This window comes from Ammospiza caudacuta, chromosome 2 (genome assembly GCF_027887145.1).
Source record: "Ammospiza caudacuta isolate bAmmCau1 chromosome 2, bAmmCau1.pri, whole genome shotgun sequence".
Classification (NCBI taxonomy): domain Eukaryota; kingdom Metazoa; phylum Chordata; class Aves; order Passeriformes; family Passerellidae; genus Ammospiza; species Ammospiza caudacuta.
Window position 1 is genome coordinate 32,026,588 of NC_080594.1, and position 53,191 is coordinate 32,079,778.

The 53,191-nt window shown below is 52.4% G+C and overlaps 3 protein-coding genes and 1 non-coding gene across 18 annotated transcripts; all 4 read right to left on the bottom strand.

Moving 5' to 3' along the window:
• Positions 1–878: 878 nt before the first annotated feature.
• On the bottom strand, positions 879–10,977 carry IFFO1 (intermediate filament family orphan 1). Of its 6 annotated transcripts, XM_058825670.1 has the most exons (10): positions 10,292–10,977; positions 5,463–5,523; positions 5,284–5,379; positions 4,917–5,057; positions 4,403–4,465; positions 3,820–4,004; positions 3,218–3,338; positions 2,446–2,541; positions 2,125–2,255; positions 879–1,576 (listed from the first exon to the last, which is right to left on the bottom strand). In XM_058825670.1, exons 1-10 carry the CDS (start codon positions 10,975–10,977, stop codon positions 1,474–1,476), a joined length of 1,683 nt encoding a protein of 560 aa, XP_058681653.1. In that variant the 3' UTR covers positions 879–1,473. The 6 variants fall into 6 exon arrangements, with proteins under 6 accessions (XP_058681653.1, XP_058681652.1, XP_058681651.1 ...); XM_058825669.1 differs by lacking the exon at positions 4,403–4,465 and having other exon boundaries at positions 2,446–2,538; positions 3,820–3,980; XM_058825668.1 differs by lacking the exon at positions 4,403–4,465 and having other exon boundaries at positions 3,820–3,980.
• A 6,702-nt stretch (positions 10,978–17,679) lies between these two features.
• On the bottom strand, positions 17,680–23,763 carry NOP2 (NOP2 nucleolar protein). Its single transcript, XM_058800087.1, has 16 exons — positions 23,592–23,763; positions 23,470–23,515; positions 23,292–23,389; positions 21,936–22,198; positions 21,602–21,645; positions 21,308–21,480; positions 20,346–20,545; positions 20,167–20,256; positions 20,003–20,090; positions 19,767–19,907; positions 19,452–19,591; positions 19,098–19,187; positions 18,689–18,811; positions 18,506–18,603; positions 18,277–18,407; positions 17,680–18,168 (listed from the first exon to the last, which is right to left on the bottom strand). The coding sequence occupies exons 1-16, from the start codon at positions 23,695–23,697 to the stop codon at positions 17,849–17,851; spliced, it is 2,151 nt and encodes a 716-aa protein (XP_058656070.1). The 5' UTR covers positions 23,698–23,763; the 3' UTR covers positions 17,680–17,848.
• Positions 23,764–24,316: 553 nt separating this feature from the next.
• Positions 24,317–45,101, bottom strand: CHD4 (chromodomain helicase DNA binding protein 4). Of its 10 annotated transcripts, none has more exons than XM_058800080.1 (40): positions 45,028–45,101; positions 44,007–44,177; positions 41,929–42,056; positions 41,558–41,749; positions 41,073–41,191; positions 40,410–40,651; positions 40,199–40,326; positions 39,933–40,068; positions 39,313–39,494; positions 38,951–39,190; positions 38,041–38,244; positions 37,753–37,958; positions 37,389–37,520; positions 37,002–37,098; positions 36,432–36,623; positions 36,145–36,345; positions 35,065–35,202; positions 32,997–33,118; positions 32,715–32,888; positions 32,272–32,413; positions 31,709–31,840; positions 31,480–31,597; positions 31,143–31,267; positions 30,611–30,848; positions 30,268–30,440; positions 29,923–30,100; positions 29,736–29,846; positions 29,482–29,570; positions 29,269–29,402; positions 28,638–28,782; positions 28,291–28,456; positions 27,815–27,924; positions 27,452–27,587; positions 27,226–27,303; positions 26,974–27,111; positions 26,771–26,879; positions 26,320–26,452; positions 25,265–25,460; positions 24,972–25,163; positions 24,317–24,884 (listed from the first exon to the last, which is right to left on the bottom strand). In XM_058800080.1, exons 2-40 carry the CDS (start codon positions 44,101–44,103, stop codon positions 24,823–24,825), a joined length of 5,835 nt encoding a protein of 1,944 aa, XP_058656063.1. In that variant the 5' UTR covers positions 44,104–44,177; positions 45,028–45,101; the 3' UTR covers positions 24,317–24,822. The 10 variants fall into 10 exon arrangements, with proteins under 10 accessions (XP_058656063.1, XP_058656066.1, XP_058656068.1 ...); XM_058800083.1 differs by having other exon boundaries at positions 29,482–29,567; positions 29,736–29,822; positions 29,923–30,103; XM_058800085.1 differs by having other exon boundaries at positions 24,988–25,163; positions 27,452–27,584; positions 29,736–29,822; positions 29,923–30,103.
• On the bottom strand, positions 28,126–28,264 carry LOC131555009 (small Cajal body-specific RNA 11). Its single transcript, XR_009274504.1, has one exon. It is a non-coding gene; the product is annotated as a small Cajal body-specific RNA 11 (non-coding RNA).
• Positions 45,102–53,191: the final 8,090 nt, after the last annotated feature.

Sequence of the window (53,191 nt, forward strand, 5' to 3'; positions counted from 1 at the left end):
CCTCCCTGCCTGCTCTAGGCAGCTCAGCCCCCGCTGGAATGCCAACACATGCCTTAACACATGGGGCAGGCACGAGCAGAGCAGCTCACCCTGCCCAACACGGACACTGTGCTGTGGTGCATGGATGCCACAGCACTCCCAGCTCAAGCACCCAGCAGCATCAGCCACTCAGCCACTTCTACAGAGAGAAACTCCTGCATCCCTCAGCCCCCATTTTATCTTCCATACATAATCCTAGAAGTGATCCAAAAACTCTACTGCCATGTGCTTTCTCCTCCCTTCAGTACCTTTAGTGGGAAGCGTTTTTTCTCCAGAACTTCACCTGCCTTGGCTGCGCAGGCTGTGTCCACTTCTCACTGCATCATGCTGCGTCTCTGGAGGCTGCTCGCTCCCTCCTGACACCCTGCCAGGCCCCAGCCTCCCATCCCCATCACTGGAGGAGCCAGCCAGGAAAATGCCACAGGAAATGGTGTGACAGGGGATCCCCACTGCGGTTACACTGAGGTGGGATATGGGACTGAGGGCAGGCAGGAAGGTGCTCTGGGATGCCCTGGTGTGGCAGAAGAGGCCAGGAAACAGGAAGAGGTTCACAAGCCAGGATCAGTTCCATTTTCAATCCTTCAGCCTCTGCATTGATGATGCTCCAGGTTAAAAACAAGGCACCCCATGCAGCACCAGGGCCTGTTGAGGGCCAGTGGCTCTCAGAACAGGGATTTCACCACTGTCCCATCCACCATGGGGAGACCCACTGATGGGGGCTTGGGGTCTGGGGGACCACAGCCCCGCCTCAAGCCCCATGGCAGCACAGGAGAGGCCACACCCAGCGAAGCTGTAGAAAAGGAAATTGTCCCATTTAATGACCTCGCCCGCGTAACACAGACGTGAGCAAAGCAAAGTGCACAGTGAGCGGGACTCGGCCCCCGCCCCCGAGAAGGCCTGGGAGGCTCGGGGTGCCCAGCTCGGTGTGGGCAGTGCCAGCCGGGTGCCCGGCCAGCAGCAAGGACAGGGAGAGCCCCGGGCTCGGTCCAGTTGGCACCAGTGTCAGGTCCAGTTTGCAGGGAGGTATGGCTCTCGTTGGTTCCGTGAAGCACAGGGAGGGCAGGGAGGGCAGGGCAGGTGTGCCAGGACGGAGGCCGGAGGAGGTGGGTCTGGGAGCACGTCCTGCAGAACGCCCCCGTGGCAGGTTTGGAGCCTCCCTGCCCGAACCACGGCTTACCCAAAGCAGGGAAAGGGAACGGAGAAGGGGCTGAAGGCGGAGCAGCCCGGGCAAGTGCCCTCAGGTCTATCTAGCTATTCCCATTTGCAGGGTATCCGGTGAGGGGGTGTGTGGGGTCTGCCAAGCACCCCAAAACGGGAGTGAGCCTGGGTGACAGACGTTTACCAGCAGTTCCACGTCCCTGACAGTCTCTCCCAGGTGTGACTCAGGCAACCCCGTGCCAGGAAGGGGGTCCGAGGGAGCCGGGCCTCCCCTCATTATCTGATGGAAGCATCGCTGGGGGGATCACGGTCGGACTCCTCGCTCTCCTCATTCGGGGCCGACTCGCTATTGGAGGTCGGGGTGAAGGCAGGAGACTTTCTGCAGAGAAGCGTAAAGGGCAGCAGTCACAGCCTCGCCCAGGGGGAGGGAAAGGACCCATTTTGGTGTGGGGCAAGAAGGACAGAAGCTGAAACGCCCTTTGGGCATGTGTGTGTCTGCAGGAATCCCCGGGTGCTGGGAGGGTGCTCCAGAGGACACCATTCCAGAGCATGAAGCAGAGCTGGGGGAGATGCTGGAGGGGCCTGCCCAGAGCAGGAACCTGACAAGGTGTGTAAGGCCAGGGGTCTGTGGAAGTCGACCACAGGGGTCCCCAGCCTGGAGCCACCCTGGCTCCACAGAGGCAGCTCCTCTCTCCATACGGTGGTCTGGCTTCCTATGTCAAAAGTGACTCCTGTGTGTCTCCTGCCTTCTGCAGGGGCAGCACCATGAGCTGTGTGGAGGCCAGCCAGGGGTCCAGCAGCCTCTGGGAACTGCCCTCTCTCCACACCACATGAGGGCAGGGCAGGAGCTCTGCCATGTCCTTCAGCTCCCTCCCACCACCACCCCAGCTTCAGACCCAGAGCCCGGGTGTCCCTGCTGGAGCTCACCTGTCCCCAGACTGGGTGATGAGCCGCCGGCAAGTCTCCATCTGCACATCCAAGCCTCGCTTCATGCTGCACATCTCCATGTACTCGTGCAGGTGCCGGTTCATGTCATTTTTGGCTGTGGCCAGTTCCAGCTGCTCAAGGGAAATGGTGCAGAGATGATCCCAGGGCATGTGGTGCAGGGCAGCGGGCATGGCCAGACTAAGGGCTGTCACCCACATTACCAGTGACCTGCTCCAGCATAGTGCCTCCCTCCCCCAGGGACCCACTCCCCCATTTCACACCCCTCTGTGCCATGGCTCCCCCACCTCCTCCTCCTCCCACCTCTATTTGGTCGATGGTTTCCTGGTACTCCTTCTCACGGCTCTTGAACAGCGACTCCGTGTCCTTGATCACCTTCTCCAGGCTGTCATCCTGCTGCTGAGGAGAGCAGACAGCAGGTTTAGAGGCAGGGAAGCGTCCAACATGAGGAACCAAAGGCAAGAGAGAGACAAATCAGAGAAAGAACTGGCAGCACAGGGAAAAGAGGAAGAAATATATACAGTGTAGTACAAATAAGACAGGAGTCAGTCCTGTCAACATGGACTTGAGAGACTCAGGACTCTCCACACTGGGCAGTGACCACATCAACCCAAAAAAGCCCAGCATTGCACTGAAGATCTGGAAACCATTCCTGAGCATGATCCATCCCCAGGGGCCTGCCAAGGGCCAAAGATTTGGCATGACAAGGGCTTTGGCCAGACTCCAAGAGCCTGCTGCACAGTTGGGTAGGTGGGCTGGTGAACATGAGCAAGGATCACCAGAGAGCAGTCCAGGCAGAGGCAGTGTTCTGTTCTGGATGGGCTGTGGCTCTCCCCACATGTGTGCACCCCGCCCTCAGCACACCCCTCAGGCTACAGGTCCCTGTCTCTGAAAAGGAGACCTCAACAGGGATGCTGTGATGTATTCATGCAGAAAAGGCAGGAAAGCATCATGTATACAGGCCTGCAAAGACAAAGGGGCTGAAATCTGGTCTTTGAGAGAGCATCTTCCCAGGCTCAGACAGGATCGAGTGTCCCAACCCAAGGAGAGCTCAGGGCCCCGACACCGCCGTTACCTCCCCCTGCACCTCTGCGGCTGCAATGGCGTATCCAGAGAAGTCCTCCCAGAGGAGCAGCGTTTCTTCTGTCTCCTCCCACGTGAGGCTGTCACAGTCGTCCTCAAAGTCATATTCCCTCCTGGGCACAAGGGAACAGCATGTCAGCACCCAGCAGGAGAGCACAGCAGGCAGGGGGCTGTGTCGGTGCCAAAGCCTTGCACCCGCTCACGGGCAGGGCTGCAGCTCTTGGGGGTCTGGCCAGGAAGAACTCAGGCGTGCCCAAACCCAACAGCTAATGGGGAAGGGGCTGGCTTTATGGTCAGGAGCCCCAGCAAATCCAGGCACAGATTCCCAAAAGGCAGGACAGGGGGCAAGAGGAGGGGAGCTGGACCAGCTCCCACTCTCAGCATAGGTGGGCTCAGGACTCCCAGGGGGTCACAGTCCCACTGTGCCACAGAGCACAGGTGAGCACTCTCCACAGCAGCATCTCTCATCTGGCCCTCACCCGGGAAGGGAAGGCACAGAGCACCCCTGCCCTCCCCACCCCAGGGCCAGCAGGGAGCCTGGTGCTGGAGCCTGGCTGCACAGCACGGGCAGAGGTGCGCAGCAGCCGCACTCACAGCTGGTTCAGCATCCTCTGCATTTCCTCATTGATACTCATGGCCGTGGTCTCGTCCTCCTCCTCCTCGTCGGGCTTCCGGGAGGCATCGCTCTCCGACAGCGAGGTGTCCTCGTCGCTGACCTGCCTGCGCTCCCGCTTCCGCCCCACCGAGGCTGGGACCTTAACGGGAGACAAGTGCAGAGACTACAGAAACGAGGCCGGGTCCGAGGGCAGGAGCAGGGAGTGGGCAGGAGATGGAGGGGAAAGGAATGGTGGAGGGACAGAAAGGCAGGGAGAGAGAGAAAGACAGAAAGAAAGGAAGGAAGAAAAGAGAGAGAGGAGAGAGAGAGAGATGGGCTCGTTATGATCAGGTTAAAGATGGGTGCAATGGATAAAACATGGTTTTAGCATTTTCTAAAATTAAAACTAAGCAACTAAAGATGGAATCTATGAATTTGATGAGAAAAAAACAATGTGGTTTTACTGCAGAAAAACTCAAATCACCCACCACCCCAGTCCAGAGACAGGGAAACACAGTGACAGAAACAGGAAAAAAGAGACAGTCTGAAAAAGGTGAAACATGTCAATATTTATAGGCCGACCTTTTTAAAAGAAAGTTTAAAATTTTTAAAATTTCTCAACTGAATGGAACTAACCAGTTGCTTCTGTAGGGACAAAGAGCGAGACAGAAAAGCAGCAACATCCAGAAAGAGAAAAGAGACAGAGACAGAGAAGAGAGACAGAGAGAAGATGACGGAGAGGGGAAGGGAAAGGAGAGAGATGGAGTTAGAGACAGACACTCAAGCAACTTGTCTCCCTCCTGCAGCTGCTCCCCTAGCACTGGGGGGTCCCCGGGCCAACACAACACATCAGCACGAGGGTGAGGGGACTCTTGATGTCCAAAGCAACATCTGGAGCATTCCACCTCCACTCTGTGCCGTTTTGCCTGGTCCTCCCGAGAGAGACAGAAAGCAGGGGACCAGAAGGAGCAAGGGCGAGGGTGACCAAGCATCTCCCCTGGCAGGGGGCTGGTGTTGTCTCTTCTACCTCCTCCTTTGGGATCTCTCCTCCCCAGAGCTGGTGGCTGAGTCGGGAGCAGCAGCGGGCGCTCCTCACCTGAAACATCTTGATCATGTCCTCGCAGTTCCTCTGCTGTGCCACATCACACAGCTTGGCAGTGATGTCGATGCGACGGCAGATATCCATGTCCACCTTCATGGCCTTCTCCTGGATCTTGGTGTCCAGCTCCGTGATGTTCTGAACCCACAGCACCACAGGAAGGGGACAAGGGAGGAATATTAGGCAAGACAGATGGCAATCGATGCCCCCATGCTCCCCCACATGCAGGACTGCTCCCTCATCCCTGCTTTGCTCGCTGTGCCCCAGACCAACCCCACCAGTGCTGGATGGATCTGCTTTTCCACATAGCCACACCACGTGGGTAGGACACTGCTGCGGGGTTGGAGAGGGATTGGGGACTCACGTTGCTCATCAGTCCCTTGAAGACAACAAGCTCTGCCTTGAGTTGCTCCACCTTCATGGCCAGCTCCTCCTGGCAAGCTTCAGCCTCCTGGGCTTCCTGTGCCAGGGCGAGAGAGATGTGCAAATCAGCACCAGTGTGGGACATCAGGGGTGCAGGGCAGGGGGAACAGCCAGGCTCACCTCCTGCAGCTCAGCCACCCGGTCCTGAAGCTGGACACGCACCGTGTACTCCTCTTCCCATCTAGGGAGACAAACGCCGCTCAGATCCCATCGGCCTCGCCTCGCTGGCTGCCAAAGGGAGAGCACGGAGCGGCAGCTGCTCACCCCACAGCCATCCGAGAGGGGGGACCACAGCACTGGCCCGGGAAGGAGAACGTGCCCAGGAATGCATGGCCTCTTGTTTTCGGGCCATGGCAGCTGCCAAGCCCATCGTCCCCCCAGCCACAAATGCTGTCCCACCCACCAGGGCCCGCCCTGCGCTGGGGGGAGCTGGGGACACCGACCGCAGGCTCTGCCGGCAGCTGGGCCGCACACCCACGGCCCCTCACAGCCATCAGCCTCTGCCCTGAGCCCCACAGCCCTGGGCCACAGCAGCTCCAGCCCTCACAACAGCTCTGCAGATGGACTGGGGAGCTGCCCCCAACTGCATCACTTCTGCGACCACGTCTGTGTGTCTGTGGCGCTGCAGTTCAGGCTGTCCAGCAGCACAAACCCTGATCCTGACACAGAACCACCCCACAGTGAGAGTGACCACGATGTGCACCAAGGGCTGCTCCTCTGCCTGTCCCAGTGCAGAGGGCAGGGCCACAAGAGTCCTTGGCTCCACTGCTGCGTACCAGGTTGGATTAAAGAACACTGTGTCATCCCACAAGGGAGCAGGATGGATTGTGCGGCACTTTAGGCCAGGCTGTCCGTGGGTACTGGGCTCTGCAGCTTTGCAAAAAGCAGAGCTGCAAGGCGCCCAGCCTTGCTGTGCAAAGACACATCCCCTAGCAATTATTATATTACATTTCAGGGCATGAGCTCAAGCTCTTGGGTCTCGCTGCAGTGTTGGCCCAGCCCATGGCCTGTTGGGAGGCCATCAAGCCATGCTGCCCTTGGCTAAATGATGATCCCATAGAGCAGGGGGCTGGGAAGTGCTGCTGTGCGGCGTGGGGCAGGGCTGCTGCATTCTTACCCAGCTCCTGGCTCTTCTGAGAGAGCTAGATTTTTCTGAGAAAGCGAGATCACTCTGGGATAACAACCAGAGCTGGGCTCTTCCTGATGCTGCGAGGTCTGGTTTCTATTTAATGCCTGCAAGCACCAACACAGACACTGCGACTCTGCACAAGGATGTGAAAAATCTCTCCTCTCACTTACCCAGACCAAGTTTGAACAATAAATCCTAAGGTCTAGGAGGCCAGAAAGCATATGAAAAGCCCTCACATTTGTTATCTTGGGGTATCTGGACAATCTGACGACATGGGAGAGCCCTGGCTTGTGAATTTCTGAGCTCTTAAAGCTAGCAGTGCTGCTCCTTACTCAAACAAGGACAAAAGTGTGCACTCCTCGTGCTGGTGTTGGAGTTGGATCCATACCACAGCTTCAGAAGGGGAATCAGAGAGTGTTCCCATCCCTTTGGGGAAAGAGAGATGAAGGGAAAAGAAAGGAGAAAGTTAAAAGGTAGAATTGCCCTTATATGGGAACTGCTCAAACAAAGCCTCCCTCCCCAGGGACAAAAATGCCTTCCGCCAGAATAAAAAAATTTCAGCATCTTCCTTGGTGTGGCACTGCCTCTTTTTTGGTCCCCGCCTCCCTCTGGGTCCCTATATATCCCAGACTCACTGGGGACCTAAGGCAGAGCTGCAAATCCTGGTAAGAGCTCATTTCACACCAATGCTGTGGAAGAGAGTGGAGGCCACATACACACCGGCTCAAGGCAGGAGAAAACAGCGATTCACCCCACCAGGGACAAATCCATGCACCCATCCACTGCAAACCTCTCTCCCTCCTCTCCTGCCTGGCTCCTTCTGCCCTGCTCCCTCCTGCAATGCACCACTCCTAATAATAACCTGCCTGCAGCACTGCGCCCGCAGCCGCCGCAGGTCGCTGCCAGCTGGAAGCAAGGCTGCCCCGCACAGCCCCACGGCCACCCGTGTGCCAGGGGGATGCTCCTGCACTGCTGCACAGCCACAGACCTGCCCAAAGGCAGGCAGCGAGGGCAGGAGGGTCCCAGCTGCACACACACCTGACCACCTCCCTGCCAGCTAGGGGACAGCTCTCCCAAAGCCAGGGATGTGGAAAGATGCAGGGCTGTCCCTGCCAGGTGTGTCCCTTTGACAAGTCCACTGAGAAAAATCAACAATTCCCCCATCCTTTAAGTCCTGCTCACTGCCACAGGCACTGGGGTGCTTCAGCCCATCCTGCAGGGTCACTGCACACCGGGGCTTTGGGCTGCTCGAGGCTGAGGCTCCACTTATCCCCCTCCTGCCACATCTGAACTATGCTGGAGCTCACCTCAATGGGGATGGCCCTGCAGCCTGGCACAGCTCCTCAGAGGGCAATTAAAACAACAAAAAACCTTCTTGAAGCATTTTAATAAACAAGGGGGCTTACAAGATGATGGAGAGACTTTGTACCAGACCTTTTGCCTGCAGTGACAAGAGGTGAAGGTTTTAAACTGAAAGAAGGTAAGTTTAGATTGGACATAAGGAACAATTTTTCATGATGGTGGTGAGACACTGGAGCAGGCTGCCCAGAGAAGTTGTGGATGGCCTATCACTGGAAATGTTCAAGGTCAGCACTTTGTGCAACCTGATCTAGTGAAACCTCACAGCAGGGAGACAGGACTGGGTAACCCCTAAAGGTCTCCTCCAACCCAAACCATTCTGTGACTCTAACACACTGTGTTGTAGCACTGCTCACTCCACACCTCCAGGGCATCCTTGCAACACCCAGGATTAGAACCACTTGTGACTACAAGTAGTAGGTGTAGCAGACAGCACAAACGTGACGAGACTCCCAGATCCCCAGCACTTAGCAGGTCTGTGTGATACTCACAGGCACCCTTTGCCCCTATCCAAGCCACCTAATTTCAGTCTGTTCCTCCCAAGTACAGCTCCTGTGAGCCTCTCTCCTGCTGCTGCAACTATCCTCATCGCTCCCTACAGCCCCCACAGCCCTCCTGGATCTCTGACTTGAATTCCAGGCCCTGTGTATCCAGAGAGAAGCTCCTGCTGCACTGCTCCAAGTGCAGTGGGGTGCACAGCAGCAATGCTGTCCTGAAAAAAGCACAAGCTCCAGCCCCCAAGCCAAGGGTAGGAGAACTGGGAAGTCCTGTGTTAATATGGCCCCTTCCATCTGTCTCCAGGCAGGTGGCAAAGGCACGACACCAGCTGCACTGTCCCCATGGCAGATCACAGCCCACCGTGGCAAGGAACTCTCGGCTCCCAAGGGATGTTGGTGTCAGCCTCCAGCATGGAGAAGGGTGTGGAAATGGAATCCTTCTGTCCCATTCCCCTGTTTGGGACCTGGCTGTACCCGTCACAAAGTTCCCAGTGCTGGAGAGGGTCTGGGGGTGGGGTCTGCTTCGCCCCAGCTCCTGGTAACACGCTCCAAAAATAGATCCCACCAATAACATTGGCTCACAGCAGCTTGTGGTGCCCCCCCATCTCACCCTCTGCTGCCTTCCCTGCAGCTCACTTGCCAGAGCAGGACAACCCTGCTCAGCTCTCCGTTCTCCCAAAGTTTCAGCAGCACCAACAAACCCAACCTGGTCCCCTCTGGCTGACCCACTTTGAGACTCAAGCTTTCCTGGCCAAAAAACTGGCTCCAGCTTCCCACTCTGTGATCTGAAAGTGCAATGCAAGGAGTGCTGCTCCCCTCTGGAGAAGGAGCCTGACCACTTGATAATAAAAGGCCTTAGATACATGCAGCACTTGGTGGGAAAGAAGAAATGCCAACTCTTCCTTTCCATGTGCCTTGCTCAGTGCCTTTTGAGCATCTGAGAATCAAGTTTGCTCAGCCTAAGCCTTATAAAGCCAAAAGCATAAGGTGTCATCTTGGACCCCAGCCCCGATTCTGGCACTGGAGCTGTGGCCGTGCAGAACGGGTCGGTGGCACAGCTCCCGTGGGGAATTGGGTGTGGAATCACAAACTTCCTAACTACTTCTAAAGCGCCACAGCGTGACTTCTGAAAAGCCCAGAGCAGTGGCTCGGGCGGTGTCAGCCACGGCGCCGCTCTCGTCCTGACCCCGCCACGCCAGCCCAGCCCGAGTTCATCCTACGTGCGGATCCGGGAGCAGCCTCGGGAACCGGCCTGACACAAAGGGAGCCGCGGCCACCCTGCTCGGGAAAGAAGAACCGGCCAAGAGATTAGCTCTGCATTCTGCTTCACCCTTCTCCAAGGCACATGCCAAGCCACAGCTATTTTGGGTCAAGAGGAAAGCCCCCGAGGAGTGGGGTGTCCTGCCTCGGCTCTCTGCTGCCGAGGGGCCAGCTGGAGAGTGCTGGCGAGGGAAAGGGCCTAGGAGAGGCCGGCCACCCTGCTGAGGGGCTTCCCGACACCTTCCCACACATCCAGAGAACTCTTTCCTTCCCAGCAGCCTTCTCCAATCCAAACCCGCTCGCTGCTGCATGTCCACCTTCCTCACCTACTTTCAGGTGCTCCTCCTCCCTGAGCATTTCCAGATCCCCTTGGCTTTAAAATACAGCTCCTGGAGTTGTTCCTTCCCTGCCTGGAAAAGCATTTCTAATCCCTCATGCCAGGTTGGTGAGATGGAAAACGTGTCAAGGAACATCCCGAGAGGGTTCGCACACCGGGTGCCAAGGGAGGGGACCCAGGCACAAACAAATGCTTTCAGGGCTCCACATTTTCCCCATGCTGCCTGCAGCCCGTGCTCCCGAGAAGTCCGGCCAGGACTTCTCCTTCTCCTTCCCTCCCTGTTTCCCCCTCACATGTCCCACCGGGCAGAGCCCTGCAGCGACAGTCTCGGTCCCCCGGGGACGCCGCTCCCGCCGCCCCTTCTCACCTGCGCTTGTACTCGTCGCGCTCCCTCTTCACCTTGGCCAGCACGTTGTAGAGGGCTCGGATCTCGGGGGTGATGGTGTCGATCTGCACGCCCACGCCGTCGGGGTGGACCCAGGAGACGCCGGGTCCCTGCACCAGGGTGGTCTCGGGCCCCGGGCCGAGCCGCCGCGCTTGCGAGAAGGACCAGATGGTGCCAGGCATGAAGCGGGAGCCGGCGGAGTAGGCGGCGGGCTGGCCGGGACCCCCGGGGCGGGAGCCGGGGGACCCCAGCGCCCGGGCCGAGCCCAGCCCCAGCCCCGGCGCCAGCCCCAGCCCCAGGGTGCGGATGGGACCCACGAAGCCGGTCTGCACCGCCTGGTCCCGGCGCGGGGGTCCGCGGCCGCGGCCGCCCGCCCCCTCCTCCAGCGCCTGCTGCAGCTGCTTCTCCAGCTGCCGGTTGCGCCGCTCCAGCTCGTGGACCTTGGCCAGGAAGCAGCGGAACCGCAGGTTCAGCGTCTTGAGGACGCTGATGTTGGAGCCCAGGTCGTTGCGGAGGGCCATGGCGGCGGGCGGCGCGGAGAAGGGGCCGGCGGGCGGCTCCCCGCCCAGGGGCTCGGCGGCGGGCGGCGGCGGCGGCAGCTCGGGGCCCGCCAGCCCCTGCTGCTCCTGCGGCAGGAGGAAGAGGTTGGGGCCGAAGAGCGGGTTCATGGCGGCGGCGGGACGGGGCGGGGAGCGCCGGGCGGGGGGATGCGCCCGGCCGGCCCCGGCGGCGGGGGCGCGGCTTCCGCTGCGGCGGGGATGCGGCGACGGCGGGCACGGAGAGCCGAGAGCCGCCCCCGCTCCCGCCCGCTCCCCGCCGCCGGCCCCGGGCGGAGCGAGCAGGCGAGGGGACGCGGCAGAACCTCCCTTTTCTGTGCCGGCCCCGTCTCTCCCGCCGAGGGGCGGCCCGGCCTCCCCGCAGGGTTTCGGGGCGCCCCGGGGCGAAGGGACGCGGCCCGGGCCAGCAGGATTCCCGGAGGGAAGTCCCTCTCCGGCACCGCTAGCTGAAGCCCCGCCTGTTACCGATTCCCGTAACTAGCCCAGCCGCAACACAGTGTGCTTCTGCCTCCTTTTAAATATTTTATTCTTTTTTATTTTTGGTAGAATTTAGTGCTTTCCCAGAGCTGCCCCCCTTGAAGAAGGTATAACTTTGCCTCTGCGCCCCAAAGCCTCTCGTTATTCTCTCTGGAGCCCCCCCAGACAGCCCTGTGCCCGCCGCCCGCCCACGGGCAGCTGCCGCTGGACAATGGCGAGCCAGCGGGCAGAGGAGGTGTGTGGATGGAAGAGCCTCTCAGATATCATGCTTGGCCTGCAACCGGCTTCCTCCCTCCTTGTTCACAAAGCAGCCTCGGCTCTTGCTTCGTGTCCCTTATTCCAGCCTACTTTAGGTCATTCCCTCTCAGCCCCTGAGCCCGACCCCAGGTGAATTCTGCAGAAAGCGCTGGCGTCGCCCCTCACCCCATTATCCGGTGGGAGGAGACTGCGCACAAATCGATCGCTACATAAATATTTTATGGCTGTGGACACCTGTGTTCCCTTGCTGTCTGTGTGCTCCTGGCCCGTTCCCCCAGGATTTGAGGAGCTGAGCCGAGCGTGACCCTTGCACAAAGCAGCCTCTGATGTCTCAGCTGAGGCATCGGCAAGGGGTGAGCGAGCAGTGGGATGGAATTCAGAGATGCCCAGCACCACACTAGCTGAGCTCTGTGGAAGGAGCCAGGCATGCTCCAGTGGGGCTACAGCCCTTCCCTTGGGATCGGAGGTGTGGCTCAATCCACACTGCCGGGAACATCCTGGCTTCACTGAGGGTGGCCAGCTTTGTGAGTCTTGACCAAGAGTCTGCCTGCTGCATGCTCCCTGCTGCTCCTCCTGCAGGGCTACAGGTCTCCTCCATACCTCCATTACTCTTCTGCCATCCTGACCTGGGAGCAGTCCAAATCAAATTTGTTCCCCTCTCCTGCCTTGCCATGTCCAGCATCAGTTGTGTCCTGTGGCCTGCCTATCTCCCTTGTCCTGCCCACAACACAAGGCTCCCCACAGCAGCCCCCAAATGCATTTATAATACTTCCTCTCCTACCAGTAATCATCTGCATCCTCCCTGGCACACCCATGACCTCTGAGATGGATTTCCTCTGAGATGGGCTTATGTTGGTGAAGAAGCGAGCTTTCCTCTTTGTCATCTCCTTTTTAACTCTTCCTCTTCTCAAGCAGATGTTCCTTTGCTCTGCCTCTGACTAGGGAGGCTGAGCAGTGGCAAACAGAGCTTTTGTCCAGGGAAAGGAGGGCAGGAAGGCTTTCCTCATGGGCAGGCAGAAGAGATCCCCATCTTCCAAAAACCAGCACTGCAACAGCAGCTGGTAGGGAGCAATGTGCCTGGCAGCAATGCTACCACATAAACACCCAGGGAAAAGAGAAGGACAGACGGACAAGAGGGATCCCAGTCAAGAAGCTGGTTTTGAAGCAGCAGTGACAGTTCCTGCTCGGAAACCTCCCGGCATGTGACTTTCAGCCGCTGCTGACTCCCTCCTTCCTGCTGCCACGTCCTGTCACCCGCCCCCCACGCTGCCACAGCCTGCCCGTGTGCCTGGCAGCCGTGCCAGCATCCTCCCCCTCACCACTGCTGCTTTACCCCTCCGCACCCTGGCACCTGGGTGAGCAAGGTCAGACTGGGGGCATCTGCTGCTGCTGCATGCAGCACAGGTGAGAGCAGCACCACAAACTGGGCAGCAAGTGCCTTCCAAGCTCTGCTTGGCCTCTCGCTGTCCGGCCAGGGAAACCCAGCAAGTGGAGCTGATTAATGAAATGCCAGTGGAGGAAGGCATTGCCATCCATCAGGAAAAGCTTTTTTTACCAGCAGGCCAGCACAGCCCTGGAGCAGGTGGTGGGATCTCTGTCTGTGCTGGTTCCTGGGGCCCAGCTGTGCAAGTGCAGTGACATGAGCTAGTGCTGGGACAACCTCCCTTACAGCAGGGACTTACAGACCTCCAGCACCTCTTCCCATCAACATCCTGCTGCCTCCTGGACAGGAGGCAATGTGGAGCCTCCTTTTTACTCCAACTTTGTTTGCTTAGGATACTTGCTGGGGTAAAGGATTCCTACTGATGCAGAGGGTGGCTGGGGCAAAGGGCCACCTTGTTCTAGTTATTCCTGCAGAAGCCCAGAAATTAGAGAAAATCCTGCTACCCAGGGGACCACCTCTGGGCCTCAGTCTCACTGCAGCACAACAACACCTTCTCCTCATCTTCCCCTCCTTGTTCACCTAACACCTGGCACTTCTCCAGACCCTTCCACTGCTCCTGCTCCCACTTTATCAGCTCAGGGTCAACAGTGGCACTGCTGGGCTGCAGCTGCTGACATGCAGAGCTGCTCGTTGCAGCTCTTAAAATCAGTCCTGTAGCCAATGTGAAAAAAGTCACTTACTTGCAAACATGGTGGTATTTATCTTCCACGGATTTTAAGGCCAAGGAAGAAGCACTGCATTTTCTGATTCAGTGCAAATTCCTGTAGTTCAGATCAGGTACTCATGTGGGACTCTGTCTCTAATTGCTGACAGCACAGTAAAAAGAGATTAGGCCTCTACCACTATCCTCCATGGGCAAATCAAGGTAGGTTTCCAGCTGCAAGCCCCTATTGAAATCACCTGTCTCCCTTGCCTTTGCCCAGCTGTAACATCCATTACCAGGCTGAGATGCTCCTCCTCTCCCAGATCTCAGAAGCTCTTGGTAGCTAACACATCCTCCTTGCAAAGGTTCTTCACAGGTGAAACCTGTCCAGATTAGCCCCACAGCTTTCACAGAGGCTCCTTTTGGAAGGCACAGGTCTCCTTGGTGTGTCTGTACCCCATCTCCCTGCTCCCCTTTCCCTCCAAGTACCTCAGTGGTACTTCGTTCCTTGCACATCACTGCTGAAGTATTTCTGTGTAAGCTCTCCACGTCTTCCAACTTCCAAGATTCTTCACTGAAACTGACCCATAAAATTGTTTCTATCCACAACCAGAGGGAGGTGTTGCAATGCACGCATGACATCTGGGCCTAGCAAACTCATCAGCCCAGTCAGCTGCCTGGATTTGGGTGCAAATGTGGAGGAATTGGTGCAGAGGAGCAGTTGCCAGCAGCAGCTGGGTGATGGCCACACGTAACACACAGAAATGTTCCTATCTAACAGCAAAGGAGGGAATGGATTTTTTTCTAAATATACACAAACACCAGCCCAGGAGGGAGTTTTGGAGCCAGATCTTTGTGAGAAGGCAGCTCTAGGCAGTGCTAGAGCCCAGGACCCAAGTGACTTTGCCTTCTCAGCAGTTCCCCCCTGACCCCATCAGGCAGGTGGGGCTTGCAGACATCCTCCCCAGGAGCTCTCCACATCCTCCCCAGCAGGGATGGACAGCCTGGGGGAGTAGGATCCACTGATGGGACTTTGGCCATTTGTGGGTTCAGCCCCTACAGAAGTGTCTGTATCTCTGGGTGTTATGTGCAAAGCAGTGTGTGCAGGAAGATCCAGATTTCATACCCAATATGTCCCTGAAATGTGCAGGGCAGGGTTTCAGCCCCTTCCTCAGGATACAGGCAGACATGAGGCAATGCAGCCAGAGGCAGCATGCCTGGCCCAGAACAGACATTACAGCACATGACATCACTGGAGTCAGTGACCAACCCTGTCACTGCTGGAATCTTTCCATTACATACTCTTGTCCCCAGAAGTAATTTTCCTTCCTGCACCAGCCCAAGGGTGCAGCAGTGCAGGGCTGCCTCTCCCAATGTGCTGCTGGAGCCTGCAGGGCAGGAGCTGCCAGCTAGCTGTCTTCTTTGTGCCCTGATAAGTCTTCAACAGTTTGGGGAGAAGGACAGCAATGCAGCACAGAGGAACAGATATCACGACTCCTCTCAACAAGCTTTTAATCTATGACAGCATTTTTACCCCTCAGATCTGCTTTCAATCTGTGCTCTGCCTCAGTTCTTGCTTTGCTGTGTCTCAGCTCCTGCAAGCCTCGTTATCAGCAGCTTTCAGATATTAAAACACATTAAAGGAAGGTACTGAAAGATGATCCAGCAGTCACATTCTCCAGAAATCTCAGCTTTCAGGTAACAAAAGATTCCCAGAGTAACGAGGTGGCTGCAAGCACAAGCCTAATGTGACCACAGCCTTGTACCAGAATGCAGAGGAAACCACCAAGTTTTGTCCCCAGCTGCTGCATCCCCAGCGCTGCCTCTGAAGCTCAGTGGTGGCATTTCAATGTCGCATTCAACGTTATCTCTCTGAGCAGTGATAACTGCAACAGCTGAAATCAAGAGCAGGAGATCAAACCACCAAAGAGAGATGAAAATTTATCCCATCTCTTCCCAGCTATAACAAAAGGTTTGCAGGCATGCTGAGTGATTGGAACAATGCTCAGCAAGAGAGAAGTTTTCTTGACATACTTAAAGCAGCAGCTATTCCAGCATTTCAGGGCTATAGTTCAACCATAATTTGGACATTTGCTGGAAAACAGACAGTTACCCTGAGATTCCGGCCAGGAAAACTCTATCCCTGCTGATGGGGTTATCAGGATGAAGTGGTTCTCAAGCTGAGGCTGCACACTCACATGGTTACCTCAGCAGGCAGCAGCAACAACCCGGGACAGATCCACATTGGACAGGCCCAGGGCTTAAAGAGGCTCTTGCTGCTTTTCTCACCAAAACTTAGGGTACATTTGTCTTCTCTGAATATTTCCCAGTTTTACAGCCTTTATGCAGATGGGGGGTACTAAAAATGCAGTATTAAAGCAGTAATTCTTTCCCTTGGGTGCTATTGCATCTAGCATTTATTTAATTATTCTGAAAGATGCCGAAAATCTTCCCTTGGCTCCTCTGTATCCAACAATCCAGACCTCAATACACAAACCCAAGTGAGATAGTTGCATTCAGAGGCTCCTCCCTGACCTAATTGACATGGGGAAGCATGGGGAAAAAGTTAGTTTTCAGCTATGAAGATATTTGTTTAACGGCTATTCAACACAAAATTATAAAGTCAGTTCTCCCCTCCACTCCAAACAGGGTTATAGTAAATAAATCACACAGATAGATAAGGCCTAAAAAGCATAAGATAACCAAGGTCTGTAACAAAGACCAGGGCTCCTGAGACACTGAGAGACTGAACCATTACAGCAATCACTCAAGTGCAACCTTGAAGGGCTTCAGCCAGAAACTTCCCAACTGATAAAAAAGCAGATTTATCATGGGCTTCGTGGGAAAGGGCAGATCTGTGGTGGGATGTTTGAGGTGAACTGCAGGAGCATGTAAAGGTTATTGTGCAATGTTTTAAGGAAGATTATGGGAGAAAAACTTACTATGGGATGTTGATGGGAAGGATCGAAGGAGGCAAAAGGGAGACATCAAGCTAAATCAGGGAGAATTGAGCATGGCAAATGCAGAGAGGAATCAATAGGAGCCAGTCACACGGAGAGTGGCTGCTGGTTGGTGTGCCTGTGTGGCTGAGCCCTGCTCCCAATTGCCACCATCTGTCCTGGCCTGGCATTAAGCTAATCCCAGCACGCATGCACGCTGCTGGCCCCTTAGCTAACTGCAAGCTGGGCTAGGCTGCAAGCAGGAAAGGAGGCTGAGAACCAGGCAGCAGACAGATCACAAGCCTCAGGACCAGCTGCCAGTGACCCAGCAAAGTGTGGGCAGAGAATCCACCAGCACAGTCCAGGTTTGATGGGCCTGGGAGCAAGAACAGGATTAGGCCTTTTTCGCTGTTCATGTCTTTTAAGTGCGGTTTTGTGTTCCCCTGGGCAGCCACCACAGCAGGTTCCCTCAGTTTCTGCTGATCACTCTGTGCCGGCTGGCATCCATAGCGAGAGGAAAGCTGCAGCCTCACATGCAGCAGACCAGGACATTTAAATAGAAACAGCCCAGACCACTGCTCCTGTGTCTCAAGGAGAAGCAGCTGCAACTGGGTGAACAAAAAGACAAAAACAACTTCACTGTACAGCTCCACAAACCAAAAGCAATCCCTGCTCAAGTCTGGGAGGCCAAGAACTGAGGGACTGCTGGGGATGAGAAAAATGGTGAAATGGGGACAGTCACAGAGTGAACTAAGTGACAACAGGGAACTGGGAAGCACTGGCCTAGAGCCTTGGCCAGACAAAGCACTCAGCTGACAGCTCCACACAATACAGCCTTCATGCAGGCAGCAAGGATTTCAGCTCCCACTGCTGCTTCACAAATATGCCCAGTGTAGGGAATAAGGACAGACACCAGAAATGCCAGAGCATCTGCTGGGAGTAAGAGGGGTTTCTGCTGCAAAGGAATAAAGGGACACAGTAGAATTCTGTATTTCGTGTTCCAATGAAAAAGAACAAGACTTGAGCAAGAGTATAAAACTTTTAATGGGTCAGTGCATCAGTCCTTGATGCAAAGGGAAAGGAGCAAAGGGGGCTGTCATTGTCCCAGGTGCTTAGAGCTGCAAGATGATCTGCACAGAGCAGCAAAGTGGGGGTACACACAGAGCTGCAGCAGCCTTTGCTCTCCAAGGAAGGGACCAACACGTGGAGAAGCAGTTCCTCTCACTGTCCATTCGCTTTCACTCTATGCTTCTTCTTCCTGGTAGGGACTTTAGGCCGCATCATTTTGGGAGAAGGCCGGGCAGCCTTCAAGGGTCTCCTCTGTGCTTGCAATGAATGTTTCTTCTTCAAAGCGGGCTGGGGCAGCTTCTGCTCTTTGTCAGCTTTTGAGACCTCAAGTTTCTTCTTCAAAGCAGGTTGGGGCAGCTTCTGCTCTTTGTCAGCTTTTGAGCCCTCAAGTTTTTTCTTTTTTGGTGGAGGCTCCGTGACGACGGTATCAGGGACAGCGGACAGAGCTGCAGCTTCCACAGCAGGCTCTTCATCTGAAAGGAGAGAAGGGCACTGTGAGAAGAACCAGAGTGGCTTCTGCAGGGGAAGCACCCTGCGAGGGCAGGCCCAGCCAGCTCAGCTGAGCTCCAGCAGCATGTCACCTTTCTGTGCCTGCGGGATGGCATTGGAGAACTTCTTGAACTTGGCGATGAAGAACCCATCCATGTTGTGCGTGTGCGGGTAGAAACGCCGCGTGCACTTGAGGGACGGGTGGAAGCGGCGGTCCTTGAACCTGGAGGAGGAAGAGGGGTGAGGAATGATTAGAACCCCTCTGCTCAAGCCTGGCCACCAAGGAGCTGTCACACGTGCAGCTTGTGACCTGGCACTCACCTAGTGAAGCCCTCCTTGCCAAAGTCCAGGCCTGTGGGCACTAAACGGACATTGCGTTTCTTCAGAGCATAATCCACAACCCACTCGTTCTCCTCCACCTGCCAGACGCCAAGCATTAGGATCCAAACCCACCACCTCCTGAGGAAGAGGTGACCACAGCAGGTGATGGCAGAAGGCACTTACCATGATGGAGCAAGTGCAGTAGACAATGTAGCCCCCTGTCTCTGAGGCAGCATTGACTGAATCTATGGCACTAAGAATCAGCTCCTTCTGCAGGTGGGCACAACGCAGGATATCCTTCTCATCCTGAGGGAGAAACAAAGGTTAGGATGCCACAGGCACAGGGAAGCATCCCAGGCCTCTGCTGTGGATGAAGGAATGACAGGAGAGCAAAGCACATAAAATGTACAAGAGTCTGGAGTCTTCTGCAGAATTAATACCAAAATCAGCCCTAGTACAACACACAGCCCTGGTACGTGACACAGAATAAGAAAGAAAAGGAAAAATGTATTGTAGGTATCTCTCAAGAACAAAGCTGCCCCCAAAGGCCTTCCTCTCATGACTCATACTTGAGTCTGCACTTGCCACCCACCTTGTTGGTTTTGACAGCGGGATCCTTGGAAATGACGCCTGTTCCGCTACAAGGAGCATCAAGCAAGACACGGTCGAACCCTCCAAGAACCTACAAGCAGATGTAGATTTGGAATTACACTCACAGGTGGGGACTCAAAACAAGGCCGAGACTAGAAGGGGAACCAGAAGACTGGGAAGGCAGGAAACACTCCTTCTCCCTCTTCCCTGTCCACCTTCCTGCCTCTGTATCAAGTAACAACCACACTCCCCGGCAGCTCTGCTACTCCTGCTGTGGCAGGTGACTCTGGAGAGCACAGCTTCGCTCAAGGGACAGCACAGCAGCTCTGGGTGAGCACTCCAAACAGGAACATACCTTGGGGAACTGGCGTCCATCGCAGTTACTCACAACAGCGTTGGTGACTCCTAGGCGGTGCAAATTCCCTACCACGCTCCGGAGCCGCTCGGCACTGCTGTCGTTAGCCAGGATCATCCCTGTGTTCTTCATAAGCTGAGCTGCCAGAGGGCAAAACACACCAGCAAGGGCTGAAAACTTCTTGTGCCTTTGTCTCCAGTGACAGCCACCCCCTCCTTTCCTTGAGTTCAGTCTACCTCTATTCCCCCTATCTGTGTGGACCAGCACAAACTCCCCACTTGCCAGAGCATCCCTCCCAAGGCTCCAGGGTGGTACCTATGTAGCTGGTCTTGCCTCCTGGGGCACAGCACATATCCAGGATGCGCTCGTTCTCCTGTGGAGCCAGCGCCATGACAGGGAGAAGGCTGGAGGCTCCTTGCAGCATGTAGTGTCCGGCCAGATACTCTGGGGTGGCACCTGGGCAGGGAAGGCAGAATGGAAGAAGATGAGATGTGAGAGAAAGGGAAGCAGGAGCGGGTGAGCTCAGCCCTGCAGGGTAAAGGTGATCTCACCAATGGGCACAGTGGAGTCATAAATCACAAGTCCTGTTTTGGACCACTTCCCCAGGGGGTCAAGATTCACACCACGGTTGATGAGAGCCTGCAAGGCAAGAAGGGACTGAGGCACTGCTCTGGGGGACAGGCAGTTCAGGGCACAGCTACGGGCTCCTGCTCACCTGGGCCAGGTCCCGCCGCCGCGTCTTCAGCGTGTTGGTGCGAATGGTGACAGGGCGCGGAACCTCGTTAGCCTCCAGGAAGTTTACCAGCTGGAAGGGACAGAGAACAGAGACAGAAATGGATTCTCAGGGAGGCACCAAACCCACATTGGTCAGCTAGGGGCAGGGCAGGATCCCACCTCAGGGAGGGGGAAGATGTCCATGAGCTTGGCGAGCAGGAAGTCGCTGTAGGAGTAGTAGGCGGCCATGTCGCGGCGCAGCAGCGCGAGGTATTCCTGCCGGGAGCGGCCCTCCTCCCGCTTCGCCCCAAAGTCCTGCAGCACCTCCATGTTGCCCTGGATGCGCTGGTGAATGACGTGCAGGTCGGGGGGCTCCGCAGGTGGGAACAGCGTCAAGGAATCACCAACAGCCAAGGAACCCACACAGGGGCTCTTTACAAGTACATGTGCCACAACAGAGCCTGCCCAGAAAGGCTCTGCTGGAATACTGCTTCCATCAGAGCTCAGCAGGTGCAGGCTTCAAGGGATTAAACCAGACAAAAAAAGTTCACAAGGCAGAACTAGAGAGTGTTTAAAAGAATTACTTTAGATAAATAGAGAAAAATAGAAAAAAAAAAAAAAAAAAAAAAACAACAACAAAAGAAGTGTTATAATACTGAAAGCATTACCTGCAGCAGAAAAACAGACTAGAAGTTCTCCAAGGGCAAACAAGTGGTACAGAGGAGAGTAAGAAGGGAGGCAGGAAAGGAAAATCACCAAAGTCCAGCAGCAAGCACTTTGGATGCTAGAACTGCTGTCATTAGAAACTCTGGGAATGGGATGCACAAACACCCACCAGGAAAATCAGGGTAGAGAGGAACAAACCACATAATAAGTCATCCATATGTATTTAGGACTAGGAAGGAAATTAGGGCAGGTTCCAAGCCCCATACAGGGTGTCACAGATTTCCTAACTGTGCTATACAGAAGCACAGCATTATACACTATCTATTAGGACAGCTCAGCTAAAAATACCTTGTCATGCACAGACACTTTTGCTAAGCAATATGCATGATAAAGTCCAAGTGAAGCTCTCTGATTGTATCCAGGCCCCGTGCTGCATCATGCACATGGCTTATGGATGTCACAGACAAAAAGGATATCCTCCTTCTCAATCTCTTCACTAGTTGGCAGTTTAAACTGTTCATCTATATCCAGGTTGAGCTGCAGATCTGGGCCCTCTTCTTCCTTCTGTCCCATTTTCTGCTTGCTTGCCTCCTCTGCTTCATCTTCCTCCTCCTCTTCCTCATCACTGTCATCTTCACTGAGGCCTTCCCTAAGGACAAAGAACAGGATCACACAGATGCTTCTCAACAACCATTCCTTAGATGGCACAAAAGACAGAGAAATAACAACACAGGCTCCTCATCTACCCAGGAAAGGCTCTCCACACTCACCTCTCAGGCTTCTGCTTCAGGGCAGCTTTTTCAATAGGCAGCAGCTAAATAGAGACAAAACATTAATCAAAAACATCCACAGTCATCCCCTTGCTTCCCACCATCTGTGAAATTTACTTGCTCTGTTTAAAAGGGACAACAAACACAAGCACTGAATGTTATGCTGGAATCAGCTGCTAAACTTGAAATCATTCTTGTGAAGGAAAGAAGGGGAAAGTTCCCCACCACCTCTCCACCCCCTGCCACTAAAGCCATCCTTTCCCCCCAGGCCCAAGGGGTCCTTTCAGCCAACACCCAAATATTTCCTGTTTAATTAAAGGCAAGAAGTTCCTACCTCTTCTTCCTCAGATGATGAGGCACCATAATCATCCACCATCTCCTCGCTGCTCCCATCCTCCTCCTCCTCCATCTCCCAGCCCTCTTCCACCTCACCATCACTGGATAACTCCACATGGTTTTCTTTAGGCTGGGTTTTCTTGGCTTTGGCTGGAGCCAGCCACTTGGAATTGCTATCACTGAAGCCAGAACAGCCACGGGCAGCTTGCCCTGCTGCCTTTACAGCATGTTTCTCCTTCTGTGGGGACAGCTGCTCTTCAACTAGAGGCAGAAGAAGCAGTCAAAAGTTAGGCATTGTTTCCAAAATCAGCTGCTCTGCTTTTCCAGTTGTTACACAGAAAGGCCTTAGTCCAAATCCTGAGCTGCCTGTCCAGAGGGAGGGACTGCTTGCCCTCTACATCTCAAAGTGCCAGGCATATTCTCACCTCTCCCCAGTGGACCCTGCAGGAGACCTAACTAGAATTACCAAATTAAAACACTGCCACAAAATTCTTATGCTATTTGTTCTGACATATTGCAGTATCCTCTGCCCCGAATCCTTGTCTATCCTTCCTTCTACCTGAAGAGTTTCCTGGGCCACACAAGATGTAACACAAAGACTTAAAAGCCTCAGCCATAAAAGCAGCCTACAACAACCTTGCTGTGAATGCAGGTTAAGTAAAAAAATGGATTTAACAGGCAGAAGAGAGACCTTTAACAAGTTCCTCAGACAACACTGCCTCCTGACATGGCAGGAGATAGAATTCATTGTTATTATCTATTAGAGACAACCCAAAAGAGGGCCAAGATGATGAAGGGCCTGGAAAGGAAGCCTTGTGAGGAGCAGCTAAGGTCACTTGGTATGTTCAGCCTGGAAAGAAGGAGACTGAAGAGAGCTCATTGCAGTCTGCAGCCTTCTCACGAGGGGAAGAGGAGGGGCAGGCACTGATCTCTCCTGTGGTGACCCGGGACAGGACCCGAGTGTACAGCAAAAAATGTTGTGTCAGGGGAGGTTTGGGTTGGATACCAGGAAAAGATTCTCCACCCAGAGGATGGCTGGGCACTGCAACAAGTTCCTATGGAAGTGATCACAGCACCAAGTCTGTCTGAGTTCAAGAAGCGTTTGGATAACACTTTCAGGAACATGGTGTGACTCGGGGCGGTCCTGTGCAGGGCCAGGAGCTGACTCAACTATCCTTGTGGGTCCCTTCCAATTCAGAAAACTCTAAGATTCTGTGATTTAAGATAATAAAATTCCACGTGTACCCTGCCTTGACAACGACGCCAGAGAAGGACGGCGGCGGCAGCGCCCGGGGGGGGTAAGCAGGCTGGGGACTGCGGCCCGTCAGCCCGGTTCGGACCCGCTCCCGCTCACCTGTGGGCTCCCGCTCTCCCTCTCCTCCTCCTCTTCCTCCTCCGAGCGGCCTCCTCCCGGCCGGGCCGCCGCCCGCTCCCAGCCGCCTCTTCGCAGCCCTGCATGGCGAGGGGAAGCGGCGATCAGCCCCGGCCCGGTCCGGCCCGCCCGCCCCGGCCCGCCGCGCCGCCCCCCTCACCTCTTTCTGCCGTGACTGGAGAGCTTCTTCCTGCCGCTCTCGGGCTCTGCGGGAAGACACGCAGCGGTCAGACGGCGGCGGGCGCCGCGGGGCGGCGGCGGGACGGCGCAGGCCGCACTTACCTGGCGGCAGGAAGCGGGCCAGCTCCACCTCGGCCCCGCGCTGCTTGCGGGCCTTGCGCCCGGGGCCGCGCTTCTCCTTCCTGCTCGGGTCCAGCTTCCGCCCCATGGCCGCGCTGCGGACCCCGCGCGCCTCCGCCGCACGTGCCGCGCTCCCCGCCGCACCGGCGCACGCGCCCGCCGCGGGCCCGCCCACCGCGATCGCTGATTGGCCCCTGCCGGCAACGTCACCGGCGCGGGCCGCCCGCCCCCGGACGCGTGGGGCCGCGGGCCCGCCCCGCCGAGAGAACCGCCGTACCGGGAAGGGAAGGGGCCGGCCGGGCCCGGGAGCCGCCGGGAGCGGGGCTCCTGCCGCGGGCACTCACAGGCGGGTCCTGCCTCACAGCCGGGACAGGGGGTACACAGCCCAAGGCCGGCAGCAGAGAAAGGCGTGGTGCACAGGCAGGGGGAAAGGAGCTACAGAATCAGAGACTGTTCAAGTGAGGGCGCAGAGGTTTAAAGATCATCTAGCCCAACACCATGCCAAGGGCAGGGACACCACTCCTGAGACCAGATTCCTCAAGGCCTTATGGCACCTGGCCTTAAACACTGCCATCTACTGCCCTTCTCAGAGGTGTAGGATACCCCAAAAGCTGCTCTGATACTGCAAAAAGACATGACTACATCTTCTTTCAATGCTGTGACCACATACTTACCCCAGTACACTCATGATACTAGAGACAACAAAATAAAATACAAGGAAACTTTATTTTTTCAGTTTTATCAACGTTTTGCTCTGTTTTTTGTTGGTTTTTCATTGTTGTTTGCTTTTGTCTTCAAGCTGCTTATTAGTTGACAAGTCCGGTCAGTTTTTGTATTAAAAAGGATTTTGATGGAGGTAGCTTTGTCTCTGTCCTGGCTTTTGCTTGGTCTTGCCTGCACACTTGTCTCAGTAAACAAACTCAAAATAAAATTAAGAACGAAAACTGGAATTCCAGGCGGAGGCAACGAGCAATGCAGCCAGGTTCTCCATGTAACAGACATGGCGCTGGGGCCTCCAGTCACTATGTACAGAGTCCATCATACATCCATCCCCCTCTCTCCTAAACACACTCCTTGCTCCAACGGGCTGGCTGCAGAGGAAGGAGTTTCTTCTCCTTCCAGAGACCTGAGCAGCAGCTTCCATGGAGGGAAACAGCACCCAGTCAGGAATGTCAGGCAGAGGGGTAGAGTGTGAAGGGGTGGGCTAGGGGAGTCACTTCATCTTGGCCGAAAGGTCAACAGCACTGGGCCAGGAACTCACTGCTGCTGGGCCACCTGCAGGGCGAGAGAGGAGGAGCTGAGAACTCCCGGGCTGGTCAGGGAGCCCAGCCCGGGCCCTCCCCCCGTGGCTCCCGTACTGACCAGAGCGGGTACGTACTTGTTGGGGCGGGGGCGGCGGCGGGGGCTCGCTGCTGCGGTTGGCCAGGCGGCTGAGGATGTTGCGCTCCGACATCTGGAGGCGCACTGCCACGGGGGGGATGCGGGCAATCGTGGCGGGCAGACGGGTCACATCGGCCTTCATGTCACTCAAAAGCTCCTCCAGCTGCTTCAGAACTACAAGAGAAAGGGACATCTGTTCGGATGGGAAAGGGACAGCCCAGAGGGGACAGCACTGCTGAACACCTATCCCGCCCCTGTTTAACACACCGCATTACCTTTGTGCAGCACGGCATTGGCTGGTTTATTCCCCGCCATCGATTCCTTGGATAGGTGCTGGTGGCTCTCAGCCAGGCATTCCACCTCTGCAAAACGTGTGTTCAGAGCCATGGAGGGGTGAGATGGGTCTTCGGACATGTTCAGATAGGCAGCTCGCCGCAACTGCTCCTCGATCACCAGCGCTTGCTCCAGAAGCTGCAAGGTGAGGCAGCAATGAGTCTTTCATCAGCTGCCTCAGAGGGAGCCTTGTCTGTGCCCCCAGTCTCTCCCGATCCAATTCCCCACCAGCTCATAAGGTGAGATTGTGTAGCTGAATCTCTTTCCACCAGACAGTTTTACTGACTAGCCCAAAACAGTAAGGGCTTCATGAAGCAAAGTCAGATACACATATTGGGTTTAATAGACTACTGCAAGTCCTCTAGTATCCTAATTCCTCCTCTGATTCTTTTTACCCATTCTTTATGAGGCAAATGGGATGGAGATTACTCCTTGAACACAAGGAAAAAGTATTCCATCCTATTTATAGAGAGAATCTAGAATCTTGTAAGCATTTGGAAAAATCAGCTGGAATCCTGTCAGTGCAGCATGTATCATTCAGTCTGTAGTCAATCACTGTTTTACCCAAGACTGAGACCTACATGGCTTTTACCTGATGGCAAATCACTCCCACAACTAAGCTATGTTCACTCCTAAAGAGGATGAAGCAGAGGCTGAAGGCAGCCCTTCCAGCAACCAGTGCTCTGTTCAGGTACACGGAGCGCGTTGTAGCAGACTGAGCAGAAGCTGTGATGAAAACAGCCACTTGAACCTTAAGCCTCTTGCTTACCAGTTCTTCAATAAACATTTGGACAGACAGCACTTAATCAAGCTAATTTCCAGAAAAAAGGGAGCTCCTATCATGGAGCAACTGCATGCTCCTGAGACATACTGCTTTTTTATTACCCTAATACAAAAGGTATTGCATACATCTTTCAGTTTCTTGGTGGAAACTCAGAAGTGCAAGAACCTGTTCTTAGAGATCCAGGCAGTTATCACACTAAAGAGAAATCCTTACCTTAAATCTCCTTGCCAAAAACTTATTCTTTATTTCCAGGAAGTTACCCCTGTTCATCTCACCCTTGAAGGGTTCATTGAGGATGGCGTAACGTGGATCATTCTGAATATCCTGCCAACGGGCATAGCCATGACTGAGATGGGATGAGCTCAGGCAAACAAAGGCAGTGAAAACAAGGGAATACACAGCCCAGGCAGTACTGTTCTCCAGAGGGAGTGGGGAAAGGGGGTACAGAGAGGGGATGAACAGGAGCCAAGGAAGGGGAATGAGAACTATGTCCTGCTAAGTCGTAACTATGCTGCAGGAAGCTCCCCCTCCCACCATCCCTTTCACTCTTGTGAAGATAAAGCACTCTCTCACTTAACCTACACCAGTCAGACCCAGAATGGTCACTTTCAGCGTGACAAGTCATGTACAAGGTGGGAGAATGTGTCTGTCATGGCAAGGATACTTGATAATCCCAGCTAGGAGCCAGTAGTCGTGACGCCGATGCCAGATCTCATAGGTCTTCTTGGTGACAGTGGCAGCCCGCTCCTCATTCTGCCAGAGGGAGTGTAGTTCTGCAAAGGCAAGAGACACCAGAACAGGTGGAAGTTATTTCACAAATACAAGCAGGAGCTTATAAACAAGTTCAAGTAGATAAGGATCACATACCAGTGAAACCACCATCTGCTATGTTGAACATGAAGCGCTGCTTTACTGCCTTCTTGTGCCTTTCATCTACTGACTCTTTCAGCATCTCTCCGTTCTGCAGCATCACCACATCTCTCTTATCATCGTCCTTTTTCTCATCTGTACACACAAGAAATTTTTAAAACAACATGGCAGATACTGCAATAAGTTGGACCCACAATGAATCCTTGCAGAAGAAGGGCTAAGGAAAAGAAGGGAGTTGTCATGCCTCACCTTTCTCATCCAGAGTGATTATGGGAGGGTCAGGAGGATTCTCAGTAGCTGCTCTGTCTTCCACTTTCTCCACATCAGCTGCAGGAAAGAAGGGGAACATGAGATGCACAGGAACATAGCAAGTCCACAGTTTTGTTCTTTGAGCAGCGAAACCCAATACTATACTGCAACTTTCCACTGATTTTCTACATTCCAGTCTATTTCTTTAGGATTAAGTGCTTTGTACCTTTGCTTTCTACTTCCATTGGTTCATCTGGTCTTTCCTTCACTTCCATTTCCTCTACTTTCTTTTCATCCACTTCTGTGGAGTTCACTGGGGATTTTGCTTCCTGGGGTGGTGTCTCCACAGGCTGAGCACACTGCTGAGGACAGTGATCAGTGAGACACAAAGTATAGCAGTGCACGACACCAGAACACAGTCACAGTTGTTTGAAAAGCAAAGACATACACAAAATTGTGAGGCTAGTTCTGAGGACCAGAGAGTTATCTTCAAGTATCACTCTAAAAACTCATCTCTGCCTCAACTAAAATGACGAGGAGGCAGAAGTAGAGAAATTCACAATTACAAGGCAAAAAAGCCAAAACTCACCTCCATAGGGGCCTCTGTTTCAGTAGCAGAGGCACTGAGCTCCTTCTCTGGTTCAGAAGGCTCTCCTTGCTCCTTAGCACTAGCTCCTTCTTCTACTTTTACTCCATCTTCTGTGTATTCCCCATGCCCCATTCCCCAGAGCAGCACAGGAGACAAAAGAGAAGTAAATCAGTAAGGTCCTTCCCTGCTACCAAGACCACTTCTTTGTTCCCAGAGATCAGGCCCATCAAAATGGAACTAACATGACTCCCTTTTCCTGCCCACTACAAATGCTGGGCTTCTCACTGATGCCAGCTCATCCCAGGAAAGCCAATGTCCTCTCTTGCCTTTAAGGGCTTGCACATGTCTTTGGCAGCCCTCCTAACATGAGAGTAAGTTGATCTGCGTCCAGCCCCAGACCCCAGCACCACAGTTCTGGTGCGGGGAACAGCCAGGCCAAGGCCAGGACGCAGGGCTGTACAAGAGGGAGCCCTTACCAGGGGGAGGAACAGGGGCCGGTGTGTTCGGCTGCGTATCCCCTGGTGTCGAAGGAGTTGGAGTTTTGGGGGAGGGTGAGCTGGGCTGTGACAGTTTCTTGTTCTCCTCTATCTCTGCCAGTTCTGGCATACTCCAGCGGCCGTTCACATGCTCGAATTCCTGTACCTGTACAAGGAGAGAAAGATGTATCACTGAAAGAGTCTCATCCTTACACCTGTAGAGGCAGAGCACTGAGCACACAACAAAAGTAGGTGCTAAAGAAGAGGTAACTCTCCAGCTCAAGACCCCGGTGACTACAGCTGTATGTATGGCCAGCAAAGGCCACACAGCTCTGCCAGGCACTCACCTTTTTGCGTATAAGCGACATGACCCCAATGCGAGTAAGGACGTGCTGCCGAGAAAGACCTTCCCGTGGGACCCCATCTGCAAAGGTCTCGGCACCATCAGCTCCAGGTTCACATAAATGGCGCATGAACAGCGAGACATAGGCCCTGCAGGGATTGAGAGACAAGCAGTTAGTCCATAAATTGCATTATCTGGAGACACGCACTGTCAGACCCCTGCCAGCACATAAGGGAAATTACCCCGAGACTCTTAACTCAGAGTAAGAAGTTCTGGACCTCCAGGGCTCCTTCAAGGGAGAATTTCCTAACAGAATCACTATGTACATAGAGGACACACAGCTTACTCAAGAATCTTGAGCCAGAAACAGTCAAACGCAAGAAAGACTCTGTGAGAGTATTCCCCTACATGATTGTAGAGCCATGCTACTCCTATAAAAGCATTTAGTTTTGGTGACCGAAGAGTCAGATCCAAGTAAGAGTTACCAACAATCCCAGTTTATACTTCAATCTCCCACAAAGAATCAACCAATATATTAAGGAAATGTAGTCTCCAAGAAAAGGCCCAATTCTAATTCTTCCCAGACAGGTCTAGCTGCTATCACAGTCTTCCATTCCTGCCTACAGCAAACTCACTTGAACTCCTTCTCTGACTTGCCACGAAGGTCCCGAACAAGCCACTGAGTGGTGAAGGCATCCTGAGGTGGCATTCCATAGCGCATGATAGCATTGAGGAAGGCTTTCCGCTGGCGAGCGTTGAAACCCAGCACCTAGAATGAAAGAACAGACATATAGCAAGAGGAATACAGGAGCAGCTGGGGTGCAAATGCCTTCCCTGGCACAACTTACCTCGATGTTCCCTCCCACACGGGCCAGTAATGGAGGCAGAGGCTTATCCTTGTCATTTCTGAGGCCCTTGCGGCTAGGCCGACGAGCTGCTGAAGAGAGAAATGCAGCTAAGTAAAGAGACAATGCACACAGCGTATTTCTGGGAGAGTACTGCCCCAGCAGGAGAGCACCACAAAACGGGTACATCACCCAAATCAAGTCCCAGCTGTTCCCACACTCAAACCACCCCAGGAACTGTCTGCAGTAGAACTTACCTTCAGATCTCTCATCAAAGTCCTCGTCCCCTTCTTCAGAAGCAACTGAATAGTCTGACTGATTATCTGACTGGTCATCCTGCCAGTCTGAAAGAAAAACAGCACGTGAGCCTGAGACGCTACTCCGTTACTTCCCAGCAACACATACTTACACCCGCTTTTCCCTCAGGCTCCCATGGATTTGTACCTCTATCCTCCTGTGAGCCATCGTTGTAGTTCACTTGCTTGCGAATACGTTTGCCCTTGCCCAGATTCCTGGCCAGATCCTCCTGCTGTTGCTCATAATGGTGACGGAGCAGCTTCTCCCAGTAATCAGGATCTACCGATTCCTCCTGCTTGATAATTTCCCGTTCAACCTCCTCTTCCTCCTGGCAGAGAGGTAACCAACTTAGGGCCCTATGATCCAAGTCCCAGCCTGTCATAGCAGATATATGCCTGCCTGCTTAGCCTTAAAAGCTTCAGAGCTCAATTAACTTAATTGATCCTCCATCACTCAGGAGAATGTATTAGCTGCCATCCACCTCATACTCACCCCCATCTCCTCCTCACGAACCACATACTGGGCCACCTTGAAGGAGCTGAGATATTCATTCATGCCCTGAAGTTCAGTATCTTCTGTTTCATCCTGGTTCCGATCCAACAGACGCTCAATTGCTTTGTCATCGTAGTGGATGACGCTACTGTCCTCACCTTCTTTGTTATCCCCTGAAAGAAGAGTACAGGCACCATTGCTGTATGGATCTCAACAGACTATGAAAGGGAATGCCACCCTAGACCCTCTCTGTGGAGCTATAATCAGCATTGTGTCTACAGTCTCTCACTAAATAAGGAGCCAGATGTCCCCACCCCCTTCACTTCTACTCCCAGGCACTCACCCCCCTCAGTAGCTTCGTCCTTGAAGAGTTCTTCAGTGCCAAATTTGAGAATGTCATCAAGCTCCTGCTTGGACATGGAGCCTGTCTTGGAGCCCAACCCTGGTCTCACTACCAGGTGAGTAAGCATCATTTTCTTCTTGGCCACCTGAGTGATACGCTCCTCCACCGAGGCCCTTGTCACAAAGCGATAGATCATCACCTTCTTGTTCTGTCCAATTCTGTGCGCACGGCTGAAGGCCTAGAAAAGAGACGTGCTCAGAACCATCTACAGCTGCACAAGCAGCAGGTCTGACATACCCCACCTACCTCCACAAGCCTCTCCCACCTGCCCTCACATTCGCTCTTAGCTTTAGTGAAGGCTGTGCTCTAGAAGATTCCTCCACTATTTCACTTCCCATCTTTACCCATCCTCACTGCTCCAATTTTGCACATTACTAGAGGGGAAGTTTCACACTCTTTCACTCTTTCTGATGATTTAATGTTTTCTCTTCATCAGGATTACTCCATAATGAGTGATCCCATTCAGACTCACCTGGATATCATTGTGGGGGTTCCAGTCTGAATCGTAGATAATCACAGTATCTGCTGTGGCCAAGTTAATACCAAGACCCCCAGCTCGAGTTGAAAGCAGAAAGCAGAACTGCTGAGCTCCAGGAGCTTAGATTAAAAAAAAAGAGAATAAAAGTAATCAAGAGAGTGTGTAGTACTCAAAGAAGAATTTGTAATTGACCCACATCACCTGACAGGGAATTGCTACTAATGTAAGATTCCAGGAAAGCAATAGAAGACTTGGGGCACAACAATCCCATGAGTATTAAGCACATACAAGGCAAGCTTTCATTTTACAGAAAAAGTAGGTAACTGTATACCATTGAAGCGATCAATAGCCTCCTGACGCATGTTCCCTGTGATTCCTCCATCAATCCGCTCATATTTGTATCCTTCGTGTTCCAAAAAATCTTCCAGAAGGTCCAACATTTTAGTCATCTGCATGTAAGAAAAGCACCAGCACAGAGAGTGAGGGACACGTGGATACCAGATCAACAGACTTCTTTCTCAGGAGAAGTATTCCATGCCTAAAGGTTTTTCTCCATATACCTGAGAGAATATGAGCACCCTGTGACCTCCTTCCTTCAAGTTCTTTAACATCTTCTGGAGCAGCAACAGCTTTCCAGAGGCTCGAATAAGTGCACTACCATCATACATGCCATTTGGCATTTTTGGAGCTTCCTAAAAAGAAAAAGAGAAAGAGGAAATAAGGTGCAAAGCACAAAAACAGCTTGGAGGGATGTAACTTTGCCTTAGCCCCCAGCTGATGCTGGCTCCCCTGACCTTGGCACAACCACTGCCCGTATGAAACATCAGTGCTACCCTGTCTCTGTTCTCTTGCCATTTGACTCCTACATACCCTCCTCTTTTCTTACTTACTCCCTACTCTTTCAGTCTTCACCACCTCACACGAGTCAAAAGACAGCTCCTACCTATCACATAAATGTGCTAGAAAAGAAATGGCCTTTCAGCTTGCTGGATCTAAACAAAGACAGGATGAAAAAAACCACATGGAAGCAAAAGGAGAGAAATGGGAATCCCTCCATGCCTCACCTAGGGATCTAACTGGCTTATAGGGAATTTGCTCATACAGAATAAGTCACTGGACATACCATAGCAGCCACAGGAAAGAGGTAGGGGTGGTTACAGCACTTCTTCAGATCCATAACAACATTGAGCAATGAGACTTGGTTACCACCACCTCGTGCATTCAGTGCCTCAAAGTTTCTTGTCAAAATGTATTTATAATATTTCCTGAAAACAACAAAGAAAATAAAACAACTCAGCCAGTTATCATGAGAATGACTAACCTACTCTTCTCTTGCTAAACTCTGCACAGCTTCTGGCATTACTACCTAAGTGAGTGCCACTGGCAGAGCTATCTCTTTATCTCTTACACCAGAGCTCAGGATTAGCCCTTCCTCTGCTCTAGTGGCAGCCACTATGCAGAAAACCCTGCAGAGTAAGGATAAGGCTGCTTCAGCCTCCTCTTTGAAATGGCAGAGCAGAGAAACAACAGCTCAACAGCAGGTGCTCTCTTCATCCCCACACTCACTTCTGCATGGGACTCAGCTCCACTCTGACAATGAGCTCAGTCTTAGATGGCATATTCTTGAACACATCAGCCTTGAGACGCCTCAGCATATGCGGGCCCAGCATGTCGTGCAGCTTCTTGATCTGATCTTCCTTGGCAATATCCGCAAACTCTTCTAGGAAGCCCTCCAAGTTACTGCAGGGAAACACACTCAGCAAACGGCACAGAGGAAAAAGAGCAAAAGAGCAAGCGAGGGGAAGGGAGTGACAAGACAGGCAGGCTGACTGGCACTGCAAGACATACTGGAATCTCTCGGGTGTCAGGAAGTTCAGCAGGTGGAACAGTTCCTCCAGGTTGTTCTGCAGGGGAGTTCCTGTAAGCAGCAGCTTGTGCTGGAGGGAGTAACCATTCAGCACACGGAAGAACTGGAAAGGAGAGAGCAGGGAACAAAGTGGGAAAATAAACCAAAACACACACACACAAATACACCAAAGGCTCATTAAGTCATAGGCTTACAAAAAAAAAACTAGAAAGTTGACACCAATCTAGGGTTCAATTTAGATCACATCAGCTGTTTGGACAAGAGTTCCAAGTAGTTCACGTTCCAGCCAGGGTTACTAGACTGATCTTATTTGGATCATTGTTCTGCATAACTAAATCATGACTGCAGCAAATCCTCTGAGCCATCAGGTGCAAGTAGGTTTCCTTTGCTCTTACAAGTTACAATCTCTTTCAGATCACAAATCATTTCTAGACTGCTGTACTATGTATTTTTTCTTGTTAAATTAGTGTTCCACATTCCTACAACTACTCTGCCTTGAGAATTCTAGAAATAACTAAGTCACTCTTCCTATTCATATCACTCCTGGCAGTGTTCCAGAGCCCTGAACAAGCAGAGGAGAAAAAGAGCTAAGGGTTTAATAACGTGTTTTGAATTTGCACTGGCTTTCACAAAAATGAAGTAATTCCAGACAGATGTAGTGAGCAGTTAAAAGTACTGCACTGAAAAGCACAAGGGTACCATGTTCACCTGTACAATTTAACACTAAAACAGTAATTTATTATCAGTTTGGCCATTTCTTTGCTTACCTTACACTTAGCATGATACAAGGTCAAACTTAATGAAAGCAGCTGTACTAGGTGGCAAACAAAAAACATGCCACTTGTGTTTTGGTTATTGCACCAGAAGAGTACTTCTAGTGGCTTCCATAGGGATTTATCTTTCTATGTAGTTATAGTTAAAATATTTTTATTTTGGAATCAAAAGTGGAAGTTATTAATTATATCTGCAAAACTTTAGGAGATGACCCAAATTTGTCAAGAAGCACTGACCTAATCTTATCTTGCAGCCAAACACCTATAAGCTGTTCTTATAGGACAGGAAACTGCTGTAGAGAAATATTTAATGGTTCTGCATAGTGTCATAGTGTGAGCTTGAGCCTTTACCTCCTCTTTCAATTAATGAATATTAATAGTAAGCATTCATTCCTACTTCCAATGGTTTCAATGCTAAGCACAGAATGGCATCCAGTCTTAGTGCCTACAATAAAACAAGATCTAGAAACTGAACTGCATGCACAGCTGTGATGCCTCAGGAAGATACCTCATGCCAAGATCCAAAACACTAAAGCCATTTAAACAAAACAAACAAACAAAAAAGAAATCAAGGAGCAATTTTTTTTTACAGTCTCCAAGAACCTCTAAAGCCAGCTTTCCAATAATAATTGGTTTTGGTGTACTGAGCACTGGAATCCAGCTGAAGACAGGCAAATCAATACCAGAATTAAGGCACAAGGCCCACCTAGGGAAGGGCTGGATTAACAAAGTACAGTCAAGTCTACTCAATTCAAACAAGCTTAGTTAAGGTGCAGGCTCATATTAAAGCAGCTATATGGCTTTCAGCACCTACCCAGGCATTTTTAAACACCTCTGCCCACCTTCAGTTTCTGTAACACCTAATTAGTTCTGCTACAAAGCCAGATAAACACAGAGAGCAAGCCTACTCTAGAAGCAGAGTAATTCTGCTCATGGAGCATGTTTTATGCTCAGCATGGTAAACCTTTACAGAACAGAGGTGGTGCAGGTATGTGATGCTTTCAGAGAAATCATTTTGTATTTGAAAGCAACAACCCCATGCAGGTGTTTCTGTTTTTCAGTCTAGACCAACTGCCCATTCACCTGGAAAGAAAGCTGTTTTAACCAGTGATCTGTATAAGTAAAGTTGTTGCCAATGATGACTGATCTCCAAATACAGGCTGTTGATTTTTCTTTTCGTTAACACATCAAATTTACTACTGAACAAATGACTAAGAGCTGTCTCTCTCCCCTGCAACATATGCCATGCCCATGAGCGACCTATGCTTCTCTGTACCTTAGACTGGTTGTTCTTCAGTCTGTGAGCTTCATCTACAATGAGACAGGCCCAGTCAATAGAGCCTAGTATGGCCATATCAATTGTGATCAATTCATAGGAGGTGAGAAGCACATGGAACTTGACAGCAGCCTCCTTCTGCAAAGGAAAAGGATGAACATGTAATGGGACAGAGGATGTGGTGTTCCTCCATAAAGTCACCCTGATGAACCGCAGCCAACAGCACATCAAAAAACTTTCATACCTGCAGTGTCCTGTCACAAGACTCAAAATGCTGCCCAAACCATTTTAGCCTTTTAATTCCCTACTGCTCTCAACACATGTAAGTCTCCTCAACTCCCTCAGTACCTGCTATTTTTGGACAGATGCCAAATATTCTAACAAAGATGTTTAACAAGTAAGTAGTGAGTAGAGGCATGTTAGAGAATTGAGATTTGGAGAAAAGTGGCTCATCAGAAAGCTAAGACTTCTAAAGATAGTGTACCATGAAACTTTAAATTAATAGTAATACTTAAGGCTGCTCTATTTCAAAGGAAGGAAATGAGTCTGCCTCTGCCACTGAAAATGCTCTAGCTGCCATCTTGGTTTTACCAGGAAGACTTCCATTCTACAAGAAGTAGCCACCTAGGTCAGTCTTCCTTCATGTCTGGGCACAAAATGTAATTTCTCACATGTCTGGGTATGGCCTGTCAGCCAATTCCTCAGGATGAAAAGGTTCATACTTTTTTTGTATATTTGTGTTTTACACACAGCAGCAATTCTGTCATCAGCTTAGATCTGTAGAACTAAAGATGCAGAACTTCACAAGTTAAATAGGGAAGACAGAGGGACTTGCCTAGGGTCAGTACTACCTTAGTCAACTATCTTTCTCCAGTACTAAATCAGTTCAAACTAGCGGGAGTATTTAAACAGTCTATAGCAAGAGTCGGAATGTCCACTTGTCATCAATTTGCAATTATTTCCCCTTGGAAACCACATGCATAATCAGTTCTCAGGGACAGCAGAGTATCTGAATCTCAGCTGCTCAAAGTTAGTTAACTGCATCTCAATTCAGGCTTGTGTTAAAGCAGAGCTCTGTACCTTCATTCTGGATGCTTTTTTGCCTCCACGTATGGCATTATCCTCAAAAGTGAACTCATTCTCACGGATGATGGCCCGGCTGTCTTTGTCCCCAACATAGGTCACTACATACATGTCTGGGGCCCACATCTCAAATTCTCGTTCCCAGTTGATGATTGTGGACAGTGGTGCACTCACCAAGAAGGGACCCTTTGAGTGGCCCTACAATAGAGTCAGTAAGAGCATTAGATGACTGCAATCACTAATACAGGCAGCCTCTCCCCGAGCAATGACCTCCCAGCTCTCACCTCTTTGTATAAGGAATACAGGAACACTGCTGTCTGCACAGTCTTTCCCAGACCCATCTCATCAGCCAAGATTGTATCTGTGCCCTGGGCCCAAGAGAAGCGCAGCCAATTCAGCCCTTCCAGCTGGTAGGGATGCAAGGTCCCCCCTGTTACATCGAGGTACTCGGGTTGCCGGTCATATTTCACTGTTGGCTGTAGTGGAAAGAAGGAAGAGTTTCCTCAGATAGTTAACAAGAGTCCTTTCTTAGCCACCCTTATATTCACTAGTACAAATGAGGCTTCACAAATGACAACCAGACTAGCAGCAAACCCAATTTCCAAATGGCCAAAGGCATCCAACAAGAAGCCTTTTCTTTTTTTTTGTAAAACCCTTTTCACCAAGAGCTAGGGAGTCTGACCCAATGGACACGGTGGACCTTTGTCTGAAGGCTCCCTAATGCCACTTATTCTTCGGGCTATGAGGGAACTCCAAACCATATGTTGTTCATTCCTCAGTTTCCTATTTATCTGCAGGCTCCCCAAAAGAAGCAGTTCTATCAGATGGCTCCAAAGCAAAAAGCAGTAACTCACATCTACTGTGGGAGTCTCAGGGGGTCTCTCCAGTTTCCGCATCTTCACTTTCTTTAACTTCTTACCAGGCCGGCCCTCTTCACCTCGCATCAGCTCCCTATGCAGACACAGGCCCAAGGACACATAAGCTTAATGGCTTTTTATTAACAGATGGAGCAAAAATTACTGCAGAGAACAGAAGATCAATCACCCAACTCGAACAGGCTCAAGAGAACAGGGCTGGAACCTTCATGGTAGAGAGGAAGAAGGTCCCTGCCCAAAGGGCATAAAGCACAAGATGCTTCTTGCCCATTTCCATCTATTAATCCAGCTAGTGCTAAAGGCTGACATACTGAAGTACTTTCTCTTGAGGGAAGGGAAAGGAAAACAACCTCTAGATACTTCTACCTGTGATTCCAGTAGGCTTGCTTGTAGAGGTCATAATCTTGAATATCCACATCTTCACTTTCCCAGGATGCCTGGTCATAGGGTAGGTCTCTCCATTTAATCAAATAGTGGACATTCCCCTTCTTATCCACACTGCAGAAGAAACCAGTAAGTCCCAAGCACAGTGAGATGGCAGTATTCCCCCAACCCATTCAAATGGAAGGGAAGAACTCTTAGTGAAGCAGCAGAAACAGAACAACAATGTCTGTCATACCAACAAAGAACTCCCACTGTTTCTCCCAGTCATACTGCAGTTTAGCTCATCCCCTCTCCCTTAGCCCTGCTTAAGGTCTTTGTTGAAAATCCTCTTTGTTACACCCCCTACCTATGATTAAGGATCCTGTGGATCATCATCCACTCAGGCTTGATCCCATATCGATAGAAACGCTCCTCCATCTCAGCATATTTGGGGTCCTTGTTTTTTCTCTTTCGGCTTTTCTCTTCTTCCCCTCCAAAGTCTCCCGAGGGAGGCTCATCCATATCATTTTTGCGTTGGTAGTTACGAAACATGACCTGGCAGTGCAACTCCAGCTGCAATCAGGACACAAGCAGTCAGTAGGTGTTTCAGCCTCAAGTGTCCACCCTCATGCCATGGTTAGATTCCTGCACTCACCTGCAACTCGGACACCCAGGAGCAGTGCCAGTAGGACATGCCCTGCCATTTGACAAAGAACTGCCTCTCAGGCCGACCCTCCAGAGGCTTTGGTGGTGGAGCATTGGGGTCGGCGTCGGGCGGACGTGGTGGCGCAGGGCCCACTGGGGGCTGACCCCATTTCCAGATCAAGATCTTCTGCACCTTTCCTTTCAAAGCTGGGCACTGGGAAGTTAAACAGAGCTTGATGCATCACAGTGTATGTACTCTAACATGTAAGCACTGAAGAGCAGAAAGAGTCACTTTTATGGTTTCACTACACAGATAGAATTTGCTAGGCTTGATGAGCCCAGTAGTCTGTCCAACTACGACTTCACTGAAAGTCCGTGCAAAAAAAAAAAATCTGCTGTAGAACTAAGGGCCCAACATATGCAGGTTTTTTTTGTTCCTCACCTTATGAAAGCAATTAGCATCATTTATACTACCTATTTCAAGAAATTTCTGGGAAAGCATAGTATTTCTCCTAACCATCTACTAAGAAAGGTCTTGGCACTACAAAGCTTACAACAGTGCAAAACCAGTTTGTCTCAGTATCAGTTTGAATTACTTTAAGCACTGAATTTGCTTGCACTTGATATCCTGCCTCTACACACATACAGGAGCCCAAAAAAGTGATCCATGGCATGCTGGACCATATTACCCTGCATGTGGACAAATCTCTTGAGACCCAACAGCTGTAGCCTGGCTCTTCCCACTATCTGGAGAAAGCAATCAAGGCACAATACAGCTACAAAAAGTCAGGCCTTTAAGCTTTGTGACAAAAGCGTGTGAGGAGACAGTCTTCAAAGGACCATGTATTTCCACAGAAATATGATGATCCAAAGGGATTTGATCTATCACCAATAGGATAATGGTACAAGCAGAAACTCACAGTGCAGCGAGGACACAGCCATTCTCCATTGGGAATCTCAGGCAGCGGGGGATTCAGACAGTGGATGTGATAGGAGGAAGGACAGGCATCACAGCACAGCAGCTCTCCTCCATCCTTGCAGACTCTACAGAACTCCATATGGTGGTCATCCTCTTCCTCAGCATCTCCCACGACATCCTCCAGGATTTCCTCACCTTCAGAGTTATCCTCCTTTGCTTCCCACTGAATGCCCTCTTTTTCCTTTGGGAGACATAAATCAGAAAAACAAAGTCATTATTTCATTACCACAGAAACAACCCCAAGTCACTTGACATCCCCCTCATACATGATTTCTTGCATCATTTGGGGAATCCAATACTCACACAGTGTGGGCAGCTCCACTTGCCCTCTGGAGCTTTCTCCATGTCTGGGTCCAGGCAAACCATGTGGTAGGCACGAGGGCAGGTATCACACAATATAATTTCTCCTCCCTGCTGGCACACCTCACAGTAGTCCTGGTGATCAGTCTCATAGCCATCCACAGCCACTGTGGAGTCCTCCTCACCTGCAGAGGGTGATGAGGAGTTACTGCAGTACAAGCCACAGGTACAGGTTTCCTACAGCCAGGGAGAGTTTTCTCCCAAAAGCCTACACAACCATCTAAAGATCCAGAATACAAAGCTCTTAGTCCATAGAAGTAAACAGAGTGAGAAGGAAGACCTGGAAACAGGAGCAAAACAAGTCCCTTTGTGCCCCCTTCCACCCATGAAATAAAAGGTACAGTTAAGGCCAGGAAAACTCATTACTGCATCTGTTTCACTAACAAAGAACTCCTGAAAACTTCTGAAAACCTTTTCCTTATTCAAAATAACATCAAGTTCTTCCTTCACAATCAATTCTCCCTCAAGTATGCTATTAAACATCAAAACTCCACACAGACTTCTCTCTCATCTTCCTACACACTTAGCTGTGCTTGTCTCCAACTGGTTACAAATATCTTTACCTTTCTTTTTCTTCTTCCCAGCCTTGAGTTTTTTGCGACTGCGGCTACTACGGCTTGTAGATCCGTCTGACACAGAGTAGCTGTTGATGCTGGCATCATCAAAGTCTGACTCCACATCCAGATCATCATCTTCACTCTGAGGCAGGTAAGAGAAAAGATTTCTTACTCCAACACACATGCTGGGGAGCAGCTATCAGACACACCCCCAGGATTACTAGCACATCATGACCTCCTCCTCACAAGGTCAAGAAAGGAGCATCACTTACTGATGATCTTTTACGCTTGGAACCAAATCCTCCCAGTTTGATTTTCAGTGGTGCCACCTTCTTTGTTTTAGGTTTCTTGATATCAGGAATACGAGGACTGGCCTTTGGCTTCCGCCGGGCATTGGGTCCTGGGAACACAGGAGGCAGAGTCAGCAGGGCTATGGCCTTGACACCAGTCACATTTTATCCTCCTGCCAGACTCTTCACTCACCTTTGCCCTCCTTTGTCTTGGCTTTCCTGAGTGGCACATCTACAGGGGGCTGCGGCAGGACAGCATCCACGTTTGTCACCATACTCTCGACTACTGCAACGGCTGCAGCTGCAGCAGCTGCCACAGATGCACCTGAACTTCCCTTGAAGGGGTTGTTGGTGCTAAACTCCCTCCATTTGGCTCCCAGGACCATCATCATCTTCGACACTGCTATTTTAGGGTTCTTGGCTGCAATAAGTGGCCTGTGAACAGTTAAGGAATGAAGGAAAGGTTACTGAACCACCCTGAAATCTAGATTCTTCCTCCCCACTGCCACCCCCATCAGCACGTTTATCTCAGCTACATTACTTTCTAATCTCTGATCTCAACAGCCAATGATCTCCCCACTCTCACCCTTCACTATGTGAAAGATGGAAATTTTTGGGTGCAAAAAAATGGCATTTAGCATAGTAGGGAAGAAAGGGGACTGGGAGAACTTGCACCATCTCAATGACTGAAAGCAAAAAAGCTAGCAATCAATTATTTTACTGTTGCTTCAGTTTTCACTCTAGGTACTACACTAGTGTGCACTGAGGCTTCAAAATCAAGGGATCTAGTTTTGCTAGTTTTGTCCCATCTCTTTTTTTGTTCCCAAGTCATTTCAAGTGTAGGCTTGCAGCTCACCTGACAAACTGGCTGAAAGCTTTGTAGTTGGTGAGTGTGCGGTAATCCTCCTCTGTGAAGATGTGATCAATATCCTCCATGCCCCAATCTTCCAGGAGCTGAGCGGATGACTTTGGCTCCTATGAAAAGAGAATCATGGCAACTCTAAAGAGCAGAGCTTCCACACATCTCCCACATTCCACAGATGACCCAGGGAATTTTTTTTCCCCCCACATCCATTTATCACTACCATAGGACGCAGCTGCAATAGCAGATCAGTGGAAATGGAAAAAGTATTTGGATGCAACATAAATTCCATGTGTGCTTAAAGTAGTAGAGAGGGAAGACTGCAAGGACGGAAAAAGGTGAAGTCAAGAGGGTCTAGTGGAAGAAGAGACTGCACAGTCCCAACTCCCTGTGCAAACACTAAGGGAGAGCACAGTGATCCCCCAAATCAGATACAACATGGGAATGAGAAGCAAGCAGGCAGCAGGGTAGCTTGTTACCTTTGAGTCATCATCTTCTTCCTCCTCTTCCTCCTCCTCCTTGCGTTTGGCTTTGTTTTTCTTTTCCTTCTTGGGTCCTAATTTCTTCTTTTTCTTCTTCCCAGGGGTATAATCACTGCCCTCACTGTCAGAGCGCAGAACCTCTTCTTCTTCCTCTACAAACTCATTCCCCTCACCAGAGCTGTCCCCCAGCTGGGGAGGGACGGAGAGATCAGCCATGAGAAAATAGCCTGGATAAGCACTAAATACTGTTTTCTCCCCAAGCTCCACAGGACTCATTCAAAAGATTGCTGATATCAGCCAACACAATAAGCACCCTCACCCTGTACATCCATATTTTAGAGTGTGACCTTAGGCATCCTTTTTCTTACCTCCTTCTTCTGACGCTTGCTGAGCTTAGGAACTTTGGGTTCCTTCAGTTTCTTGGGCTTCTTCTTCTTCTTGATTTTGGGAGTGTCAGCTTCTGACAGAAGCTCTTCTTCTGGCTCTTCTTCAGGTTCTGGATGTGAAGAGGTGACATGTCTCATTCAACCCCCTTCTGCACAGTACAGCATAGCCCCCCTTGTCTGCTTCTTGCTACGTACTTACAAGCAGAGGTGGTTACAACTCTTACTGTTCACAACAGATACTCAAAAACTGTATCCTAAGGTACCACCAACATGGTTTATCCCCCTCCCAACACCACCTATTTCCACAATCTTCCTTCTCCAAGCAGAACTGTACTCAGAACTTGGGAACCAGAAGTTTGCCATAACCCAACAAGAAGACGGAAGAGCATAAAACAGATGGCCACACCTAAAAGGGGCAAAACTGAATTCATGTGAGAACCTGAGTAGGATACTGTTTCAGTCCATGGATCTCCAGGAAAAAAACATCTAGCCTCTTCAGCAGTACAGAACATCCTACAGCTGCATGCAAAATACAGGCCAGTAAGCCACTACTTTTCTTCCTCCATAGGAAAGTTGTTACTCAGCAACTCTATTCTGATCCATATTAGACAGAACCTTCCCCCAGCCCCAGCAGCTAGCAAGCCGCCTGCCGGGCCCGAACACACGTGCCAGTTCCCCAGCAGCAGGGCACACTCCCATCTGCGTGCCCCCGTTCCTGGCTGCCCTTGGCCCGAGGGGCAGAGGCAGCCAGACAGCCCTTCCTTCTCTTTGTGGCAGGCTGCGGGAGCAGCGCGGCCACCCGCCCTCCCCGCCGCCCCGCCCACTGCACACAGCCAGAGTCACTCCTTCTCCCTCCAAGGGAAAATGGCCTCCTGACCACCCGAGCTGGGCAGGATGGAGGAAGCCACAAGTCAGAGGAGCTACTGCAGCCGGGGTTGAAACAGCACAGACAGACATCTCAGAACCTGGAGTCCCATGCCTGGCCTCTGCCATAGTCCCAGCCAATGGATATTTCTTTGCTGCCATGGTACTGCAACACCAGGTCCTTCAAGGATCATGCATCTTCTCCCCCAAGTTCCGTTTTAGAGCCTCTAATGACCCACCCTTTCCAAGGTATCACCTAAACTGCTCCATCTTGCAGTGACTTTACCAGGTTTTTTGCAAACATATTTTCATTACCGATAGTCCCATACTGCCCAAGATCTCAGAGGTGCCAGAAAACTCCAGAGACAAGGCTTAAGAAAAAAATGCCAAACAAACAAAACCCCAAAACTCCACCACACCATCTTCCCTCCTCCAGTTACATTTCTCCCATATGACACAACACTCCAGTTCGAGTTAGTAGGAAATCCCACACTTGTCCTACAATTGACTACATCCATCACTCATTTTTCACAAGGAAGTGAAGAATCCAGATGCATGTCCACAGAGCAGGTCATCAACAGCAGCAGCAACAAAAAAAAAGCAAACCAGAAGAAATCCCAGGGCTCTAACTTAAGCCTCATATTGATGATGAGGATGCAAATACAAGGGGAAAAGCAAGATGCAAGGACTAAAGAAAAGCAAAGGTGAGCAAGCAGCACAGAGTAAGAATCTTCAATAACTGGGTGTGGTGATGAAGGAAAGTGGGTCATGCAACAGCCCAGGGCAGTTTTCTCTGGACGTCAGCCGGTCTTAGCTCCCAGATGAAAGCAAGCCAGGCAACCTGCCCTTTCACAAACTACCTCCTCTTCCCCCTCCCCATTCATGAAAAGTGAAATTCACAAGCATTTCGGTACCCTGTCAGAATTGGACGCTCTGCCTCCACCCTCTACACCTCCTCCAAGCACAGGCCCTGACAACCTGCAATGGCTTGGAACAAAGTCAGCTCCACCTGACACAAAGCTTCGAGCCTCTCACTTCAAAGTAACCCTGGGACTCGGATATCAAAAGCATACCTGTGACTTGCAGCAAAAAAAGCAAAACCAAAACCATTCCCCAACACATCATGCACTTCACATATTCAGTTTGAGACAAATATTATCCCCACTCCACATGCATGCCCTGCAGGCTCCCCATACCTGGATGCTGGGGGATAGCGTTGTTCAACAGGATCTCCATCTCATCATCATCACTGCCCCCTGAGCATGGTGACGGAGATCCAATGCCCGAAGCCATGTCCTCCACACCGGGGGAGGCCTGGGCTTACACAGGTTATCTGTCGTCTTCTTGCCAGTCTGGCCAGTACTTCACTGAAAAGAAAAACAGAAAGTTACAGCAAACCTGAACTCCGGTCTCTCAAGCAATAGTGCTACTAAGAGGATCTGTGAGAAAGCTTAGACAGCAACTTTACTGGCTTTGGAGCCTATGGATAATAGAATCACCGGCAGGCAGCAAGTATCAGTTTAGAGTTGTGATAAAGCAGGCTTTGGAGACACTAGATATTAAACTGAGTCAGCAACTCATCGCTGGCAAGGAAGCCAAAACAGCTGTCCTAAAGGAAAACTCTCCTGTCCTCTGCAGCCAGACGCGCTCGGTTATTTCTGCCTTGTGCCGGGAGAAGGCAGCGGGGCAAGCAAGGCAGCCGGGCTTCCAAGGGAGCCCCGGGGCCAGCGGGTCGGCTGTCAGCGCGGTGCCCTGGCCAGCAGCCCCAGCCCGCCCCGGGCTGGCACTGCAGCGCTGGCCCAGCCCCTGCCCGGCCGCCGGCCGCACACAAAAGGCCGGGCGGGCTCGGCGGCCCCGCTCCGCCGCCCCCGCCCGGAGCGGGGCTGCGCGGCGCAGGGCGGGGGCGGGGGGCACCGTCTCCCGGGCGGGGGCGCGGGGCGGGGCCGGGGAAGTCCGGCGGGCGTGCGGCGAGGGGCCGCCGCTCCCCGGGGGCCGGCGCAGGCCTGGGCTGCGGGCACCGGCGAGGCGGTTGCGGGGCGGGGGAGGAGGGGTCGGACCCGTCCTGCGGCCGCCCGGGCAGAGGGACGGCGCGTCCCCGCAGGAGCTGCGGCCGGAGCCGACGGGGCGACCGGCAGCGAGACGCGTGTGCCGGCCCGGACGTCCCAGGAGGCGGCACATGATGGCCTTGCCCGCCCTCGTTCCCTCCCGGCTCCTCACCCGGCTCCGGACCCCGGCTCCTCTCTCGCCGCTGCCGCCGCTGAAGGGAAAATGGCTCCGGCCGCGGCACCGCCTCTTAAAGGGGAAAAAAACCCGGCTAGGCCCCGCCCCCTCCCGCCTACATCCCATAATATGCCCCAGGGCCCCGGCAACAGGCCCCGCCCCCGTCTCCCCGGCAAGCACACACCCCCTTCCCCCCCACCCCGACATCCCATAATACTCACCCTCCCCTCAGAACTTCCCACTCACTGCCCGGCCCGGCATCCCATAATAATAACCACCCCTCCCGCCGGTAACATCCCATAATACTGCCTCCCCCCGCCCGCACCTTCACCCCGAGAAACATCCCATAATACTCCCCCACGCTCGCACCCCTTCGCTCCGGCATCCCATAATACTGACCCCCACCAAGAAACATCCCATAATACTGCCCCCCCGCCCCGCGCGGGACCCCACGCGCCGGGGCAGCGCGCCCCCCCCCGCGCCTCCCGGGGCTGCCATCCCATAATAGGCATGTCCCCCTCCCGCGGGGAGAGCGCGCTGGGGGGGGGGGGGGGGAAGGGCGCACTGTGAGGACCCCCCCCCAACATCCCATAATAGTCACACCCCGAGCACGCACATCCCATAATAGTCACACCTCCCCACCTCCCCCCCGCCTCGCGCCCAGGCAGGCATCCCATAATAGTCGCCGGGAGCCACCGTCCAGCCCGGCATCCCATAATACTCGCGGCCGCCCGCCCCGCACCCGCACCCGCGGGGCTCCGCCGCCGCCCCCCGCCCGCCCTGGCCGGGGGCGCGGGGCCCGCACCGGCCCAGCCCCCGCTCCGGCACGGGGCCGACCCCTGGCACCGCGCGGCCTCCGCGCACCTCCCGCCCTCCTGCGCGCTGGCACCGGCCCCGGGCACAGGCTCCGGGCACCGCCCTCCCACCGCCGACCGCCCCCGACCTCGGGGCTGAGCTGAGCGCCCCGCTCGCTTCCCTGCCCCGTCCTGCCGTGCCCATGCCGCACGCTCCGCCCGCGGGGCCGCAGGACCCCTCCAGGGCTGTGCATGCCCGGCGCGGTCAGTGCCACCGCCGGCCTGTGTGCCCGCAGGGACTTTGGTGCCTCCCCTGCACCTCGAGGCTTCCTGGCTGCTGGTACTTGCAGATGTACCTAGCCCAGAGATACGCGTTCTCCCAGGCAACTAGAGACAGGACCAGAGCATGCAGTCTCAAGCAGTGCCAGGAGAGGCTTAGGCTGGGCATCAGGAGGAATTTCCTCATGGAAAGGGTGATCAGGCATTGGAATGGACTGCCAGGGAAATGGTGGAGTCACCATGCCCAGAGCTGTTTAAGGAAAGGCTGGATGTGGCACTTAGTGCCATGGTGATGTGCGGTCAAAGGTTGGACTTGATGATCTCAGAGGTCTTTTCCAGCCTAACTGATTCTGTGATACACGGTGTGTCCACATACTCCATTCCTCCCTGTCACCCAGCACCCTGCTGCAGCCTCCAGCAGGAAACTCATCATCGATTTACACAGACGGGAACGGTCCACAGGTATAAGTATACTCCAATTATGCACATGCAACTGTATCATTAATTTCCCATTAAACAAAATCACATCCCATAATGCCGCCTGATCCTCTGTTGAGCATTTTCACAACACTATTAATCTCAACAAAGAGGCGCAGTCCTGTCCGTCTCTCCCAGTCAATGTGTGGGTGTCAACAACCGCGCTTGTTGCTCCGCTGTCCCACGCCTGGTGGTGCGTGTGCAAGTTTTGTCCCGCCACAGTGAAACACGCCGCAACACAAGTGGAGGATTGGCTGTTTACAGACTGCAACAGGTCCCTCACAGATCCTGTAACACAAGCCGGGCTTTGTCTCTGAAGGCTCACTGAAAACAGGTCCACGCACACAGCGGGCACACAGGTGTTCCATAATGCCATCCCACCACCTCGCCCGTGTGCCAAAGCGGCTCTGGATACTGGCAAGCTCTCCCTTACCTGTGCATGCAGGCCCTGGCCGCCGCCTCGCACGGACAACTCTGCTGAGATACCAGCAGGCTGCACCACCACATCCGCGTGCCCATCTCCACTGCGTGCTCCCGCTGAGTTCCACAATGCACAATACATGTGCAGCCACTCTGCAGCACGAGTTGTGCCTCCCGTGCCCTCGCTCCCACCTTGCCAGCAAAGACTAGACCAATACATGCCAACAGGCTGTTGTGTAACCCATGTTCCTGCACACATAAAAATCCCACCTACGTCTCCAGCCATCAGCAGCACGCACCCCGTACTGTCCCTGTACATACCTTTGCCCTCATGGCAGTGATAGTCTCATTTATCTCGGCTCCATGGATGAAAAGAGCACGCTGCTCTTCCACAGATGCTATCCATCCTTCGCATGGATCAAGCAGACCATCCAGCGCTACAGAAACATGTGGTGGATGACACCACCACCAAACTCACGTGGACCTCTGCAGGACTTCTCATTCCCTCCTTGCATGTGCTGACAGCCACAATCCCCTCTCAACAGGAGCCAGACAGACAGCCACACCAAATTCCCGAGCTGAGCAGCCCATCACCCACCAGTGCCCACCAACTCCATATTTGCCTCTTTCCCCCAGTGGCTTGGCTACAAGGGGAGAGGTCTGATGCAGATGAAGATCCTGCAAAGGGAGTTAGGTACTGGGACTCTCTCTGCAGGTGATTCCCAATGCTCTTGCCAGCATGGTTTTGGTCCGAAGAAGGCTGCTTGCTACTGGTTAGGCAATGTGTGTTCGATGCCTCCAATGCTAAGGCATGCATCTTCCCAATGAGCCACCACCTCCCTAAAATCTTTCTCTGCATGACAAATGAACACATTTTTATCATGAATGTGCCCAAGATTCCCCACCTCAGCTCAAACTGCTTTTTTCCTTCGTAAGTCAAAGTTTCTTAGTCAGAAGAAATCTTAATTTTCCCTCAAGACAATAACTCCATATGGGATATACATTATTATGGTTAAGGTGTTTTTACTGTTTGTGAGGGCCAAGTAGATTAAATGGATCAAAAATATATCTATTTCTAAATATTTTTCTTGGATGAGGAAAGATAGATTTCCATGAAATAGATTTCTAGTTATTTGGCTGCTTTAAACTTGGAAGTTTCCGTACCTTACTGTGGTTCAATTACTTACCCAGTTTAATTGAATCTTTTGAGTTTATAGCGCTTGGCTTGGAAACAATTACAGGAAGATCCGTGTAACACAATCTTCCCTACCTGTGCTGATGGCTGTCAACACCCTGAACAAGCCCACAGCACACTTCCCATGGGGAAAATGTCTACAACATCTTGCTTTGGTGCTGCACCCGTGTTGAGAAATCCAAACTGGCCAGAGGACCTTCCACACACCCCTGCCCAGCTCTGCTTCCAAGAACAACTGGGTGAGGTGGACTCTGTACTCCCTCAGTAGCAAGCTGGGGTGACCTCTAAATGATTTCTGTAGTTTTGTGCATGGTCTAAGTTAGTCAGGGTTCAGGTCCCTGTGTGGGACCCAGGAGAGTCCTGCCCCATCTTCCTCCACCTCATGGGCAGCTGCCTCTGTCCAGGCTTTTATCAGGCCCACAGACCTTTCTCACTTTCACTTTTAATTTATGTTCACTTTCAAACATATTGCCCCAAGGTAACAAGAAGAACAAAGCTTTTGACATTGTTTCACCCTGGAACTCAGGGTAGCAGGCTGGAAACCTCTGTCCTGTGTGTTTCAGTGCTGCCCAGTGTGGGATGTGAGGCTGGGAGGAAGGAACTCCAGAGCATTTTTGGAAAGAGGGGAGACTCTCCAGCCTAGCATGGACCGTTCGTATGTGGGACACAGATAACGCACTACAAGCCTGACATGCTGGTGCTGCAGACAATGTGATCTGAAAGATCGGTTTATGGCCTTTCAGGCTATTTTTTGTCAGCTCCTCTCACGTTCCGTAACAATACAGAGGGGCTGATGGGTTTAGATGCTGGGCACTGCAATGCTGCCACTGTATTGCTTCATTTGTGGGCTGGGACACAGCCACACTTCTGTTCTCCTCATTTTTGCTGTTTCCCGGACTGAGCGTTGCTCTAGCCAGTCTGTAATATCTGTTCTGTCAGGTTACATACAACCGGTAACATGAAAAATATCTTCCAGTGTCTGCGTAAAACTGGCAGCCCCTGATGTACCTGGGAATGTGATGCTGTTCTGCAAAGGCTGCAGCTACATTTCACCTCTTCCTTTAACCTAGTTTTGACTGCTTGGACCTAATGTGGATGGACTTACTCCTGGTGTTTGCCATTCAGCAGCCCTGTAGGCTCTCCAGATCGTACTGAGGCTCGCCATGACTGAGCTAAGGTTTTACCACTTCTGAGAAGGAACCCTGAAGATGCCAGGATTTCTGAGAAGCCTTGCCCTTTTTGTTTTTTCTTTGGTAAAGTAGAGAATTTTAGAGAGAGTAGAGAATTTTACTTACCCAGTTTAATTGAATCTTTTGCCCTAGATCATTTTTTGAGCGAAGAGGGGGTATCAAACTCTGAGATAGGTAATTTTTACTTTGGAATTAGCAAGAAAATAGTTCTAACTTTCGCTCAATATCCGGTTATTGTCCCAGAGTCTGTGTCTCTTCAACACCCAAGTCCCCCTGCCCCCATTTTAAACTATGGTGTGAGAATTCTGTATCCCCAGCATTAGCCAAAGTAACCGTCCTGGATTCTGCAAGTCTCCCCTACCACTACAAAAGCTTTTTCTTCTGCCCAGGATACACTTCTCCACTCCCAGCTTTTTACAAAGTCTCCATGGCAAGCTAAGGAAATCTAAATGATCAATTTTCATTATTGTTTCATTTCAATTTTCATCATCATGCACCCCCCCTTCTATTTTTTTTTTTTCCCTTATTTAGTTTGAGTGGGGTTTTTTTCAAAGAAAAGCATGAGCTTACTTGTTTAGCCCACCGGAAGAGTCTTTACTTTGGTGTCAGACATGGCAGAAAATGACACAGGAAAGTCTCCTGGTTTTGTGGAGAAGACAGCCCTTCCTGTCATGTCCAAGGAGCTGCTCCTGCAGCAGACAAATGCCACTGGAACAAGAGGCAGAAAGATACTTGCACACCGAGGATTTTGGAGTGTACAACCAGAATAAGGTCAAGAACATGTGCTCCTTTTTTGAGAACACCCTACTGTCAGTGGACAATCGAGTCACTCTCCAACAGCCACCTAGGTGAGGGCTGCCCATATAACAGCGTGACTCTGCATCTACTTCCCGTTAGGGGAAGAGCATTTCAGACTTCGCTCAGCACTCGTCATGAGCCTCGTCTCCTGTTTTGCCAGGAGCAGGAGGGGGCAGGGAGAGCGGCGTGGCCGCGCAGCCGGAGCCGCACCGTGTCAGCCAGACGTGCACGGTGCAGCAGGCAGGGCTGGCGGCGCACAACCAGGCGGGGGAGAGACGCAGAAGATTGGGGGTTGCTCAGCCCCCTGGAAATCAGAACGGCTGATCTCTATCTCTGTGTGCTTCGCTGGTTTGTTTGCTTTAAAAAACATCACATACTTGGTACTGACACCTATAGCTAAGGTTACTCGATATTTTCCATCACAAGTCTGTTTTCAGTTACTCAGAACTCTGCCAGACATCAGATACTCAGATTCGAATTTTCCATGTTTATTTTCACTTTTTTTCCCTGAAGATGGAGGCACTTAGTAAGGCGCAAAAATCAAATGCTATTTTGCAATTATAAAAATTTGACTTTTACACCAGTCTTTTAACATAGAATTCTGTATATAATGAGTAATAAAAGCTGCAAGCAACACACGAAAGTTAAGAATGCTTATTAGTTACCATTTTTAGGTTCTCATTTCCCTAAAGTGCCTTAGAGATGCCCCTTTTCATGAAACAAATAGTTGGATCCAGCCAGGGAAGGAGCCAGCGGTCTCAAAGGGGCTGCAACAACACCCCACTGGTTTGAGCTGCCTGGACTGCAGTTCTGCCATACCGATTTTTGCCTCCTGTATCAAAGCTGGTGCATGCTGGCAAAAACATCACTAACACCGACTCACATCTCTTGAGCTCATTTAGCAGAAACACTGCAAAAACAGGCTGGGACAGAGCTCTCCTTCATCTCCTACCTCCACCTGGATCTGGGAGAGGTGTTTCCAGCGCTGCACCCAGCAACAACTGTGCTCCAGGGAACACTGCTAATTAGCCTGGAGGTTGCATTCCCCGTTTGGCTGGGCGAGAAGAGCACTGCTGCTGAGCAGAGCTGATGGACTCGGGCTGGCTGGAGAGGAGGGGACTCAAATCTCGATGGTGATACCTACCAAGTCACCATGGGCTCCAAACCGGGCAGGGGTTTACAGAGCTGCCACAGGCACACGTGTCTGGAGGAGGTTTCCTCTCACTTCGGGCAAGAAGCAGACCAGGTACTTTGGGGCTGTGCCCCCGGTGCAGAAAACGAGGATCACATGTGCTCTGGGATGGGCCGTGCAGGGACACGTCTTGCTTTGTGCCATCCTTGTGTACGCTTCTCGAACTTAGAAGTCACAGCTTTGTGACACTTGGACTCAGACAGCAACTTTCTTCCTAAAAACAGTACGCTTGGGACTAATGCACAAATGAGACGCTGAGATGCTCCACAGCCCCAGTTTGAATGGCTGTGGGTTTTTTCCCTCCCTCAGCTACGCTGGGGTGAGAATTTGCTTGCGAGGGCAAGCAGGAGCCCGCAGCCTCGCCATGCCGGGGACCCGGCCGAGGGTTCCTCGGGAGCCCACGTGCGGCCGGCGGCCAGGAGCCCGCCCGGGTTGTGCCTTGTGCCGTGTGCCGCGTGCCCCGTGCCCGGCGCATCCCGGCGCTGCCATCCTCCGGGGGGCAGCGGGGCCCGCGCGGCCCCACCCCGCATCCCATAATAGTTCACAAAGGCGACTCCATCCCATAATAGCCACCCACGGGAAACACACCATGGCAACCACCCCCCCACCCCACCCCCGCGCCATCCCATAATACCCTGCCGGCTTTATTGGTCCCGACTGAGGGGGGCAGGGGGGGTCGGGGCCGGACGGGGGCACCGCGGGGAGGTCCCGGCGGGCACCGCCAGGAAGCCTGGCTGGGGCTGCAGCCTCCCCCCGGCGTCCTGCAGCGCCCCCTCCTCCTTCCTGCTGCATCCCATAATACTTCCCAGGGAGGCAGCCCCGCCGCAAGGTAGAGCCATCCCATAATAGTGGCCCGGTCACACCGCGCTGGGAATGGTGCCATCCCATAATACTCTCGCCCCACGCCGGGGCTGCGGCGGGCCCTGCCATCCCATAATAGCCGCCCGCTTCATCCCCCCCGCTCCTTCTGGGGCATCCTCCCCATCCCATAATACTCCCTCCGGCGGCACGAGCGCCCGCCATCCCATAATACGCCCTGCCACCCACCTGCCCCCCTCCGGTCGCGGGAGGCCTCGCCATCCCATAATACTCGCGGCTCGCCCTTCCCCCCCCCGCAGACGGGCTCGCCATCCCATAATACTCGCGGCCCGCCATGCCATAAAGCCGCGGCTGAGGCCTGACCCCGGGGGCCAGAGCCCGCCTGCCCCGCTCGGCCCGGCCCGGTCCGGTCCTCTCCCCTGCACCTCCCCGCTCCTGTCTGCCCCCGCTGCCTCGCCCCAGCCTCGCCGCCGTGCTCCTCTTTGGCTTCCCCCTCACCTGGCAGCCACTGCTGCCCCAGCTGCCGCCTTAGCCACACACCTTCCCAGGGCCTTGTCCCGGTGCCCCCAGCCCGTGCTGGGCCCCTCGCCGCAGTGGTGCCTTCCTCACTCAGCCCTTGGTGTCCACACCCAGCCCAGGCACTGCCCACCTGCCCGGCCACCATCGAGTCAGCAGAAAAGTACAAGGCTGGAGCAACTCCCATGCCGTGCTGTGCTGTGCCATGCCGTGACACCCATGACACGGTGTGTGTCTGGTTTGGACAGAGCCCCTGCGGCCGAGGGGCCCAGGGCTACGCTGGCATGGCCTTTGTGACCGCTGAGCCCTGACCTAGTTTGCCAGGTGCTGTTGGAAAGGCCTGCTCCTCGCCCACGGCCACTGTGTGCTGTGTTGGGGTCGGCTCCGTATCCACTCACATCCGCATTATCGCACGCCTGGTATGGAAGATAACTCCACATCTTGCCATCCGCTCATATTGAGTGTATTTGTTTTATTTCTG

Bases quoted from the DNA above. Each gene is read 5' to 3' on its own strand.
- CHD4 (XM_058800077.1), bottom strand. From the start codon at position 44,103: ATGGCTTCGGGCATTGGATCTCCGTCACCATGCTCAGGGGGCAGTGAT. The intron at 40,327-40,409 runs GTGAGTGAAGAG...CTGTGTTCCCAG, and splicing joins CAAGACAAAGGAGGGCAAAG to GACCCAATGCCCGGCGGAAG. The intron at 37,959-38,040 runs GTGAGTGCAGGA...TCCTGATTGCAG, and splicing joins CCTGGGTGTCCGAGTTGCAG to CTGGAGTTGCACTGCCAGGT.
- NOP2 (XM_058800087.1), bottom strand. From the start codon at position 23,697: ATGGGGCGGAAGCTGGACCCGAGCAGGAAGGAGAAGCGCGGCCCCGGG. The intron at 23,516-23,591 runs GTAAGTGCGGCC...GTCTTCCCGCAG, and splicing joins GGCCCGCTTCCTGCCGCCAG to AGCCCGAGAGCGGCAGGAAG. The intron at 20,091-20,166 runs GTGAGCAGGAGC...CTTGCCTTGCAG, and splicing joins GGCGGCGGGACCTGGCCCAG to GCTCTCATCAACCGTGGTGT.
- IFFO1 (XM_058825670.1), bottom strand. From the start codon at position 10,977: ATGAACCCGCTCTTCGGCCCCAACCTCTTCCTCCTGCCGCAGGAGCAG. The intron at 5,524-10,291 runs GTGAGAAGGGGC...TTGTCTCCCTAG, and splicing joins CGCGACGAGTACAAGCGCAG to ATGGGAAGAGGAGTACACGG. The intron at 4,005-4,402 runs GTCGGCCTATAA...TCGTTTCTGTAG, and splicing joins TTAAACTTTCTTTTAAAAAG to TCTCTGCACTTGTCTCCCGT.